Source organism: Podarcis muralis, chromosome 6 (assembly GCF_964188315.1).
Source record: "Podarcis muralis chromosome 6, rPodMur119.hap1.1, whole genome shotgun sequence".
NCBI lineage: Eukaryota > Metazoa > Chordata > Lepidosauria > Squamata > Lacertidae > Podarcis > Podarcis muralis.
Window position 1 is genome coordinate 67,860,823 of NC_135660.1, and position 60,948 is coordinate 67,921,770.

The window sequence follows — 60,948 nt, forward strand, 5'->3', positions numbered from 1 at the left end:
CAGAAAGTCCATGCATGGAACAGCAAACTTCCTGCTCCTTACTGAAAATAGCTCACCTATGAAAGAAACTAATATTGCTACTGTTTGCTCCTTTCATGGACAAATTAAGTATCAGCAAGCAGTAGTTCTCAATGCACGTTATCCGTTCCAGCCTGTACAAGATGCAACTTTCTCCTCTGTTCTTCACCAAGCCGCTGAATTATTAAATTCATGAGGGCTAAAGCTAAGCCAGAGCTACTGATCGGTGAAATTGGGTGCAACTGGGTGTAAGCATGCAATGTAAAGAGCTACAGCAAATGGCAACATTGCTCAAAACTGGTAGGATTCTGCTGTGAAAACATTACCCATTGACACACGCTCAGATGCATCAAGCTCAAGGGTAGAGCCTATTTTGGGAACATTGTAAAATGTGTGCAAGACATTGAGCAAAGTGATGTATGAGAGGGTTAAAAAAAACCCATTCAGAGAATCTCTGACACTCATCTTTCTTTCTTTTTTTAATCACATTCTCAAAATTTCATAGAATCATAGAATTGTAAAGTTAGAAGGGACCCCAAGGGTCTTCTAGTCCCATGTAATTTATTGGGATTATTTTTTGTTGGTTCTCAGACAACATTGTTAAATCATGTCTTTTTAAGCCCACCAACATTATGCACTGAAAAATGTGGGCTAAAGAAATGATTAAATACTACATTGTAACACCCTGTAAGCAAATCAACATGAACGGTCAATAAAGACCAGTCAATTCTAATTTCTGTCAGATTTGTGGAAGCAAATCAAGATGAATGCTCAGTAAACAGGTCATCTGGAGGAACCCTTCATGACATCAGAGCAAGCAAGCCACTGGTGGACCATGGCAAATTGCCATGACCAGGATATATATTGTAACAACCAGTGCTTTTTTTCTTTAAAAAGTTTAGGGGTACTCTCATTTTGACTGAAGAAAACCACCATTTTATAGTTCAAATCGGGAAAAATAAAAAGTACAAAGAACATGCATTACCTCACGGTGATGAAAAATAGTAATTTTCCTACTCATATTGAAATACTGCCCCTCAATGAGGCCAAACTTTCATTAGTAAAGCACCACACATCCACATTCCACACTGCTTCACACATTAAATGCTTGCTTCCGTCTGAGACTCAGGAAACACCGTGACAGGAAATGAGGCCGTCATCAGGGATAGCAAGAGAACTGATCATTCACCGTGCTATTCAATGGAACTGATGATTCACCATGCTAAAGAAGAAACTAATTTTTTTTTAAAAAAAAGTTTCTTCTCCCGTTAAATTCACAAAATGTTTAGGGGTATGTATACCCCTGCGTACCCCCAGAAAAAAGCACTGGTAACAACAAACATTACCCACCAAGAAACAGGCGGGGGGTGCTATCATCTACAAGAGAGCAAATACTTTTTAATAATGGTGATAACAACGACAAGAACAACATGAACAACCTGAAATATCAACCTTAGCCAAAATTCGATGTGGCTTTTTTTCAGGGTGAGGGGGTAATAAAGAACAGAAAAGGGATTTTGTTGTTCTGACAAAAGAGATAACGACACGCAAGTTAGATCTTCTGTTCTATAAAATAATAGTTTGTTCTGGCTTCTCTCTGTGGGATTCTGTAAGCCTTTTAAATAATGAAAAACTAACAGAAAAAAGGACCTCAAAAATAACATACTTCACAAAGAACTGTATTAACAATTCCAACTGTCTAGAAATAGACCAGCATTCATTTTCAGAGCTGCACCATTTTTGTTGTTGTTGTTGTTGTTGTTGTTGTATCACACTTAGTATTATTTACTGGGTAATCTTTTGTGTCCTGAGAACCTTTTTTTACAAACTGAAGAACATTCCCTTAAGTTGTTTCATCACAAGACTGGTCAGATTGAACAATATTTTCAGCTTTGTAGGAGAGAGAGTTAGAGTTAGAGTTAGAGTTAGAGTTTTAGAGTTAGAGTTTTAGAGTTAGAGTTAGAGTTAGAGTTAGAGTTAGAGTTAGAGTTAGAGTTAGAGTTAGAGTTAGAGTTAGAGTTAGAGTTCTTTTTGTGTGTCTTAGGAGTGGCTGATCTTTTCTGACCAGACAGCTGCATTCAACCTTAGTCGCTCCTCCGGGGGCCATGTGACAGTAGCGGGTGGACAAAAGTAAGTTTGGTCATCTACACACTCATCAACACATACTCAGAGGTCACACACAGACCCCCTTCTCAGCTGATCTGAGGAGGGGGTTTATTATCCCTTCTTTGTCCCTCAGATAGCTGAGAAAGGCCCATTTGCATTCCGTTCAGGGTGCTGAGGTAGCTGGAGAACTTGAAACCTCTCTGCCTGCTCTGGTGCCATGACCACCTCAATTACCTATTTCTTTTTGCCACTACTGCCAAAATAGGTGAAGCCAGAAAAATATTATTGGAGGCCATCTCAGGTCCCCAGGTGGGAGGTTTCCCTGCCCTAGTCTAGGTGAAGGGCTCACTCCTGGATAGAATAACTGATCCTTACTATAAAAGGGTACTTACTCCAAGAAGATGCCTTGCAGATGGAAGAAGCTTCAGCTCACACCTTTTGCCATATAAAATACCTTTTGACTGGCAAAGGCAATATAGCCTAAAAGAGACCACAGCCACTATTGTACACACATTTCAAATCAGGTGTAGAGTATTTATTCCACCTACACTCTCAGTCATTTTATCTGTATTGCCATTCCAGAAATGTCAAGTCCTAGAGGAAAAGCACCACAACCTCTTTGTCATTTAATAGTTCTGTAGAACAGTCGTCCCTCTACGAGTCAGCAGCCAACATAATAATAACGAGTGAATGGCAGAGAGTTTTCTGCTTATTTCTATGACATTTCTGGAGCAAACAATGAAGCAAGACCAAGACAAAATATTCATGGGGGAAATCTTATTAAAGTTGTGATGGGATAATTCCCTGCAACTCCTTTCACCATAAAAACCAATTTAGCTTGAACAGTTAAATCAATGTTAGCCCATTAGCTGCCAAAATGGCAACACATTGGGTCAAGTTACACAGCGCATGGGCTGGGAAGTTGGGAGTCCAGGTGCATCTGGGGACCACAACTCCCATCAGCCCCAGCCAGCATGCCTGATTGTCACAGCTGCTGGGAGTTGTAGTCCAACAATATCTGGGGGTCTGCAGCTTTCCCACTCTTGTATTAGAGTTTCCAGACTCAGAGATTGACCTGGATCATGTGAACTTTGGAGAGCAAGCCTTGATGGCTCTTGCATGCCTCTATACCATGGCATACCCTCCAAGTGTCCTGATTTTCCAGGGACAATCCAGGAATTACAGAAGCCATCCTGGTTTCTGATTTGATCCCGTAATGTCCCAGTTTTCCTTTTTACCCCTCTCTCTCCACATATTGGAGAGCAATTAAAAGCGGTGGGTGCAAAAATGGAGTCCTGTTTATAATGAAAATAGCAGGGAGAAGAGAATGCTACATGCTATCTGTTTATATAAATGTAAGAGAGAAAGGAATCTCTGTTCTCTGACACTGTAGTCCTTAATATGTAGTCAAAGTGGCAACCCTGATGCAAAAAAAGGGAGATGCCAACAGGCTTGTGGGAATCCCAAGGTTCATAGCAGAAGAACAAAAAAAAACTATTTAGGGGGAGGAATGTAAGGGAGCATGCCCTGCCCCGCCCCCCAAATAGGTCAATGAGAACTTTCCATGCTCAAATGGGTGCTGCATGTTGTCTGAGGGCAGGTCCACCCTCATCCAATAGACTTTTAAAGCAAATAACTTCCCCCAAGGGGATGCGGGTGGCACTGTGGGTTAAACCACAGAGCCTAGGACTTGCCGATCAGAAGGTCAGCAGTTCGAATCCCTGCGACGGGGTGAGCTCCCGTTGCTCGGTCCTGTTCCTGCCAACCTAGCAGTTCGAAAGCATGTCAAAGTGCAAGTAGATAAATAGGTACCGCTCCGGCGGGAAGATAAACGGCATTTCTGTGCACTGCTCGGGTTTGCCAGAAGAGGCTTAGTCATGCTGGCCACATGACCCGGAAGCTGTACGCTGGCTCCCTCAGCCAATAAAGCGAGATGAGCGCCGCAACCCCAGAGTCGGTCTTGACTGGACCTAATGGTCAGGGGTCCCTTTACCTTTACTAACTTCCCCCAAAGAATCCTGGAACCTATAGTCTGTAAGGAGTACTGTGAATTGTAGCTCTGTGAAGGGGGAACTACAGTTCCCAGGATTCTTTGCGGGGAACCAAGTGCTTTAAAGATGCATTGGGTGTGCTTTAAATGTATGGTGTGGTTCTGCCCTTGACTGCCAGGGTAAATAAATAGTAAGCTGAGGTTGGGAGAGGGAATGAAACAGAGCGGACTCCTGAAGAGCAACACTCCATGCTGCAACTTTCTGATTCAGGCTCTACTATTACCATGAAAGAAGAGGGATTGTAAAGGGTTGGCACTAGGTGCATAATCCTATCTATATCCAGCACTTGGCTTGTGGATTAGAGTTGATGCTTTCAGGTGGATTTAACACAGTACCAAATTATCCTAACAACCGCAGATGTACTAGTAGCAGGCGCGAGGAAGCCAAGAGCAGCTTCCACCAAGGCCGTGTCAAAGGGGCACAGCGGCAGATGCAGGGGTCCTCAGCGCCAGCAGCGTCTCCTCCACCTTCTATGAACCAGAGTCACTGGGGACAGCAATTAATCTTTCTGACCTGCAAAAGCAAGTGCTCTTCGGTGCGGTAATCCAGCATCTGACACGGCACCTCTGTCTCGGCGCTGCCGGCTTGCGAAATACAAATAATCATCTGTGTTTGAAGGAAACAAACAAAAGCACAAAGATTATGGAAATCGGATTCAAGCCGCTTGGAATCCAGCCATTCGGTGAAACTGGTCATGCTCCGTTGCACTCTTGCCACCATTACAGGGACTTCATAAAACACACATCAGAGTAGGTGCAGAGGATGACAGCTCTCTCTCTGTGTGTGTGTGTGCTGGTTAAGAACAATTTGTGATACTTTAACAATGCATATATCATTGCTATGGAAACGGAACAAATACCTTGGCAATATATTTAGCACCATGGTTCATCTGGACGGGAGTTAGCAAACCAGATACATTCAGAGGTTAAGATGACACTGCTGTGTCCAAAAAACAATGGCAGCAATCCTTCTCAAACTTGCATTAATTACTTGAAGAGGGGAGAGAATGATGTCGAAGTTAAAACAAGGGTGATTTTAAACAATGGAAAGAAAAGGCCTTGAATCTTCAGACAAGCTTTTCCTCCCCTTGCTTTGAGATACATGGCTTCCCTCCCCAACTATGTTATGCAGATTCCTGAAGCAGATGCTTCATGAGAAATTTAAGAAGCAAAGTACAAGGCAGCCAAGTCTTCCCTTGGGGGATGCAGCACGTCGCTCTTCTGGGACAAGCTGTGTGAAGCTGACTCCTTTGGCATTTAAAGGTGCCATGAGCAGAGGGAAATGGTGCCTCCATCTGATTCACAGACTCCTTTTTTGTGCCTTTAAGTATAAATCCACAACTGTCTACTCCACTCAGGTTAACCTGGGTGTTAAATTAACACATCCAAAGGTATCTGTACTCGCCATATATCACAAGAACAGGGGTTGAATTTTCTGCCTTAAAAAAGAAAAAACCTGAATGCATCTATGCAGGAGGGTCTGTCCATTTCCTCACAGCAGCAGTGCTGGGGGGGGGAGTGGGTGTTTGGGAAAGGGTTATAATTCAGCAGCAGAGCACATACTCTGCATGTAAAATATCCCAGATTCAGCTCCTGGCACTTCCAGATAGGGGCCAGTAGTATCCAATTTTCTATGCAGGGGAAATGTTTTATACAGAGAGAGTTCACACTTAAATCAAAGCGATGGAACCAAAAATACCTCAATAAGAACTAAGCCTTGAGAGGTAAGGTTTCTATCTATTCTTTTTTTAAGCATTCTTCATATTTATATATATATAACAATTTCAACAAAACAAATTACCAATCCAAATAATCAGTTACGTTATTTTTCCCCCTTTCTATCCCCATTTCCCCATCCCTCCCTTTCCCTCCTTCCCTCCCAAGATTTCCCTCAGCTCCCTTCTCTGATTTGTTTGCACTTGTTATTCTCTGCATGTTAAAAATTGTACATATCATTACCTTATCTGTCATATATTCTATTAATAAATTTGTGTATGTTTATTCAAAACCTGCCAAGGAGTCCAAGCCATTTTGTTGTTTTTTTAGATAATTTGTAAAAAGTTCCCAATCTTCTTTGAAGTCACGATTGTCCTTCTCACGTAATTTGTATGTCAGTTTGGCCAGTTCCGCATAACTCATCAGTTTTTCTTGCCACTGTTCTTTCGTTGGGATTTACTCATTCTTCCATCCTTGTGCTAAGAAGATTCTTGCCGCTGTTGTAGCATACGTAAATAAGTTCTTTGTTTTTCAAGCACAGGCCCCCCAAGTTCACCGCTTAGCCCCTTGACTGCAGTGCTTCTCGCTTCAACGCAGTCTTTTGCCAGCATTGGCTCTTCTTAAGATATGCCACCAAGAATCTGGACTCCTGTACCCAAGACTAGTGGCAGATTCAAAGCATGCTCCACAATGCACGAGGTTTCCACAATCCTCTCTGGGGAAGGAAGGGGATCTCTTAGAACTAGAGAGCTAGTATCCATTTCCCATATCCCTACAGCTAGCACTTATCAGGTCAATGTTCAAGATGGAAAAATAGCTTCCCTGAACTCTTCCTTCTGTTGTCCCTCATCTGTTCACCAGATAGTTGCCTTCTGGAACATACTGTACCACTGTCACCTATAAACTGGGTCTATATCCCTATACCCACCCTGAATCTAAAAATACACATATTGCTTCTATCAAGAAGTTATTACAACGGAACAATATTGGTTGATAGTTGGCCAATATAATGTTTAGCAAAAGTGGTCCAGCCTCGAGGTGTTTAAGACAATAATTCTGCACAGAATTCTGTATATATAGCGGGAGGTTGGGGGCTGATCACACTTGGATGCCTTCACTTGTAATATTCTGGCTCTGTTCTCTTTTGTTACATTCCAAGATAAGAATTCCTTTCAAATTAAAACTTCCGGCTTCAAAGACCTCAGTGGGGCTTTTAAAAAAACCCTCTATCTTTCATATTAGCACATAAACTCAGTTCTTTTACTGCAGGTAATTATAGCTTCTGTGTCTTACTCTAAAGCCTGTTTGAAAACCTTCTCTTTCTTGGCATATTAGCCTTGTGGAGTCCCTGCCCATTCTCCAGCCTTTGTGTGTATCCCTGTGTGACCACGGGCAATGGCTTTCAACAACTGCTTCATGCTTTCAATATATAGCCCAACAAAAAGAGAGGGGAAGAACCTCTAATTGTGGCCTCTTACATTCTAAATCTACAAGTGTAGCAATGCTAAAAAGGAGTCAACTATCTTCCCTACTGCCCCCATGGAAATGAGGAGGGGGGTTTGGAAATTTTCATGGGGGGAAAGACAATGAAACAACACAACCAATGTTGTGTTGGCTTTTACTGTGCCAGCATTAACACAAACAATTGCTATTAGGCACACCACCCATTGTGACATTCACTGATTTCAACATCACCCTGAGTTTTTCCTAGGTTGCATCCTCTTCTTTGCAGAAGTACTGCTTCCTGCCTATATTACGTACTTTTCACCGATACACATGAGTTCGGTCTCTCCTTGTTTTGTCAAGCACTTTTGTATTTTTTTGCCTAGCAGGAATGTTAATCTACTGTTGCTACCTGAAAGTGCAACATTCATCTAAAGCTGAAAATCACAGAAGATAGAAGCAGGACTCAGATCTTGGAGACTCATCTTGTAAACCCACCTCTGTCCCAGTGGGGAACCTGGGGCAAGAAACCCGCACTCCAGTCCCCCATCCATAGAATAGGAGTGGGGCGGGACACTACAGCTCACCTCGACATTCTCCTCAGTGCTCAAGATGTCTCACTTTGCCTGAAGGTAAGATGTGTGAGGTAAATCACTAAAAGCCGTAAATTACAAAACATAGTAGTAGTCATCGTAGTAAAATAATAACAATAAAATACCACAAGAATGACTTGCCTAAATTCACACACACATCAGTTTCAGAGTTAGGGATAAAATAAGATGTGCCATTCCTCAGTCCTCTGTCTACTACGTGGCCTGGCTTCCATTTTGAAAACCCAATGTTTCGTGGAATTCAGTTTCCTTCACCCAATTAGTACTTATTTCCTTTTACAACGCTTCCTTTCACAACCATGCATCTTGCTGCTATTACCTCTCCCTCTCTCTGGTGTCAGCTATCCCGGGCTATGTGCTTCTGGTTTTTAAAATATAATGGCTTCTTTGCTCAGTTTCAGTTTCCACCTTCTTCTCCTACCTGCTTTATCTTTGTGGCTATTATTCAAGGCCACAAAACATTAGGGAGAGGCTGGCAGTGAATCGGAGTGCCTGAGTGTTCAGCGAAGAAGGAAAATTTGTGAGGAGAGACCACTTAGGTATTGACCTTAGGTGACCTTGAGAGGCAGGATTTAGCAGCTTTATATGTATCTGGGACAGCATTATATCAGAAAATCCCTGCAGGTGTCACTCACTCACTCCAGGGTCCTTACTGGTATATTACCTGCAGCTGTCAGAAAGAGGGTCTTGCATTTATGCTTAGCTTTGCACCATGAGTCCTTTGGCTTTACGGAGTTTGATTTATTCAGGGCAGACTGGCTCTACTGCTCCATCTTTACTAAAGCTTCAGGCTGAGGCCACAAAGGCTTCCAACTGTGATGTTGTCAATTTTGTTCCTCCAACAACAATAATAAGAGCTGGGAGGAGGTGAGATGGTATTTCTAAAATCTTGGATTTCCCCCAGATTTGGTTCAGAAGTTGTTTGGAGAAAAGAAGACAGATGAAGGAAAGTTTCGGGGGTTGTTTTGCTGGGTTGCTTTGTGTTTTTTTTAACATCCATCACCTTAACCAAGAATACCACATCCCTAAAGGCACAGAGCCTGCAAAGTTTCTCCTTCTTCAGTACTGACAAAAACTACAGAGATAAGTCCATTTTGTTTCAGGATCAGATTCTGTATGAAAGTGTCTTTTTTAAAAGGTTGTGGGATATCAGAAGAGTTCAACACAAAATTCTGCTCTGTGCAAAAAGGAGAGTTGCTCAGTATATATTTACAGGCACACATATGCCTAAAATGATTGGAGGATAAGACTATCACAGCTAAAACTACTCACAATGGCTATATTACCTCCAGTGCCAAGGGTAGATTGGGGAGGTGCAGGTTTCAAATGGGGAAGTACACTTGTGCAATGCTGTAAAGGTAAAGGTAAAGGGACTCCTGACCATTAGGTCCAGTCGTGACCGACTCTAGGGTTGCGGCGCTCATCTCGCTTTACTGGCCGAGGGAGCCGGCGTATAGCTTCCGGGTCATGTGGCCAGCATGACTAAGCTGCTTCTGGCGAACCAGAGCAGTGCACAGAAACGCCGTTTACCTTCCCGCCAGAGATTACCACCCCGTTGCGGGGATTCAAACTGCCGACCTTCTGATCGGCAAGTCCTAGGCTCTGTGGTTTAACTCACAGCGCCACCCGTGCCCCGCGCAATGCTGTACCACCATATATTTAAAGAATCCTGCAGTTTACCTCTCACAGAACTACAGTTCCCAGCACCCTTTACATACTGCAGTTCCTTGGATTCAGGGAGATGCTTTAAATGTGTTGTGTTGTGTAGCTGAGAGAGCTCATCCTGTCCCATGCACCCTGCACAAAAGTAATATTGTGCAAATTGAAAATGGTTCCCTTAAATCCCCCTGAATCCAAGACTTAGGGAAAGGCTGACTGCATGGTACTCGGTGTTGAAAGAAATGATTTTCAACAGATGCTCAAACACACAGTCTCCCTTTGATGACCTCAGAACCAGTTCAGATTAACAGCCTGTCTACAGCACCACAATCTTCTACCCTAAGAGGCAGCATCACACAAGGGTGTTTCCTAGCAGCAAGAGCCTGGGAAATGCTATGGTCTCTCCCTGTATGTTTGCCAGTTCCGTAGGTCAAGCTATGTTCACTTGCAGGGGATAGTGAGGGTGGGGGGTCACAAAAGTAAAGAGTTATAAAACCCGTTCTTCTCACTGGTTTTTCTTTGCTGCCTTCTGTGGCTGCATATTGTCAGATGAGAACATGTTGTCAGGGGAAACTATGCACGGCTAAGCACGAAGTGTCCTAGGGCCTGAACTCTATCACTGGGGGATAGCCTTATATCAGTTTCTGGAAACCACAGAAGAGGAGAGAGAGCTCTTGGCTTGAACCCTGTTTGCAGGTTTTCCATGGGCATCTGGTTGGCCACTGTGAGAACAGGATAGTGAACTAAATTGGCCGCTGGCTTGATCCAGCAAGCTCTTTTTATGTTCTTATTTTCTTAAGGTCAGAAGCCTTCCCTGGCCAAATTTTCCCCATGAAATTTCCCCATTAATTCCCCCCCCTGAAAATATTTGAATAAGCCCTTTTCATTTTCATGGGGGCAATAGGAAAGATAGTTGACCCACGTTTAACATTGTTTAAAAGGTAAAGGGACCCCTGGCCGTTAGGTCCAGTCATAGACGACTCTGGGGTTGCGGCGCTCATCTTGCTTTATTAGCCAAGGCTAAGCCACTTCTGGCAAACCAGAGCAGCACACAGAAACGCCGTTTACCTTCCCGCCGGAGTGGTACCTATTTATCTACTTGCACTTTTGTTTACACATTGTTTACACATGTAGATTTAGGCAGTTGAAGGCTACAATTAGAGGTTCTTCCCCTCTCTTGTTGTTAGGCTATGTATTGAAAGCACGCGACAATGACAAATAGATTGAAGGACTTAGTCTTGTTGAACCCCAGCTCAAACTATGCCTTGCTGTTTGTGGTTTTATTAAACTTGTGTCACAACATCCTGCTGCATATGTTAACAAGCCGGCTGATTTCCTTACTGAAATTTATCATAGTAGTGGAAATGTTGGACAGATAAGTAAATTTTATATTTATTGTATCTTGTAACAGAATTGAATTATGTTGCTAGCAGTTCAAATAAGGTTTTTTTTACTCTTTTTGGCCAGGAATTTAAGATAAGGGAACAAAAACAATAAAATAATAATTGCCCATTGTCATTCATTAGGGGCACTGAAATAAATGTAGCCATCTTAATCCAATTTTTAAGAAAGCAAGATTAAAAAGATTTCCAAGGGATTAGTAGAGAGGGAAAATTATAGGATTGTTTCATTTTCTTTGTTGCGTTTCTTTGTGTTTTGTTTAAAGCACGTTAAAGGGGGGAGAAAAAGAGGGAATAAGGCAGACTTTTCTAAATACATTGCAGCTTGTACAACCAGATTCTGTGAAATCTGGTTCTATGAGTAAGAATCAATGAACAAATGAATGGCAGGATATTAACACTTGCTGGGTTGCTGTTTCAAGGACCACGCTACATGGCTTTGAGATGGGGCTGCTACCACTATGAAGCTATCTGCATGGATTTATTCCTGACTGGAGGAGGCTTTCAATTCGGAGCATCTGCTCTGTACCAGAAACTCTTGTGGGGCTTCAATAAGTCTTTAGCACCATTATCATCCACTATCATGTCAGGTAACACTTTCCACTGGTGTTATTAACTGAAAGTGCTCAACCTCATTCTTTTGGGATAGAGACCCACAGTGCTCTGAGCTGTCATCTTCAGTGATATATTTTGGTAGCCAAAGTCTTAGGAGTACAGCTGATCTTAAGAGTACAGCTGATCCAGTACTCTTAAGGCATTAGAAGCAAACCTCAAAGACAAATGATGCGTTATTGAGAGTGGCCTTGGCAAAATGGCGGCAGAAGGGGAAACTGGAAGGGGATCGATAATTTCCTGTAACCAAATATATATAATGGTACCTCAGGTTACAGATGCTTCAGGTTACAGATGCTTCAGTTTACAGACTCTGCTAACACAGAAATAGTACCTGGGGTTAAGAACTTTGCTTCAGGATGAGAACAGAAATCGCGCGGCGGCGGCAGTGGCAGCAGGAGGCCCCATTAGCTAAAGTGGTGCCTCAGGTTAAGAACAGTTCCAGGTTAAGAATGGACCTCTGGAATGAATTAAGTTCTTAACCCAAGGTACCACTGTATCTCAAGACAATGCACAAAATATGATAAAAAGTTTTTAAAATATGGATTTATATATCAATATATAAATGGACACCCATGGCAGAGTTTCTTTAATTCTTAAATAACAACAACCCCATCTACTCCTGCTTGATACATTGCTGGAGAAGATTTTGTCAGTGCCACAGGTAGCTTGAGCCTTAATAATCAATAGGAGCCAACTCCAGGGGGCTGTGGGTACTTGGGCACCCACAATAATATAATTGTGGGGGCTGGGCCCCCACAAAGTCAATGAGCAAAGCTAGCGAGCAGCATTGCCTCTGAGAGAGAGGCAGCCCGCCAGCCAGCCTCTGTGATGCTGCCTCCGAGAGAGGAGCAGTTCCAGAGGGGTATTGGAAGCAGAGGCAGAAAAGTGTGCCTTGCTGGCTACAGAGATGAAGAAGAGGAGCCACCAGCATTGCTATGTGGATGTGGAACATCACCCGCACACGCCTGCACATAATGCATGTGACATCACATGCGCTTCATGCAGACGTGTGGCGTCGCACGTTCATGTTATTGTGGTGGGCACCCACAATCCTGAGGGCAAGATGGCACCCCTGTTTCCTTCCTTTCATGGTATGCTGAAATCTGCTGTCCAAAGTGGCCATTTCACCTTGCTTAAACAGTAGGGCCGGCCCTATACTTCACTCACACGATCTTGCTCAAGGAGAAGACATGCTGGCTTTAAGGGCAATTTCATTTCGTACCATTAGGACTCCGATTCTCCATATGCTTTGTTAAGCCGCAGTTAGCTTGTAACTTCAGATGGGGTTGTGACCTCAGACCTAGATGGATGGATGCTACTTTTCTAGAGGTTAGGTTAAAAGTTCACCATTGTTCCACAGTGTTGCAGAAAGTCCCTATGAATAGCTCACAGGAAGCTGACAATGAAACAATTAAATAACATTGATTCATAGCCTCTATTAAAATTAAATTACCTGATGGCAAAAAAAAAAAAAATCTGCGTGGGCTCAAAGGCAGTTATCTTGTTTTAATAAGTAGGTCAAGGAAAGAAAGTTAAGGTGGAAAAGTTACAACAGGGAACAAGAGAAATGGTTTTAAAAATACATTAAAAGGCTTTAGGACTTCACAGCCACTGCGATATCTTTCTGATTAAAACGTGTTTTTTCATCTTACTCTTCCAGATTTTAGTTTAGTCAATATAATATGTCAAGAGCAATTATGCATCGTGCTAGCACACCACTTCAATGCAAATCTTGATGCAATGGATCACATTCAGCTAAAAGGCACATAAATAGGATAGATCATTTTCCAATTAGAGGAACTTACAAATGGTACAAGGCGGTAAAGGGATGGGGGGCCTGTGTCTTCTCAGAGATATCTCGTATCATGAGTCAATCGCTCACTTCAGACCCAGGTCTCGCATTATTATCTCTTGGGACCGACTCCAGTCCTGACTCTCATTCATACAGAGCTGAACAGAGTAGAAGGCAGTTTGATTGCTGCTCAAAGATGGGTCACCAATTTTCAGTTTAGATGAACAGGTTTAGCAGTCTTTCACATTGTTTGGAAGGGTTAAACAGACAGGGCAGTAGAAGAACCCCTCCACACCACAGGAAGCAAAACCTCTCGCACAAGATTTTCAACTCTCTTAAAAACAAAAAAACAGCAGCAATTGCCTCTTTCTAACATGAGGCTGTGATCCTAAAGCCCAGCTCCCACTGGCGGCTGTGGTGGATAATCTGATCTGCTTAAAAAAAGGCTCAAAACCAAGGTTAGGAGTAGATTAAAGTTCCTCCCTGACTGCCCCACAGACGAATTTGCCAGTTTTATTTTGCCTGCATGAGAATGGTTAAGTTCTGTCAACCACGAGCCATCAATCCTACTAGAAGAATATGTTCATGTACTAAAATGGGTAAGTGAAGCAGTTGCTCAGGGGGTTGTGCTTGGCTTCATCTTAACATGAATCATTCCGGCACTTGAAGGAAATGTGAGATGTTTTTCTTTGGGAGAAAGCCTTCGATTGCTTGCCGGAGTGAAGAACACTCGCTTTTGAATTAATGAATCTTTTTTTTTTCCCAGTCACAGAGAGCGTTCAATGGACTCATTATTTTCTTTTAAAACGGCTCTAATTTGGGGGCGAGTCATAATATGTGCCGTCCTTAGCAAGTGGGGTGGGGGGTGAACAACGCTTAGCAAGCCGACTCTTAAGGACTGCTCCAGATGATTATGCAGAGCGAGATATTTCATACTTTACCCAAGGCTTGCTTATATGAGCAGCTCTCCCGAAATAGCCACTTCTTAAATCACCCCAGCCTCTGATTTGTGTATAACGCTCAAGGAATAATGTGAAAGACATGCAAGGTGAAAGGGAGTGGGGGGGGGGGAGCCCTCAGTCAGGTCTGCATAATGCAACCTGCATAGCAGCCAGGGAGGAATTCCAAAAGCCCCCCCGACCACTTACATCTGCAAAAACAGGCCAGTTGTCAAGCACGCGGTGGACTCAATTCCATGGCTGACAAGCTGCATTCAGTATGGTGTGTAGACCTGCCCAGGAAAACACAGAAGGCCTTGACTCTTGTTTCATCGCAGGCTACACCAGGGATGGGGAAAACCTTCTCAACTCAAGGGCAATCTTCCTTTGTGAGGAATCTATCAGAGGCCACATGCAAGCAGTGGATGGGGCCCAGGGCCGGCCCACTCAGGAGGCATTGTGATGCCATTGCCTCAGGCGTCAGGCTCTGGACAGCTGGGAGGAGCTGCTGATCTTGACTCTGAGGAGTGAACTGCACTTGTTGACTGCCTTCTCTGCTGCTTCCTCAGGCTGAGGAGAGGTAGCAGTGGCAGGAGGAGCTAGAGACAAGGAACAGGAGGCAGCAGGCAGGGCTATGAAGAAGGAGAAGACAGGGCAGCATTTTCATTTTTGCCTCAAGCAGCAAAACGTCCTGGGCCAGCCCTGTCAGGGCCAGAGGCCAAAGTGAGCAGAGCAAGGCCTGTCGCTCTGACCTTTGTAGACTCTGCTACTTGTTACCAGATGAAGAAAAGATCGTATGTTTTCAGACAACACCCCACACAGACAATCCCGCCATTCACTATCCAGGCAAGCAGGAGACATCGTTACAGATCCAGGAGATGTTCAGCATAGGAGGAGAATGTGGGTCAGGGCCCATGAAGGGGGTGGCCTGAGGAGGAGGCCTGGGAGGAAAGTCCCAAGGGCCAGATGTGGAGAGGCATGGGCTACATCATGCACCATTTTGTGGCTCTCACTGACATGATGCAACTGATGTAACATGACAATACCATGTACATAAACTTGCAGTGACACTGACAGCACAGCAACCTAAGCGTGCCACAAGTTATGGAAGAATGATGAAGTTGCAGAATTATCTTATCAGGGAAGGGGGGGTTCTCCATAATGAATAGCGATTGAACTTAAGAACCAACATGTGGTCATAAAGGAAACAGTTTTAGGCCATTGAGGATATAATAATAATAATAATAATAATAATAATAATAATAATAATAATAATAATTTTTTATTATTTATACCCCGCCCATCTGCCTGGGTTTCCCCAACCACTCTGGCCGGCTTCCAACAAAATATTAAAATACAATAGTCTGTTAAACATTGAAAGCTTCTCTTCAGATGTCTTCTAAAAGTCTGGTAGTTGGTTTTCTCTTTGGCATATGTTGGGAGGGCGTTCCACAGGTCGGGTGCCACTACTGAGAAGGCCCTCTGCCTGGTTCCCTGTAACTTGGCTTCTCGCAGCAAGGGAACCGCCAGAAGGCCCTCGGTGCTGAACCGAGTGGGGCTGCACTTGAAAGACCTGCCCTAGCCATTGGCTCCCCATGGTTTCTGTCTCTTTGTCATCAACCTAGGGCTCTGAATTATGTCAGGAGCCGGGAGATACCCAGAAGGCTGCCTCTTTCAGACTTTCCTGGTCAAAACATGTGTGCTGGGGGTGGGCAGCAAGGGGGCAGGGGCAGCAAACATGGCTCCACAGTGCCTCTGTAATCTCATGAAGGGGTGAGCGTCCGAACAGGCCACACCATACATTAAAAGTTCTCTTATATCACTTTAACAGGCATGGTTTCCCCCTGAGAATGCTGGAAATTAACTTGCAACTCTGACAGATCTCCTAGGAAATCTCAGAACCTGTAACAAACTAGTACAGCTCCCAGGATCCTCTGGGGGAAACCAATATTGTGGGATAAGTGGTAAAGTGGTGCTTTAAATGCACAGTGTGGATGTGACCCAAATAAGGACTAAAAACTTAGATCAGCAGTCACTGCACAGTGAACTTATAAAGGCCAGTCTTCATGCTATATGGAGTTCCGGGGGGTGGGCTAGGATGGTTTTTCTTCCATCCCAAAAGAAGCGGGTTGCATATCTCAAGGCTATAATGTGTGATGAGGGGAAATTAACATTTGTCTCAGGGGCAATTCCCCAACTTACCCTACCTTCCTTGAAGCTGTCATTTGCTACACTAAGAAACAATAGGCTCAGGAACTCCTGGCCAATAACCTCAACTTGAGCATTTGGAAGGAGGCAGAGATCCAGGAAACCCTCAAATTATGAGCTTGCATTCTTATTTTTTTCCAGAAGAAGGCTAGCCTCCTGCAGAATAAGCTGATTGCCATTTGCCTGATCAAGAGACCACCGGTCATAAGCAATTCCATGCTATCTGTATTTGAGTTCCATTTACCGTATTCACCCTAATCCAGCACATTGGTAACCCCCACAAGCAATTATTCAGCAATGGGGATTGCAACCGTATTCACAGGAATACAGGGAAAATAGATTTGGCTGTTCATACACAAAGCTTCCTCCTAGTTTAATAGAACCTTACCAGCTTAAAATGCAGCCTTTCGAGCCAATGAAATTTAGAAGAAACTTTGGGAAATGGTGGCAGAATACTGCTGTCTGGCAAGAGAAGGATGTCATGATCAATGGTACTGGCTACCCCTGAGTGGTTAAGGAGAATCAGCAGGGTCACACATGTTCTTGTCACTCTGCCAGAGAAGGTTTTCAATCAGGACAGCTAAGTCTCTCTCCTTCCTGAGTCTAGCCAGAACTCTGATTGAAAGAGATCAAGATATATTCAATTTCATCCAGGAGCTAGATGTTTGTCCACTTGAGCATCCTGGCTAGGAAGGAAAAGTTAGGCGAGTCCTATAATTACTCAAGTCATGAGGATCTAGAAAGGGCTACTTCAATAAGGGCCTGATTTTAGCATCTTCAAGCCTGCTAGAGTACAACTCTTTCTTAAATGGAACATTCATTATTCTCAATGGTTTCTGCATTCCGTCCTCCCCAGGATGCATCACTTAGCTTAAACTGCCAGCCATTTAAGAACAGCAGTACTACCACTATGAACCACTGTGTCCCATTGAAAGGGAAACTGTAAACATGTCAAATGTGCTTATGAGATTGAAACAGCTTCATCTCCAAGCCAAAGCTAAAGCAGAACAAATATTTGCCCAAATGCAAAGTGAATATTTATGACAAGCTTCCCCACTGAGAAGTAATTAGAATCTTGATTCTATCACAAAGTTCGCATCAGCTTGCCTCAGCACTTCCCGCTTTGTGATGGGAAAGTTGCCTCGCCAAGCCGCGGAACGAACAGGGAAACATTCTCAAGACCGCTTAACAGCAAGACGTGACTACTGCAATGCACTTTATGCGGGGCTGCCCTTGTATCTGGTCTGGAAGATGCAGCTAGTGCACAACACAGCAGCCAGACTGTTTACAGGAGCAAGTTAATGGCAACACCAGTAACCACCCTCTGGAGAACTGCACTGGTTTCCAGTTTGCATACTAAGCCTTCCCTGAAGAGTGATCTGCTTCTCCCCCTAGTGGTCCTTATTAGCTTATTCTGTAGGGAGTTCTGTGATTTCAGCAAAAGCTAGGAAGAAACTCTACTCCTCTGTAAAGCTTCCAACCTGACTCACCCTTTGCTCCCCAAGTTTGGCATCATTATAGTGAGAATGTGGTTTTTAGGCTGATCCCTCACTACAAAGCTTCATTCTAAATACCCAGAATATGATATTACCACTCCCTAAGCAAATCCCCATGGTTCTATATTCTCTCTCCCTATGCAACTAGAGCCCCACAGGGGCTGGATCTCATGCAGAGCTTCAGCTCAGCAGCTGCTACCCAAGTCTGCTTTCTTCTTGAAAATGGAGCTTGGTTAAATTGCAGAATTTGCTCCCACGGGAGGCAGGGACGGCCACCAACGTGGAAGGCTTTAAAAGAGGATTAAGCAAATTCATAGAGGACAAGGACATCAATGGCTACTAGCCACAATGGCTATTTTCTCCACCATCAGAGGTCCTATGCCTCTGAATACCAGTTGCTAGAGATCACAGAAAATGAAAGACAGTGAGGAGAGCAAAATGGACTTGTAAAACCTTTAATAAAGGTAAAGGGACCCCTGATCATTAGGTCCAGTCGTGCCCGACTCTGGGGTTGCGGCGCTCATCTCGCTCTATAGGCCATGGAAGCCGGCGTTTGTCCACAGACAGCTTCTGGGTCATGTGGCCAGCATGACTAAGCCGCTTCTGGCAAACCAGAACAGCTCACAGAAACGCCGTTTACCTTCCTGCTGGAGCGGTACCTATTTATCTACTTGCACTTTGACGTGCTTTCAAACTGCTAGGTTGGCAGGAGCAGGGACCGAGCAACGGGATCTCACCCCGTTGCGGGGATTCGAACCGCCGACCTTCTGATCGGCAAGTCCTAGGTTCTGTGGTTTAACCCACAGTGCTACCCGCGTCCCAAAAACCTTTAATAGCTTATAGCAAATTACATTTGCACAGCAAATTACGTTGGGGTAGAGAGAGGATGTGTGCTGTAGGGTTGAAAACAACAAATCCCTGCATTATGCAGAGATGCCTTTTCACTTTCCCACTCTCTAGAACTGGCATGGCCAAACTTGGCCCTTCAGCTGTTTGGGGACTATAATTCCCATCATCCCTGACCACTGGAACTGTTAGCTAGGGATAGTGGGAATTGTAGTCCCAAAACAGCTGGAGGGCCAAGTTTGGCCATGCCTGCTCTAGAAACACCTGAACTATAGAGCAAGAAAACAGCTGACACACTTTGAAACACTATGTGAACCAAAATACAGCTGTCCTTCAAAATTCACACTTCCCCAATGCAGTTCTCCAGTCAAGAAATGTGTATGAGAAAGTCTATACTAGGGTAGGTTTTGAAATTAAATGTATATATAACTGAAAGTAACATACAGAAAAAGCAAAAAATGGGGGAATTGCTTTGCAAAAATTATGCTTATTAGGAGACATTCCATAGTTGTTTTAATTCACAAACCAATATAGAAATCTGGAGAATTAAACTTAAGAGTGGGAAAATGTGAAACTTAAACCAAAATTGGTTTGCCCATCCCCACTTGCAAAACATCTCCTTCATTACTCAGAATCCAAACAAAAAATATTTCCTGTCTTTTCCATGGTGTTTCAAAAGCGTACTAAGCTGAGATCACCTGGGAAATATGGGAATCCTAAATGTCAGCAACAATTTATTTACCACTTCCTTCCCCCACATATGAATTCCTATGGTGTAATAAAGGGCATTTTATTGATTCATTTGATTGACAGCTGTTCCAGTTTAAACTCAATAAAGTGGGAAAGAAATGTGGGTCAAACATGATTTAGATATATTACTCCCCCCCCCCCTTAGAATACCTCCAGCTACTTTTAGTTTTGCTGTACACAGCTTCCAAACTGCATGTTTCTGTGGATGATCACTGATAACATCTTGTTTCATCACATCAGGAAGACCAGATTAATTTACCTCTCAGGTAATTATTGCTCACATTTGGTGTGGCAGAAGAGAGCTAGATTTGAGGGTTTTTAGTAGCACCTATACAGTGGGTATGCTAATTATTAAGAGTAGATTTCATGCAGTTCATGCATAAAAAGTTCCTCCAGTCAGCAACCAGAGCTCATGAACACCCAAAGGGTTGAGAAGAGAGCTGGAATATCCCATATGTTTGAGAAAATGGCAATCAATATTGAACGCTGTACAGTTTTGCTCCCTGGACCTCAGGTGGCATTTTTTCCAAGGGAGTTTTTTGGGAAGTATATTGTCACCTCTGTCCCAAGCATCTTAGGTCTACAGATGTGTGTTGGTGATGTGGCGAGACAGGAGCAGCACTGAAACATATGATCAAACCTTGCCCCATGGTGGCCCTGTTTTGGGTAGAAGTCCATATGCATATTAACTTGGTCCTAGGATATCTCTAAAATACTCAGATGTTCATGTTGTTTTCATTATATCTTGATGCCCTGGAATTTGATGGGGGGACACTGCATGCTTTATTGGTGGCCAAGAGATTGGTCTCACATTGCTGGAAAGATCTAACAGTTCACCGTATTGTTCACCAGTCAGAGAACCTTTATTCCCTTGCGGTATATGAAAGAGCAGCTTTTGCTCAGCTGTGTAAAGAGACTTAATACTCCGATATCTAAAAATCCTGCTTACAGCTGTTTGTGCCATGTGGACTTTTGCTGGATCCTATCTCCAACTCTTCCCTTCCCTTTCTGGCCCCTTCTCTCCCAGTACCACTTTTTAAATTTACTTACAGATATATTTATAGGCTTTGATCGCAGGTGTCTGATTTTCCTAATGGTGCTGTGAATTGGCATGCTTTACCCAGTATGTTTTCCCTCCTTTTTATTGTTTTATCTTTGTGCTGTTAGTGTGGTGATGGGGGGAACCCTAATAAACAATGAATAAAAAGTAAAGGACAACCACACAAAATCTACTACCCATACAAAAAAAGGAAAAGAAAAACATTTGAGAAGGATAATATGCTTCTTATATATGAGCAGTAAGCATTACCAAAGGTACATGGAACAGAAGAAATAACTGAGACACTACTGACATCTGGTGTTGAAAAAGTCTGCACATATATAATTAATCAAGATATTTTTTAAAAATCAAAGCAAAAACCACTGCATTTGCCAAAGGAGGAAGCTACAATAGTATATTTAAATAGTATAAATATACTGCTGTATTTATGGTAGTATATTAAATATAATATAAAATGGATGGCTTATTCCTACATTCTCCCCATTCTTTGGTTTTATACCACTGTCATGTCTTAAAATGTTTACTATCAGTCCAATAAAAATAAATGCCCAAGTAAAGCTTTGAATTTGCTCAAACTTAACATTTAAACTGTAATAAATATATTTTATTGATTTCCACACAGACTAAAATACTTCAGATCTAATACTTTGGGGCTATTAGAAAAGCTCTTGAGATTCAGATCCAAATCCATTTACAGCAACCAAAGAAAGATTCTCAGGAATGTACCACCCAGAACAGGACAGAGAACTTCAGCAGAAGTTCAGAATAGAGCAGAATAGACTGGTACTTCTCATGACTTGCAAGCAAGAGTTGAACGTAAGTTATAAGCAGCAAGCAGTTCTTTCTATTCCATAGCTGCATTGTTCTCTGAACTCCACTGCAAATGCCCAATCTGGCTTGTTGTTCTTAGAACCTTTGGTTTGGTTCAGCAAGGCTTAGGCCACCTTCACACCAGCAACAGATTTAGGGTGGTGTGGATGGTTCTGGCACACAAGGTGCTGAGCTGAGGGTGCGCAAAACTGAGAAAATCCATAACTGAGAAGATCCATTCAGGGGTGCCCAATTTTGACCTCGCACAGGGCACAATATTACAAAAGATTATCTTTTTTTTTATAATAATATTTTATTAGAGTTTTCCAAAAAAATAACATCAACAAAAATCAACAGAAATCACAAAAAACAGAAAAAACAGACAACAGACATCAAAAATCTAAACAGAAAAACAGAAAAAAGGAAAATACAAAAGAAAAAATTTAGCGTAAAAAGAACACTCTTTCAAATTAATAACTTTCAAAACCTTATTCTCTTTGCTTCCACCCGCCTTCCCTTCTTGTATTCTACTTTAAAAATTAGTTCAGCAAGATCGTTCATTATTCATTTTAAACCTTTATCCCTCCCTTTATAATCTTATTTATCTTAATCGCTAGAACCCCTTCATTTCATTTTCAAAGCCTTCAGCATTCATAAATTTTACAGTATTTTTGTAGATAAACTTTAAACTTCTTCCAGTCCTCTTCCACCTGCTCCTCTCCTTGATCTTGGATTCTGCCGGTCATTTCTGCCAGTTCCATATAGTCTATTAGTTGCATCTGCCATTCTTCCAAGGTGGGTAGATCTTGTGTCTTCCAATGCTTTGCAATAAGTATTCTTGCTGCTGCTGTAGCATACATGAAAAAAGTTCTGTCCTTCTTTGGCACCAATTGGCCGACTATGCCCAGGAGAAAGGCCTCTGGTTTCTTCAGAAAAGTATACTTAAATACCTTTTTCAGTTCATTATAGATCATTTCCCAGAACGCCTTAATCCTTGGGCACGTCCACCAAAGGTGAAAGAATGTTCCTTCAGTTTCCTTACATTTCCAACATCAGGCAAATGATAAATCTTTGCAAGCTTGACTGGTGTCATGTACCACCTGCAATATTACAAAAGATTATCAAAGTCTGCTTCTGTTCACATCACACCAGACATTTAAAGTACCCTCATGCCACTTGAAACTCTGGGAATTGTAGCTCTGTGAGGGGAATAATAACCTTCAGCGCAGTTCCCAGAATTCTTGGTGGAAAGTCATGGCTGTTTAAAATGGTATCATAGTGCTTTAAATGTATAGTGTGAATGTAACCTATGTCTTTATGCCACTGAAAATGGGGGTTGGGTGAGGTACCATGTGAAAGCCTTTGAGGCACACTTCAATCAAATGAGCAGAAGAACCCACAGAATAAATTAGAATCGAAAGGGCATGAGCAGCAAGATACAACAGGAACTGCTGTTCATATTAAGGGGAGAAATCACATCCTACTGATAAGCTAGCACCTTCAAGTTCTCTTTCAATGTATCCCAGCAGAATGTAAACATCTATCTAATGAAGAGATGATAGTATGCACAGATATCTGTTAAGAAAGCATGCCACCCACCAAAATCCTTGACGCCATAGGCCATGCTACTTGTTAGATTAGATAGCTGTGAATGTGTGAAGCTGATTGGTTATTGTTGGATATGTTGTCAAAATGCTAGCAGGGTAGCGTTCCTTTTCCCGTGTCACCAGATTGTCTGTGTAGATATACAACATAAGATCATCTACCGTCTCACACCCACCCACACAAATACACTTCCCTCTTTCTCAACATGCTAGCATCTTTTCAGAGTGCTTTCAAACACAGTTAGAGTCTGCTGTTCCACAATAAAATTACACAGCTACAGACAAGGAGTCAAGCTCCGTAGTCTTCATGTTCCAAGCAAGGTATGTGATCAGCGCTATTTTTCTAGAAAAAAAGATGCAGGAACTCACCATAAACACTTCCCTCATTCTTTCAAATTGGCAATGGTGCCCACCTGAGAGGTGCCAGAACTGAGTCCCAGAGAGTTCTAGATGGGGAAAAAAGCCCTGTATGTGATTTTTAAAAAAAACAGAAATATGAGTAACGAAAAGACCAAAACTTCATTGTTGCTAATACAGTTGCCACAGCTTGGACAAAGTGCATTTTGTATTCTATACAGTGGTACTTCAGGATGCAAATGGGATCCGTTCCGGAGCCCCGTTCACATCCCGAATGGAACGCAAGATGTGGCGATGCATCTGCGCATGCGCAGGTCACGTTTCGCCACTACCACACATGCACGTGACGTCATTTTGAGCGCATGCGCGAGCGGCGAAACCCGGAAGTAATGCTCTCCATTACTTCCGGGTTGCCACGGAGCACAACTCGAATGCGCTCAACCCGAAGCTCATTCCACTCAAGGTATGACTGTACATACGTTCATATGTACATATGGGTAAGGTGATTGAGAGATTGGTGGGTAAGATTACATATGGGTAAGGTGATTGGTGGGTTTCTGGATGAAACATCGGCTCTGGATCCATTCCAGTCTGGCTTCCGCGCTGGTCATGGGACCGAGACGGCTCTGGTTGCCCTAACAGATGATCTTCGTAGACAGCTGGATCGAGGCGGGTCGGGGCTGCTGATTCTTCTAGATCTGTCAGCAGCTTTCGACATGGTCGATCATGAACTTCTGGACCACCGCCTTGCCGACGTGGGGATCCAGGGCACAGTCCTTCAATGGCTGCGCTCATTTCTCTCTGGTCGGGGACAGAGGGTGGCGCTTGGGGGGGAATTGTCATCGCGCCACTCCTTGGTATGTGGAGTACCTCAGGGTGCGATACTCTCCCCGATGCTTTTCAACATCTTTATGCACCCCCTCACCCAGCTTGTTCGGAGTTTTGGGCTGGGTTGCCATCAGTATGCTGATGACACCCAACTCTATCTGTTGATGGATGGCCATCCTGACTCGGCCCCAGACACACTGACCAGATGTTTGGAAGCTGTGGCTGGATGGTTACGTGGGAGCCGGTTGAAGCTAAATCCTTCGAAGACAGAGGTCCTGTGGCTGGGGCGGGGCGATATGGGATTGGGGGGGCAACTCCCATCTCTTGCGGGGGCGCAATTAGTGCCAGCACCATCCGTTAAGAGTTTGGGTGTAATCTTCGACACCTCCCTTTCCATGGAGGCGCAGATTGCAGCTATAACAAAGGCGGCATTTTTCCATCTCCGCCAAGCTAAGCAGTTGGCTCCTTACCTCTCTCGCCCTGACCTAGCCACTGTGATCCACGCGACGGTCACCTCCAGACTGGATTATTGTAACTCGCTCTACGTGGGGCTGCCCTTGAGACTGACCCAGAAACTCCAGCGGGTGCAGAATGCTGCAGCGAGACTCCTTACAAGGTCTTCGCTGCGAGATCACATTCACCCGGTGCTATACCAGCTGCACTGGCTCCCGGTGGAGTACAGGATCAGGTTTAAGGTGCTGGTTTTAACCTTTAAAGCCCTATACGGCTTAAGACCCTCATACCTACGGGACCGCCTCTCCTGGTATGCCCCACAGAGAAACTTACGGTCTTCAAATAAAAACATCTTGAAGGTCCCAGGCCACAGAGAAGTTAGGCTGGCCTCAACGAGAGCCAGGGCCTTTTCGGCTGTGGCTCCGATCTGGTGGAACACTCTGTCACAAGAGACCAGGGCCCTGTGGGACTTGACATCTTTCCACAGGGCCTGCAAGACAGAGCTGTTCCACCAGGCCTTTGGCAAGGGCACAGCCTGACTCCCTCCTTCAGCAATCTTCGCGGAGCTCTGGCCCAATGGCTGCCAGTGGCTTGAATTAATTAATTTTAGAATGAATGATTTTAGAGTGTTGTTTATGTTGTACTTTTGTACTGTTTTATTGTTGTTAGCCACCCTGAGCCCGGCTAAGGCTGGGGAGGGCGGGATATAAATAAAATTTATTATTATTATTATTTTTGCATGCTTATGTTTCAATAATCACTTCCATTTTATTCTTACTTGGGTTCCTGTGACAGAGTCTGTGAGCAAGCCAACTCATTCATTCTTCTAGTCAGAATCTGTGTCCAAAAGATCCAGATCTTCCCATGCTGAAATTTTACTTTTAGGCTTCATATACGCAACCATATTTTTCATGAAATGAGTTCCCCAGCACCTGAACATGATTGCGGTGCCCCCCCCCCTGCTGCCGCCACCACCATTTTGTGCATGTCCTTTTCCAAACATTTATCCAATAGCTCAATCCAATATACATTGCATAAAAGCATTTCTGCCCCTTCTCTAGCATATACAGGAGTGTGCAAATGTCACTTGAAATGTTGTAGGGATGGGGAACTTGGTTTGTATATGTGGGGGTTTTTTGTTTTTGTTTTTTTTAAAGGATTCAGAGAGCACTGAGAGAAGAGTTCCATGTTTCTTTTCACAACTGAGGAGGTATGGTTTAATTGTGTGTGCACTCCTAAGAGCAAGCATAGGACTTACGCTCTGCTAGGTACTGTGTATTAATAAAATTGCAATGTTTAAGGGACCACTGATTCTTTCCAAAGGGAGGAGGCTAGGGAAAGAACCAAAAGAAATGGAGGGCACACAACTTTTCTCCCATCAGAGAAGCAACTGTGACAGCAGAGACTCCTTCTGGAACAAAATAAGACCCTTTTCAATATTGTTCGGTGCTATGTGCAAAAAAGTGTCACCGCATGCTTGCAAGGACTGCAATAATAATATTATAATAATAATTTATCATTTATACCCCGCCCATCTGGCTGAGTTTCCCCAGCCACTCTGGACGACTCCCAATTGAGTGTTATCAAGGATTGCAGGGGTTGGTGGGACCAAAACTTGGCCATTCCCCCATGTGATTTTAGCAGCTTCATCAGGTCTAGTGGGCACAAGTGGTAATACTAGACCAGGCATAGGCAAACTCGGCCCTCCAGATGTTTTGGGACCACCCATGATCCCTAGCTAGCAGGACCAGTGGTCAGGGTTGATGGGAATTGTAGTCTCAAAACATCTGGAGGGCCGAGTTTGCCTATGCCTGCACTAGACAGTTGCTCCTGTTTGCAAACATGCTCATGAGCTCTAAAAGACTGGTGACTCCTGGTTTGAAGGAACCGGGGGGGGGGGGGACATACATTGCTCTCCGTCTCTCTCTCACACTGTTGCATATAGGCGTCACACAACATCATACTACATAAAGTCTTAGTCTAAGAATCTTGGCAGGCCAAAGAAAATATCGCACACACATCAACGTATCTGATTTGACTGGGACATCCTGGAATTACAGAAGCTATCCCGACTTCTGATTGGATGTCCCGTTTTCAGTGCCGAGCTCTCACGCAAGTCAATTCGCTCACACAAGAGCTCAGCCCCCAAAGACGTGTGTGCTGACATGTGGAAGAAGGCACCCAAGCCAAAGCCCGGGGAGGGGGAGCTGCGGGTGGTATAAGCCAAACCCAGAGGCCATTCTTCCTCCACCCAACGCCTCCCCTGCCAGAGGAGGAGGAGAAGCTGGCGAGGGTGACAACGGTGAAGAGGAGGAGGAGGAGCTGGAGGTGCCAGTGCGATGCTCACTGAGGGAACTGCTGCCAGTAACGGAGACAGGGCGCTGGGGCAGGGAAGCCCCAGCTGGCTTGCATGGGTGCATGACACTGAAAGACACGCATCCCAATTTTAATCAGCGGATTGTTAGAGGGTATGATATCACACACACAAGTCCAGCAAAGTGAACAACCAAGGAGCTAGCTATGCAGCTGTCTGCCAACGCTGTTACAGATAGAGATCTAAGAACTGTAAAATCCCTTCAGCAATGCAGCTAACCTGCTATCCTTCAGCACCACAAATATGGATGGGCCTGTGTGGAACAGGACAGGCAGAGGACAAGGAGATAAAAGAGACCTGGAATTCCTTTATGGATTGCATGGGCAGAGTGGTGGATGGCCATTTCTTTAAATAATCTATCTGCTGCTTAGCAACTGAGCAAAGTGTTACTTGGCCACTGGGTTTATTTATTTGTTAAGTTACTGGGTCTCGTTCAAGCAAACGCAAAGCCACTGGGAAATGGGAAAAGCAAAATGTAACATTTCCCCCCAAGGCTTCTCATTAAATTGAACAACTACAACCACAAGAAGGAAAAGGAAAGGGGAAGGGGAAGGAAACCTGCATGCAATGCAGATTCACAATGTGTTTTTGTATATCACATCTATTACAGAAAGCTTCCAGGAAATTCAAGTAGCCTCTCTCGTGTATGACCCAAAATTCATTCGGTTTGTAAGCAAGGCAAATGCAGCTTGGAGGGCTGGTTTTATTAGCAGTTGGGGGGATGGGGATCACAGGAAATGAAAGAGTTAAGAAGCCAGCCTCCTCATAGAAGTCTTCCACTACAGATGCAATGAAGAGAGACCCAAGCAATTCGCCATTCCTGATATAGATGGCCTTTATCTGTAATCTTACACCTGTAATAATGCAATTTGGGCATGGATTGTAGGCAGGTGGGTGGGGAATTTCAGTATTACTTTACATTATAAATTAATAGCAATAAAAACAGTCTTGTTTTTAAATCAATTCCGTTCTAGAACGACCTCACCTGAAACAGTCCCAAAGCATGCACTAAAAAAAAGTCCACATTTTAGCATTTTCACCCAGGTTTTGCATCAGCAAGAACAGCAATGTGTGCGGAGGCATAGCTCGGGAGTTGAACTGCATTTTGTAGAGAAGAGCTTCTCCTCTGGAAGCAGGGTGGGGTGGAAGAGGGAAGGGAATCTAATAACCTATTTCATATTATTCTTTGTTCAAGGCATTACCTCCTTAAAAGCTTATTTCAGCTGCAGGCAAAAGAAAGCAGAGCTGCATTAGGGTGCCGCGTCTTACTTAAAGACCTTAATAGGCTTCACTTTCAGCTGAATCTCTATTCCTGGGGCTAAGTAGAGAACCTTAATACAAAACAATAAGCCAAGCAGTAAATACCTCTGTCAAGATTTCCCCCACGCTGATGAATAGCTCACAGGGAGCCATGATGACCAGCATTTTTATCATGGCCTTCCCTGAGGAGAAATCCTTTCGTGGCTCTTGTTGTCCTGAATATTTGTGTCTGAAAGTTGTGCGGCTACATCTGAGCATGAGGGCCTGACCAAGACGAAGGACAACATGGTGGCCGTTTGATGTATGGGGGGGAGGGGGGCTTTTCTGGGACATTTTGCCAATTCAAAGAAAGTCTGCCCAGACGCCATTTGAAAGCCCATTTCCTGGCTGTGTATATGGCAGCCCTTACATACGGGAGTGGCAGCTACATCTTACTTCAAGACTTGTGAGAGGAAAACATCCTCTGCCACACCTCAGGGTGGCAAGGCCCAACAGACATTGTAAACTATAGCAGGAGAAAAGTCCCACCCTCCTTTGCCATTGTCCTGATCCAGCTTAGCCCCCATAAAGGATTAAAAATCAAAGATATATATTATGTATGTACTTATAAACCTCCCTCAGCAGCCTATTAAAAACATAAGACAACGGCATTATAAAAACAAGAACAGATTCAGAAATAGCAAAGTCCAATCTTATGGGTCAGGAAAAGCCCGGGCAAAAAGCTAATGTTCTCACAAGATGTCTGAAGAAACTAATAAATGACACTTCTCTTATGGCAGGGGAAAGGGGGAAATAGCAGAAAATGTAATATTCTGTAGGGTGAAGTGTAGTGGGGGGGGGCAAGATTCCTCATACATAGATTAAAGGCCTAAATCAAAACCAACAATCTTATCATGAACAGTCCAAAGTCCGGGGGGGGGGGGGGGTTATATCAAGGAAATGAAAAACAAATAACTCAAAAACAGGGGGTGAATTTTCAACTCATCTGATACTTGAATTCTTGCACAGAAAAGCTAACTGCAACTGTGCCACAATCTTGTCTTCTGTTTTCAAGATATAGGAAGCTTCCCAAAATAGACCACCATTCTCATGGAGATTCATGTCTTCACAACTGCACCAGCCTCCTCAACAAAAATGGCTGTACTCTGTGGAAAAGATGCTTCTGACGCAAGCCCCTCTCCTTCTGTGTTGCGACTTCTCTTTCATACCTTAAGCCCCATTGTTACTGAACACGTGTGAGAAGCCCATGCACACCAACTCGGCCACGTCATTTTTCACACAGAGAGTGGTCAGTTGCATGTCAAAGAATATTAGTAGCTGTTCAGTCTGTTACCAGGCCAAATTCAATGTGTTGCTATTGGTATATAAAGCCTTTAAAAGCTTGGGACCAGTTTACTTGAGGGATCATCTTAGCCCATATATGCCCATTTGACCACTTCTTTCTCGCAAGGAATTCATCCTTCGGTGTGGCAGCACTCAAACTTTGGAACTCCCTGCCCATTGAGATTCAGCAGACGCCTTCCCTCAGGGCCAGCAGCTGCCTCAGGCAGCAGAATCCAAGGGTCACCAGCACCAGAGAAGTGAGGAGGAGGAGAAGCAGCCGGTTCCAGGTTCCAGCAAGAACCCAGCAAAATCTTGCCAGAAACCCAGAAGCTGCAACTGTGCAACCCCAGTAAGCAAGGCTTCAGAGGGGGTGACAAGCGGTGGATGACAGCATCTTCCCATTTCTCCTCAGGCATTGAGGCCACTCCTACCTTCATTGCATTGATTTCAATAGCCACTAAAAAGCTTGACACTCATTTTAATATGCAATTTTATTTTAATGTCTGATTTTATCACAAATTTTAAGGTATATTATATTTTAGGTAAACAGCTTAGAGGTTTTACTGATGAAGTGATACACAGCATAATTTTTGTCAAATAAATAAATGTGATGTAGGAATGGGGGGGGCGTTTGGGCAGCTGGTTGGAGTGTTTAAGGTGTGCCTTCACCTGTGCTTCACATGTATATTTGCAGATAAAATACAGCCGTACCTTGGATTTCTAACAGCTTAGTTCTCAAACGTTTTGGCTCCCAAACGCAGCAAACCCGGAAGTGAGTGTTCCAGTTTGTGAACTATTTTTGGAAGCCAAACGTCCGGTGGGGCTTCTACGGCTTCCGATTGGCTGCAGGAGCTTCCTGCAGCCAATCAGAAGCTGCGCTTTAGTTTCCGAACATTTCGGAAATTCGAATGGACTTCCGGAAAGGATTCTGTTCGACTTCCAAGGTACAACTGTACAGTAGTACCTTGGGTTACATACGCTTCAGGTTACATACGCTTCAGGTTACAGACTCCGCTAACCCAGAAATATTACCTCAGGTTAAGAACTTTGCTTCAGGATGAGAACAGAAATCGTGCTCTGGCGGCGCAGCGGCAGCAGGAGGCCCCATTAGCTAAAGTGATGCTTCAGGTTAAGAACAGTTTCAGGTTAAGTATGGACCTCCAGAACAAATTAAGTACTTAACCCGAGGTACGACTGTACTACAAAACACCAAGCAGCCTCCTTCCAAATTAATCAAAGGCCAGATTAGCACAACACTGCTGAAACAACTTGCCACTTTAAGACGTGGCATGAGCAACATTAGAACAATTCATTGCATCCACTTAAAAACAGTTTGAGAACAGGAATACTTTTATAATGGAAGAAAATGTGTAGTCACATAGGCTTACCACTCCTTTAAAACACGGGATTTTTTGATCCTGGCGATTTCAGACTTTCTAAGGATTGGAAACCCTTCATGTAAAGCGGAGAAAGGCCCAGGACAACACTGGAATAGGGATGGCATCATGTGGACACTCTTGGATTAATGGGGGGAAAGGCTAGTGCAAATCCAGATTTGCTCCAGCTGTGGACAAGCACTTAAAAGGTACAAGATTCAGTGCAAGCATGTTGCTTTGGGACCCCTTTTTAAATGTTGCATTGGCCAGGGCATATTCAATTGCTTGTGTTTCACTATGTGTTGGAATTAATTAACTTCTTGTTCTTTGTTCATTCGACATGTTATTTTGTTATGTTTAAATTCCACATATAATCTGTTAAAATAATAATCTCCTTTCCTGCCTCTGTCTTTACCCTCCCTTTCAACTTCTGGCCGACCACCTGCCTGATTCCTAGAACCAGTAGGAAGATGGCCTCAATAAAAGATTACAAAGCTCTTTCAGAATTAAAAGGGCCGTTTATAAGAGGTCATTGATGAGCCCAGGAGAGTAGCAATATGGTAATAAGAAAATGAAACTACATTTGCCCACTGCTATCAGGGCAGCCTGGAAGAAATGTCAGCTTCAGGAGAGCAAACCCACAGCATTAAAAAATCAATGAAGGTTTTGGCCATTAACTTCAACAGAAAGCAAATTACATGTAAGAACATGAGGAGTCCATTCTTTTGCTGTTGAAAAAGCAACAGAGCAAAGGAAGAAGATTTTGATCACCTGGTTAAGAACAGACAGTTCTTTCATTGCCTTCCTCTGCCACTCTGGTCAAGCTGACCTGGACTTCATTGTGCCTCTTAACTGAGCTCTGGGAAGCTGTTTGTGCAGAACTCCCCTGGATGAGTCATGGGTGATAGATTCAGTAGTCCTGTCTTCTGTTCCTTACCTAACAAGGAACCTTTGTGTTTCATTTAAGGCTAGAGGCAGTTGCTGCTGGATTTTCTATTTTCAACAATGTGGAACCAGCCACTATGCGTTTCTTTATCCCACAGCAAACCTAGGCAGGTTTCAGGTTGCACCTTGAAACTAGATAAGCCTAAGCTTGACATACCTTACAATTAAAAGCACATCAAAAATGTAGTTTTTTTTGGGGGGGAGCTATGGTTTTAAGGGTGCTAGGAGCTATAGCTCTGTGAGGGGTTGGCTACAGTTCCCATGATTCTTTGAAGGAGCCCACACTGTACTTTTACCAAAATTAGAAAGCTGCTTAGCAGCATGATATTTTGGCACCTACAGAAGAAATTTTGGTTTAAAAGGCTTTCTGGAATATCAGTCATATAGCTGCTGAAAGTGAGTCTGCTAAAGAGGCCAGAAACCATCTTGGCTGTGTGTCCTGGAAGAGTTGCTCCCTGCCTTGCAGGCCTTTTAGACCTGGCTTGGGAGGGTAGGGGGCTGGACTACAGCTACAAAACCTTAAAGTGCTGAACAGACTTTTGGGTTGAAGTATTGTTTTTCTGGGGAGGTGGGTGTTGTCGTTGATGTCTTGTATCTTTATTTTAGATTTTGTTGTGACTTGCGTGGAAATTGTTGAGTTTGGTTTTGTATTTTTTTAAATGTTTTATTTAATGTTTGACTGGTTTTTTTATGTTGTAGTTATGGAAGACAGGAGTGCCTGGCGTGCCTCTGGTCCATGGGGTCACGAAGAGTCGGACACGACTAAACGACTAAACAACAACAACAACAAAAAGCCGCCTTGAGTATGGTTTAAGCTATGGAAAGGCGGCCTACAAATAAAATTGTAAGTTTTTAAAGATTGCAGGAATGTAGAATTTAGTTTGTAGAAATTGTTTTATGTGTTTTATAATGTATTCATTTATTTTATATCATAAAGCAGTTTCTAAATTTGTTAAATACATCTGTCTAGAAGGGGCTCTGTGGAATTCCATTGCACCAGCTGTCTAACAGACAACACTTATTTCCACAAGTAATGTCTGTTTGTCTACGGTTGTTTTTATGGAAGTATTTCACATCAAGTCTTACCTCTGTTTACTCCAGTGCACTATCAACTGCTGAACCAACAGATGAGTATACAATGGTCAGCCATTGTTTACCAGGCTATTAAATGTAACTTTGAGACTCTGTAAGCGACATGTGCCTCTATTTTTGCCCTCACAGGGGCACAATTTCTCTAAACACCAATTAATAATTCACTTGTATGCCAATTATCCCAACTCCTCATTATGCAGGAGCTCAATTATTCTTTGCTTTTGCAGCAACCCTATTAAAACTATATTATTGTAGGTGAGGTCTGAGTCATATTTATAAGGTCAGAGAATGCACAGCAGTAAACTTAACGCAAGACAGTTTTAATGTGCTGTCTTATATTTAGAGGGATGCAGAATAACTCTTGTTCTTAGGAAGCAGCTCATCATACTGGAAGAAACTGAAACTCAAGTAGGCAACACATTTATGTAGCACAAAAAAACTTTCCAGAATTAACTGCATCATTAATAAAGATACGTATAGCATTTCCACTAGCTGTAATAGTCTCTAGGTAGCAAATTTTGAACACAGCACCATCTGGTGGCTGCTTGCCAACCTTACACTGCACACTCCCTTATTTGATAGAAACTTTTTAACAGCAACTACAAGGGCATTTTATGATTGACAAAGAGCACATGCTGATCTCTCTGCTAGGATGTACAGGAGCAGGAAGCTTGATCTCAAACAGAAAGTACCGCATGGGACAGTTACTTCTTCTAGTGGAAATACTGTATCTGTGTCCATGTAATAGCATTGGCACAGGGAGGAATTGTCTAGTCAAGGTAGGCCATGCCCCTTGACCTTTTGGAATAGCTTGTGGGCAAGTATGTATTAACAAGGAACTGGAAGACATGTGCTTGCTCCCAGAACTGGGACATGTGCTTGCTCCCGGACTGTGGCAAAGGTGTGTGGGTCGGTGGGAATGCCATCTCCGTGGAACCTAGGTAAAGGTAAAGGGACCCCTGACCATTAGGTCCAGTCGTGGCCGACTCTGGGGTTGCGGTGCTCATCTCGCTTTATTGGCCGAGGGAGCCGGCGTACAGCTTCCGGGTCATGTGGCCAGCATGACTAAGCCGCTTCTGGCGAACCAGAGCAGTGCACAGAAACGCCATTTACCTTCCCGCCGGAGCGGTACCTATTTGCACTTTGGCGTGCTCTTGAACTGCTAGGTTGGCAGGAGCAGGGACCGAGCAACAGGAGCTCACCCCGTGGTGGGGATTTGAACTGCCAACCTTCTGATCGGCAAGTCCTAGGCTCTGTGGTTTAACCCACAGTGCCACCCGCGTCCCATTTTCTTAATCACCACACAACAGCAGTGTTAGCAAGAACATGGCAACCTGCCTGTTCCATGGCATCATTTACCACACATTGAAAAGATATGTGGTTAATATGCAGTTCTGCTCACTCTGCTTAATGCAAACAAGTCAGACCCCAAAATGGACACAAGAATGAGAGAGACTGCAAGTAGATCCCACTTGGTAGGCAGGTTGCGTGTACTAGCCCTAAATCAGATGAAAACGCTGTGGGTTTTAGCACCCTCATGGCAGCAGGTGGAATTTATTGCACTGTGACCGTGACTGCAATTTCACAATGGACTACAAATACCATCAAAACAGAACAGGCTGAAGGAGATCACCAATGTCATCTTGATTCTCCAAAAGGGAGGGAAAACCCAAACATCTTTATTGTAGAAGGAAATAATAAATCAGTTCTGAAAACCATGCATGCATGTGGCAATAAGGGTAATAGGGGACTCAAAAGAAAACCTTGCATCTGCTGTATTTCCCACAGTGAGATTATCTGTAAATTCCTTTCTAGCAGAAAGATAGAAAGGATTTAAACAAGTATGTAAAGCAGTTTTAGCAGTGTTTTCTCCCAGGTGGCTAGATTATGCCAAACTTCCACCAGAGCATAACAATAAAACAATGAACAGGGTGGTGATACAAATGTCTACTGCAATTGACACAACGTAATATTATCTTGTGTCGAAAACCACCACCAGAGCAGAAATCTTTTCTGTGTTAACATTTTCCCTTCACCTTTGTAATCTATTTTTTAGAGAAGCACCACCATTCCCACTTCTGAGAAGTCATCCTTGAACTTCATTCTTTCCCCTTTCTTCAAGATTATTTTTTGGGGGATGGGGTGGGGGGTTGTAAGTACTTTGTAAACTGTTTTTTTCCATTGAGATCCAAAGTTATGGCAATTAAGATACATTAGTGGCACTCCACAGCTCCTGTGTTTCCCACTGGCAAAAAAATTAGAGGTTTAAACATTCATTCCCTCTGAAATAGTACATGCTGTGCTGTCCTGCGGGCTACTGCATCTGAAATGTATAGAAATCAAACTTCCACTAAGAATCAGAAGAGCTGTAGTAAGGGAAACAGCAGGGGACTTTCCAACAATTCTTACATTTCTAACTTATCTGAACAGGTTGCATTTGAGCTGGGTGTGGGTGTGTTTTATTTCCCTTTTGTGTAAATCACCCAGAGAGAGAGAGAGAGAGAGAGAGAGAGAGAGAGAGAGAGAGAGAGAGAGAGAGAGATTGTTACTGAAGGTCAATGGAAAAATATCTTAAACTTTCATCAAAAAAATCATTCAGATTTTAAGAGGGTAAAATAAGAACAGGTTTCTTACAATAAATGTGTAGATCTGTTCTGCCTCCATGCTACCCTGGTGAGAAAAAACACCAGGAAAGCAGCAAAACGTGCTGTTAGAAGCTCACACACATTGCACAGGAATATGCAATTTTCCATTTGCCACACCTTTCAGCTGCCACTCCTAACTTAGTAAAAACGTAATCTTAAACTGCTTCTCCCTGTACAATATTCCAGAAATCCAGTCCTCCTTCAGCTCCTTGGCAAGCACTACTACTTTTGCTCTTGTCATCTTCCACCTCGACTACTATGGCCCCCTCTTCCCTGCCTTTCTGTTGTAGCAACTTAACTCTTCCATTCACAACTAGGGTAGGATTACGATCTGAAGGCAAATGACACAGCCACCTTGCTAAAGTTAAGTGGGTCTGGTCAGTGCTTGGAAGAGTTTGGATTTGATATCCTGCTTTATCACTACCCGAAGGAGTCTCAAAGCGGCTAACATTCTCCTTTCCCTTCCTCCCCCACAACAAACACTCTGTGAGGTGAGTGGGGCTGAGAGACTTCAGAGAAGTGTGACTAGCCCAAGGTCACCCAGCAGCTGCATGTGGAGGAGCGGGGAATCGAACCCGGTTCACCAGATTACGAGTCTACCGCTCTTAACCACTACACTGGCTTCCTGGGAAACCTTTGCCCACTGGCTTCAAGTTATATAAAAGAAAGGGACGTGTAATAAATGAAAACCAAAACTGCCTCAAAAATCACCTCTCACAATTCTTTCCAGGCATACGGCTTACTTCCTTAAGGGTGACCATTCACTGACAGAAGGAATCTGTCAATAAAACTGAGAAGCAGGTGTTTTTCGGCAATTCCCCCTCCACAGTGCAGTACCCTTCACCCCTGTATATCTGCTCCAAAGAGTTGGGAGTCCTTCCAGAGAAGATTTTAGGGGGTGCTGCGCACTTCAGGGAGGAGGATGAATTCCCTCCTTCCCAGTCTTGCAGACACATTCCTTCCATAATAGGGAATTGCTACTGGATACCACCTTTGGCTCTCTCTTCCTACAAAGGTGAAACCCAAGCACGTCTAGTTGCCTTTGCACATATTCTTCCTGTTACTCTTATTTATGCATTTATTTACAGGCTGCTTTTCAGAACTAATTAAAACAGCTCAAAGGAGGCATTAGAAGAAAAAACAGTGTTAAAAATCAAACAAAGCACTATGGATACAAATACACACCAGGATTAAAAGCCAGCGAAACACAGCAAACACGCAGTAGAAACATAATAATGTCAATCGTAAATTCCCTTACATAATGATAATAAAAATTCAAGTGCCCTCAGAGGGGCTCGCCAGACTTCCCTGGAGAAAGAATTCCACAACTATAGTATCACTACAGAAAATCTCCTCCTGTTCCTAATGCCCATCAGTCAGGTCTTTGCTAATGCTGGAACAGAGAACCAATCTACTTCTACATACCTCTGTCTCTAACACACAGTTTTAGACAGTAAGCTCCTCAGGCCAAAAGCTTTTTTTGTTTAACAATACTGCCTAACAAAATTATGAGGGGCTTGGTAGTACACACCTTCATCAGTAGTATAATAATAATAATAATAATAATAATAATAATAATAATAATAATTTATTTATTATTTATACCCCGCCCATCTGGCTGGGCTTCCCCAGCCACTCTGGGCGGCTTCCAAAAAAATATTAAAATACTGTAATACATCAAACATTAAAAGCTTCCCTAAACAGGGCTGCCTTCAGATGTCTTCTAAAAGTCTGGTATCTTGGAGGAACTAAACAGCTAAGAGAGGAAGAACTCACCTGGCAACAGAAACTACAAAAATGGGAGAATGTTTTCTCACAATTGAAGCAATACATTGCTTAAGAAGTCAAGGACAATGCATTCAAGGTAACTTAAAAGACAATTTAATAGTCAGCCTAATATACAGCTATTAGAATCACCTAAATATCACATAAATTACAAAAGAATTGGTATATAGCATAATAGATTTTTTTTTTTACTATAAAACACATACCTCTGCAGTCCAACAACAATCCTCCCAAAATATCAGTTACAGTCAAACACCAAAAAAGGACATTGCACAACACAATTTCAACTTTTTGAGCCAGAGAAAATGAGGCCAGATTACATTCATTCATTCATGTACATTTAAACTGTAAAATCCCCCCTCCCACCCCCACCAGTTAATCCAGCTCCAGGTGCAATTTCACATGCTTCCATATATTTTCCAGTACAGTTCTCAGAATATTAAAGTGCTTATGTGCACTCTGGTATCATTCATATGCAGATGTGCAATATTAATCATATTTGGACATTTTAGTTCAAAATCAGTTCAGCCAGTTCAGATATTTTTTTCCAGTGCCAACATTTATACGTTTCAAAAGCATATTTAGACAATGATTTAGACAATGTGTGTAAATGTTCGTTTGTTCCCAAAACCACTGTTGCTTTCTCTTTCCTGTTGCTGGATTTCATGTAAAGATTAATCTCCAACAAACTCTAAATGTACAGGCGTCACTTCTCTAAATGGCAAACAAAAATTAATTTTCTATACCTACATACAAAACTACTCAGAGTTGCTATCTAGGGAAGATTAGTAGAAATATTCATAGTATGAAAGTTTGTTTTGTTTTGTTTTTAAGTGTGCATTAACTTCAGCTAACAAAACCACAATTACAAATGTGCAGTATTTAGCTCCTGGATATATAATGTAATAATATTTCACAGCTGAATGAGTTCATCACTCTAGGCTCCAATTCAATGGTTTACCAGCATGAACAGTACATAGAAAACAGGCAAAACAAAACTGAATGTAAGGCTTTTGGATGGATACGATCTGCAAAAAGCTACACGTTGAGTGAATAAATTATTTACTGCTGCCTTCTTCAGCATCTCCAACCTAAACTCTTATTCAAATTCCTTTCCACACAATATGCTACAGAAGGCTCTCTTCAAAAAGATTCACATATGGCCAGATTCAAGCACCCTAAGGACTGGTTCACAACCACACAAATGAGGTCGCCTCTTTTCAGGAATTGAAATCCAATGCTTCTTTTGAGTACCGGCAAGGCACATGGATGCATATGATTGTGTATTAAGCCCCCGGGGTTTTGTCATTGTTGAGTAAAGGCAGTATGTCCACAGAAAGCAAAGTTTTGAGGTAGGGCCACTTGAGAAGGGATATGGGGTGGGTGAGCCAAAGCCACAGTTCCCACCCCTTCAGAATGCCCCGTTCCCAAGTCCTGTTGCTATAGATGCCTCCTCAACCCATTCTGGCTTATTTGGTAACATGCGAGCCAGACAACATAAGGGGGGGGGGGGGCTTAAGTAATTCATTATGTGATTCACTCATAGGTTTTTAAGCATGGCTCACAATTTACTATTAATTGTGGAACTGAGCATAAAGCGTGGCAGTTTTCCGAATGAATTTGTTTTGGATCAAAAGAAGCTAACTATTGAAACCATACTCTCCAACATTAGTGGGACATAATCAATACAGTCATTCAACTCTCCCTTAAAGCATTCCATTACATCACAACAGATGCTACGTGAGGTCATTTAAAAGGTACCAAACCTGAAGCAGAAGGCACTCAGCAGGGACGGTTATTGCAAATAGTGTAAACAATATAAAAAAAAATTTAAAATAGCTAATATGAACAGGTCGAAAGGAGTGTTTTGTATCAGTTGCAGTCCTTTAAAAGGGCCATAATATAAAGGAATTTAGAAGGGTTTCGGCTCATGGGCTATAGTGGTTGTGCCCTCTTCTCTCTCTCTCTAGCTTAGTATTTAATACTGAAATATGTTTCCCTCAAAATCCGTGCAGTATTTTGCACCCTTAGTCACATTCCTAAGTGACCCTTATTCAGTTCTGCTATGACAGACTATGGCCATGGTGCCATGCACGCTTATTAAGAAATGCCACAAAATGCAGAGGGACGTATTTCCAGGTAAGCATGCATAGAACCTACTTGTAACCTGCCAAATTGTTCATTCAATCCACAATTTAAGTGAAAATAGTCTCTTCCTAAAATTTAAGCATCTCATATGGAATGGTATGTAATGTATGGGATACGCAAAAATAGTTCTCCTGTACAATAGAACAAAAATAATTTCAGTTTGAAAATACAGCCTCCATGTGAAAACACAATTATACACAATTTCATAGTTCTGTAAAACTAGTTAGTTAAAATATTTTAACATTTCATAATACCATTATTTTAAATTTCATTTGAATATATGCACCAGGAACCACTAATATCCAAAAATACCAAGAATGAAAATGTTTTGCTATTAAAAAATTATATAATTTAAATTCTTATCAGGTAAGATTGTACATAATTTCCCACAAAATACATTTAAAAGGAGTATTTTCACAAACACATCAGAAGCGATACTAAGAAGTGTCCTTGTGACAAGAGCCAATTTTTCAAAATCAATGTCATTTACAGAGGCTGTAGCTGTGGAGTCATCTTCATTAGTGTTTACATCAGTCATTCTTCCTTCCAAAGAGACACATTTAAATACTCCTTTCGCTACACAAGGGCTCCAATTTCAAGCCCTGTAGGTGCTCTGATATATACACAAACTTCTCATAATACACAGGTTTTCATATCCACTTCAATTAGAGGTGGGCGTATCTATTTTTTTGCACATAAAATCAACTTGCCTCCTTCATTAGGTGAATAGGGAAGGCTCTGTGTGTACCAGGCATTCCTGTGTACATCCAAGTTCCAACATACACAATAAGCTACAGAATCAGGAAATCTATGAAATAAGAACTTTCACAATTACGTACCCAAGCTTATGCTATTAAAGCATCACTCTACAAGGCTTCCTATGAATAAGAAACGGAAATAATGAAATTAGTCCATAAACAATGGTGAGAGTATACTAACATAAAGGAAAGCATACTATCCTATTCTGAGTTTTTATTCTCTTTTCTCTTTCCTCCCGTGAAAGTCACATAAGTTCTGAATTTACCATTTCTGCAGTCTACATTTGAATGGGCTAGTCTTAGCTGTACCCAGTTTTTAATTTAAAGTACTCTTAACTTCCAACTGAATAAAAATGAGTATAATTCTGTTACAATTGCAACTATAAAAACTGAAAATTAGATAGGAGTGCTTTCTGTAAGGTGATCCTACAATGTTCTAGTTACATTAAATAGTGTAAGCAGCACAGCAATCAACAATTATAATACTAATATTACAGAGCATACAGATTACTGCCCTACAGATGTGAAATGGTACAGGACAAGAAAGAATAAATACCTGCCTACATTAGACATACCCATATGTGTGTGTGTGAGTGTAAAGATTCTGTGTTGAACAGAAAACAGACACAGATAACATAAGCTACTATAGAATAAGCTAATTGTGACAAGGGTAGCTCAATAGGACAGAATAGTGTAACTTTTTTCAGAATATGCTTTAAATTACTTCACAGAACACTGAATTCTCCTAATCACTCTTAAAGATGGTAGTATCACCTTTGACATTGGTTTTTATTAATTAAGGCTCACTTTATAACCTATGTGGAAACTGTTTATCAATGTAGAATTTTTTTGATAGGAAATAAAAAGTCCATGTATATTTACCACATGTTGCTTCCAATTAAAATCAGTATTCTAGTGAACCTTAGAAAGTGAAAACACAAAACTCTGATAAATTCTTATGTCCAATTAGCCTACAAAACACCATACAATGAAGAAGAACACTGAAATTAATCCTAAAATTGTAGCTTTCCTTCTAAAAAGTTCGGGGGGAGGGTGATCAAATGCAGGAGAGACTGTCTGTTTGCATAATTCCCTTACAGCATTGCTGTAAGGTGCTTCCAAGTGGAGCCTGCTCAGTGACAGGAACCTCTGGTTCTTGGTAGTTTTGAAGTCAGGCAAAGTGTTCTCCTTAACGGCACAACTAGAAAATGGACATTTGGTTAAAAAGCATTTTCCAGCGATGTGAATTTCAGGGGGTGGTAGAGGATATTTTTTCCTATGCAAATTAAGTAAACTTAATTTACACAGCATAATTTGTGCTAGAATTTTTTCTGATGGCTTATAAAAAGTGATCTAATTTACCTGTGTTTCATAAGCAAAGCTAAAAATGTCAAAACTGCCAAGCTTGCCTTATACTGTATTTGCAGCTGGCATCTAGTTATTAATAAACTTACAAAAAGGAAAAAAATTCCATGGGGAAAAAATAAAGCACTGAAAGATTTTCCAGAAAATTTTCTGATTTGTACAATTTTCCATCTTGTATCACTGGATTTGACTGCAACCATTTCCATGCTAGACAGATTCTGAAACATGCCCATGAGAATTGCTGTGGGGTGTCGTGCAATGTCACCTAGGGAGAAATTCATTGTAGAGCTATGCCAATCATTGATTAGCACAAGTACTTAAGCTTGCCAGACAAAACATTCACACTCTACCTCCTACTGCTTTGGGGGTCTCCTAACACTCTAGAGCCATTGGAGCTAACGAAAGTCCTTGCACAGGCTTCCACTACCAGGACACATTAGTTGAACAAGGTCCATACTCTCCTTTCTGCCTTTTTTATGTTTATGGAGATGCACATGCTGCCAGAAGGAAGCTCTCTTGTATGAGCCCAACGTTTGCACGATAAGGCCCACTTCAAATGTAACGCTAAGAGAGCAAGCAGACACAAGCCTCAGATTCACAAATTCTCCCCCTCCTGTTCGAGCACAAGAAAGCATTTATAGCTACTGTTTATGGTTTGTTCCAAAATGCAGTTTCCCATTATATTGTAATACAGGTAAACTGTGGCTTATTGAAACTACAACATTAAGCCGCAGTGCAATTCTGGTTCGACTGAACTAACTCAGCTTTAAAAAAAATAAATTAAAAATCCTGTATTTGGAATTAACAGAAACTGTGGTTTGTTCCAAAATGTGGGTGTAAGCTTTAAACATCCTCTACTTGAGTCTCTGGCTTCCATCTGCTTGTATTTATCAATGTGTAGTATTATGTCTGATAAAGCAGTCCTTATTCTCACCATAGGCAATTTAATAATTTTGAAGACCCTGGCTTATAATGGCCATTTTTCAACATGGACTTATTTCTAGTGCTCATACATTCCTTGGATGAGAGGATTTCAAGAGAATGCAACTTAAGAGACTGGAGAGCTCTTTAAATACTCTCTCCAACTGCAACCTCTTAAAACTATCTTAACCACTGGTTGCGCAATTTTAGAAAATTGCCCACACAATGAATGGCCATAGTACTACCTTATTTTTATAACTGACTTTAGACATTGTAGACTCACTAGTATATATTATTTTGCTGTTTTTTCTGCAATGTCCAAAGCAACTCCTAGTTGAATATCTAAATATAAAGCTTATAAACAAAATAGGGCACAAAATCTGACACAAATGTTTCAAAACAGCATTTAACATCTTTACATGGCAGACAACTCCTATTTCATAAGTTTTGAAAAACTTTTCAATAGCACTCATAATAAATTACACCGTTCGAGTATACTTTTAAGTTTAGCCATGAAAAGAAGAACATACCTACCCAGTTTTAAGATTGAAGCAGTATGATCACCTCACACTAAAATGCTGGTTCAATTCGAATATAGATTTTTAAGTATTTATCCCTCAGAAATGCTCCAGTTCTAAAGATGTAGTAAACACCTAAGGATAATATTCTAATATTCTCCTAATAACCCGTTATTTAGAGATATGGCTCAGTGTTCTGGCTGCATGGATGGACTCTGATTAAGCTAAAATATTTAAGGGTATGAGAAAGCTCTACCATTTTATCTGACACAAATCATCCCCCAATTTTAGCTAAGCTTCACAAGTTAAATGCAAGTTCCTACGATTACCAGTTAAATCTCATTAGCTTCTCTCTTACTAAACTGTAAGAAACTACAGAATAATTTTCCTGAGTAAGATTATAAAATACTTGATCATCCTACCAAAAGTACAAAGACAAGTAAAATGTAGAACAATACAAACCAACATATAACAGAATCACAAGTGCAGAAATGTTGTTGCTTTTCATTATAATTGGCCCCCAGTAGAAATCATAGCAAAAAGTTTAAGTATCTAAAATATTTTGAAGGACGGTAATTAAATTCTTCAGACCATGAATATAGCCCTCATCGTGTGTGTTGCTGGGGAACACATGCGCAAAATCTATCATCCTGACTTCAACCTCCATGCTTTCTGGCAGCGTAGTAGGCATGTGGCAGAAAACTTTTTCCAGCTGAGGTATAACATTTCCATTCAGATGTTCTTGTGAAAGGCAAGCACTGCTCTTCCATATGTTGTCTTGTTCCACAGTTTCAACTTGAAGGGAAATTTGACTCTGGTGCCTTTTGTGAAGTGCATACATTTTAGAGAAGCCTTTGCCTACAGAGGTCTCTACCTTGCCATTCTCTGTAGAACTGATGACCCGAATGTTGTTGTTATATTCCAATGTACCACCACTTGGCACTTGACCCTTGGACACTCTTCCCTTCTCGACCAGACTGCCATCATTTAACCATGTAGTTGTCATCGGATACAAGCCATCATAGACAAATAGTAAAGAACTTGCATAAAAGTTAAGCTGCTTCTGCTTCTCAAACCACTGCAGTATTTCTTTAATCTTTTGAATACTGGCAGCTACAGCATCTTTTCTCAGGCAGAATCCATTATGGAAAAACTGAGCCACACCTGCAAGAAAGAAACCAGTAAAATTAATAGCCACTGACTGGAAAGTTCAAACTGCAGTATAGCAATGGTGCCTAGCTTCCAAAAAGCAAAATTGACAACAAATTCTCAGCTATTCATGTAACAGAATTCAGGTTTAAGTTGCTATTCAGAGTCAGCTGATAATATGCCCCCCAAAATTCAGACAAGTGCCCCAATTCAGATTTCCCATCATTAAAATATTAATTGCCATGTTAAAAGTTCTATTTCAGAGAAAGTGTGTCCGATTTATTCTGGTGTTCTCTGGTTCAAGTCTCACTTCTTACATGCACTTAAGCAAGCCCTCATCTTTCAGTTTTATCCACCCAATGCACTATGGGAATACTATAGCATGATCACATCTTCCACATTTTACTTGTGCAAATTCAATTGTACACACTCAGCTCAGGCAGCAGTTGCCTTCTGGGTAACAGTTACAGCAGACAAGGAGGGAAGACTAAGACAGAAGGGAGGTGAGAGGCAGACAGAGGAAGAAGAAACCCGCCTCTCTCAGCTGCATGGTGAGCAGGGAAGTGAGGATGAAAAAAATCCCAGCTGCAGAAGGGAAGAGAGAGGCCAACCTAGAGACATACAGGCAGAAGCAAAAAGCTGGAACAGTGTTGCAGCTTCTGCCTGCCTCTTTCCCTGTCTGCCTTTCTCCTCCCTTCTGCAGCTGAAGGAACCAGGTTTCTTCCTCCTCCATCTGTTTCTACTGACTACCCACTGGTCTTGCTGCCAAGGCAAGATTTCTTCTTCCCCTGGCAGTGGGGATGCAGGGAGCTCCTCTGTGAGATCCCCGCCCCCCTTCCAGCAGGCAGCTTTTGACTATGCACAATTCTGCATGCGTGTGCTGCTTCTGGAACAGAACCCTTAAGTGAGTTGTGATTGCACTGTACAACTGACCTAGTTTCCAGGATTATTGTGAGAGTTTATGGGAATCGCTTTAAACCCTCAAAACATACTACAGTATCAATGCTCAGAATTTATAACTAAAGAGCTGGGACTGCACTATAAAATATTCATGGGGAGCAATCCTATAGCAGGATCTCAAGTTAGGATGAGCAGGTTAGGATCCAGTGCATCTCCATGTGAGTTAGGAGGTCCCTGGCATAAGCAGGCTATGCTGCCTTAACTCCCTCATCCGAAGCTAAGTCAGAGATACACATATTTCCTCCATCCGACTCTCCCACCTTTAACCTCAAATCAGAATGATCCCACTTCCTTCCCTTCCCTGGCAATCCTGCATGCTAGAGGATTTTATAATATTGTCCTCAATTTTCTTAACTATGAGACAAGCTACATGTAGTTTATAAGCACACAGTCTCGTAATAAAGGCCTAACAGTAGTACTACAACCTGGTCTAAAGCCAAACATTACCATCTTTTACTGTCTCTTTCGTTAAGCCTCTTCCATAGTGCTGGTTTTGCGTCTCATAGCTGTCAGAATGGGCGCGATAAACCTTAAAACACACAAAATAATAATGTAATTTTGCCATCTGATTTCTGAAAAAAATGTCTTTGTCCTAGGACTAGTTCCAATGTACTCTTCAGCATACAAAAGAAGGCTTTTTTTCAAAATGCTTTATCCACACATCTCTGAAACTATTTCATAAGCTGGATCTATCTAGCAATCCAAACTCAGCAAGTTCACATTGAAAACATCATAAACTTTGTATATTCAGATATAGCTTTTTCAATGGAATAATACATCAGTGAGATGTTATGTTATATACCTCTCTATACTTTACAGTCCAATAACAAGAAACCAGTGCAAATAAAGTTATGGGTGTTCAGAATGTCTACTCTGATGCCCCAGAATCAACTGGCCTATGTAGTCTTCGGATATAGGCCAGTGACAGAGGATAGCTTAGTATTCTACAGGGGATCTAAACTCAGACATATAAGTTTATGACCAAACATCATTGCAAAACAAATCTGTCTGGAAAACAATAAACATGCTGCATAAAAATAGAAATCAAATGAATATAAAAATATGTGTGCATATAACCACTAACAGCAGCATGTTTAGAAACAAAAAAAAAATATTATCTAGAATAAGATCACTAAACCAACATTTAAATTATATCTGTTACATGGGACAGCAAATGAACTGATACTTATTTTTCATTCTCAGTAACTACACAAACAGAAGCAGTAGGCAGTGCATCCAGCAAGGTCCACCAGTAACCCAGCCAAATGGGCTGGGTATATATAATAAAATAATAAAATTATTATTATTATTATTATTATTATTATTATTATTATACAGGCTTCAGACCATGGTGTTCCAATTAAAATCTTAGAGAGATGCCTACAGACATAGGAAATACAGCATATATATATTTTTGCAATCTATGTCTCTATCCAAATCTGCCCATTTTCATTATATTAAAGGAACAGATATTTGCTGACATATTTTATGCCAATCCAGAATATACATAGGACATTTATTCCGCTACACCAGATCTGAAAGTTAAGCACAAATATAGGGCTGCTTTAACAGGGAGTCTGGGAATGGTTGGAACCAACTGACTGAAGTCAGCAAGATTATGATAAAGGAATAATACACTTCTCCCACCAAATGTTAATGAACATGTGTTTGGCACTATATGAAAGCAACTGGACAGCAAAATAATACTAAAGAACTTGAACATCACATACAGTACAGAACGTTAATAGCTCCCTAAACATCTATGAACAGACCAAAAATGTCTGTCAAATTCAAGTGCCAAACAACATCATCCACCTTCAGTAATATACTGATAAAATATGTTAATAACTAGAGCCTCATTGAGGTCTCCATGGGGACCAAACAGAAAACATGTTGTTTCTTTTCTTCTACTTGGCTAGGGAAATTACAATTATAATCTATTGCCCGAAGGCTAATTTTTAAGGTTTTGAATGCGCTTCAGCATCAGAATTCAGTTTATACAGTTAAAAGCCAAATCTTTCACATTAAAAGTCAATTTATGCTTCACTAACACAATGCTATGCAAGACTGTTGCAGTCTATCACCATGCTGCACCAAAGGCCTGAAGGGATAGCCAAGCTATCAACACAACATGTTAGCTCTCTGGAGGACTGCTGTGAACAGCTTAAATTTCTGAATGCAACCCATATGAAGTTATGAATATGAAGTTAACAAATCTAGCTATTTGCTGGTGTTATTGAGTAGAACAATGAAATGGAACGTAAGTATGGGGTGCAAGAGGCGGAACTACTGAGTATATAATATGATAAAGGAGGAAGGATAGAGCTGTATGAGAAAACCAGGGAGATAAAAAGAAATATATTATCAAAGTCCACATCTAGACAAAGTACAATCTTCTTTATAAAAAGAAAAAAGAAAATATTGAAGATGCTGTTCAGATTATTGTACTCAAAAGAGAAATCAATAATAGGTCTTCCTTTAGATCGCCAACCCTACCCACTTCTTTTCTCATTATTATTATTATTAATGAGAAATTAATGCAGATTGTCTCAATTCAGTCACCTACATCTTCCTGCAATAAGGGAAGCAGGGAATACGGCATGACAGAAAACATTCAAACCCAAAGCATGCTGACTCCTAACATCTTTCCATGGGGAAAAATATCATCTATATACACAAAGTATCAAATGTGGTGACAGTGATAATGATACAACAAAACAACACCACCACAAACTGGCTTATAAGTATAAAACCAAATTTACTAGAATAATAGCTAGAATAGAGATAGACTTATAACCATTCAAACAACAAACATACTAAGGTGCCATGTGCAAGTCAAAGCCTGAAGATACTGTAAACATGGAGTGGATAAATGTACAACTCTATCTTAACATGTTACATGTGCAGTAAACGTTATAGAGACTGGATAAATGAACCATTCAACAAGTAGTGTAAGTCCAATCACGGAACGGCAACCCTGTGCCACCACAACGGCAAGGATAGCACACTGGAGAATATGAAAAAGTTTTTCAAAGCTGTTTTTCAAAGATTGAACTGGATGAGATGTTCTTCAATGGGTCTTGAGTTGGAAACACAAAGCCGTGTACATGGATCAATCATGGGAAGGCAAATCAAAGCCACCACCCTGGTGAGACTAACACAAGTAGGCAAAAGGAGCTCAGGGTCGCATAACTAGTTAGCCTGCCAGAGTCTCGTTCATTATCTAGCACTGGATGTTACCCTTGCCGCTGTGGTGGCACGGAGGTTGTCATTCCAAGATTGGACTTATGCTACTAGTTGAACGGTTCATTTATCCAGACTGTATAACATTTACTGTACATGTAGCTTGTTAAGATCGAGTTGTACATTTATCCACTCCATGTTTACAGTATCTCCAGGCTTTGTCTTGCACATGGCACCTTAGTATGTTTGTTGTTTGAATGGTTATAAGTCTATCTCTATTCTAGCAAATTTGGTTTTATACTTATAAGCCAGTTTGTGGTGGTGTTGTTTTGTTGAAAATATCATCTAAACATAATTTTAGTTGCCCCCATGTTGTCAAGAGCATAAAAAGATTTAAAATCCAATGAAGAACTGCATCTTACCCTCATGCCTAGCACCAAGAACCCAATCTCTTCCATTAATGGGTACTTGCTGACTTGTTGCTTAATCTTCTCAGCGGAAGCATATGGATCATAGCTTTTCTGGCCTATTTTTACATCCATTATACATGGCTTTTTAAATCTGTGTGTCACATCTTCCAGTTTCAGGTACAAATCTGTTAACAATTCAGAATAAACCAGATCAATGTCATAATCTAACCAACCCAATCATTAGAGGTCAGTGGAAAGGACACAAGTACAGGAGTGGCTCAAAGATGACGTCCTCCTGGTTGTGGTATATTACAACAAGCATTATACAGTGGTGCCTCACAAGACGAAAATAATCCGTTCCGCGAGTCTCTTCGTCTAGCGGTTTTTGTCGTCTTGCGAAGCAACCCTAGTAGCGGCTTAGCGGATTAGCGCTATTAGCGGTTTAGCGGCTTAGAGGCTATTAAAGGCTTAGCGGCTTAGAAAAGGGGGGGGGAGCGGGGGGAAATCGCAAGACTCGCAAGACGTTTTCGTCTTGCGAAGCAAGCCCATAGGGAAATTTGTCTTGCGAAGCAACTCAAAAACGGAAAACCCTTTCGTCTAGCGGGTTTTTCGTCTTGCGAGGCATTCGTCTTGCGGGGCACCACTGTATTAACCATCTAATTCCCAACAATGATTCCTTTTAGTCTGTGATTTTATTTCATTGTGTATACTTTTATATCCCTTCTCACTATCAGACAGTGTTGTATAAGTTAATATAATAGTAGTGTTTTATAAATTATTTTTATTATGAAATCTGCTGTCCAGGTCAGCTTCAGCCTCCTGTGTAAGAATGTAAGTAATTACAGTAACCATCCTTTCAATGAAGCAAATTGTAACTAACATGCTGAGAAAGTATAAAATGTTAAAAGATAATAATAAGCCCTTTAGCATGCTTTAAATTGCCAACCTTTATTCTTGGCGGTGGTCATTATATTATCTTCCTGCAAGACTACTGTACCCTACTAGTGGTACCCCTGTTGCTGTTAGAAGTAGAAGGTGTATTTTGACATACAAATTCTGCAATAGACCTAAATATGCTAAACTGGATCTTACTGAAGAATCAATTGAGTTTGCAGAAAACAGCCCTTATTTACATGACATTTTTCCATCTACAAAGCATAGCAATATATTGTTTCATGATGTTCCACATGATAGTGATTTATCACGCTGTGCTCGGGTACTTAGTTTCTGGCATTTTCAGAACCATCTCCCAAGCAGTTGCCAAAAAATTAGTGCTTATTGCACTGTCTAACAGCATTACCATTGGGTGCAGTAGGCGATGACCAGGTTCCATAATATTTTGGCAAATATTTTTGGAGTTCTAGAAACACAGAGTCTTCACAGTCAGCAGCATAAACCTGAAATAAAAGAAATATGTTTGAACTGCAACAAACCACTCAATTCCCTCTTGTGGCAGACTACATTTGGATATTTAGAACTTATGGGGGGAATTCAACATCATGCTAAGGTAATCTTCAGCACAAGCATTTAGGCTTGCCAGATGGAACAATTCATTCTCATACCCCTGCACGCTGTCCCAGCGCTTCTTCCAACCACCAGCACCCAACCAGTTTCAGGGGTACACAATCTAAAGACCTTGCCCAGGGCTTCCACTAACAGGACTTGTTAGTTGAATCTTACCCTCTGTATGTTTAAAACCTCACACTCAATGAGCAATATCCATTTAGAAAGGAAACAAAGTGTCTCTCAGAATAAATGCTGTAAATTGTGCCAGAACGTTAACTACTGTTAAGTCTTTTATAAAAAATAAGTATTTTTCTATCAAAACAACCACACCCCAAATTGAAATTCAGAGTTTGACAGCACTAAAGCACACCAATGTGTGCTTAGGGATCCTGTGCAGCATGAGTCAATCTAATTAAAACATTCTTAGGTGTACTAGTGGCAGGATGGGGCACAGGGAGACAATCTGGTCTCCCTTTCACCTTCAGTTATGGCAAAATCAAGTATGAGGATAATCTTTCAGTGATTAATTAATCAACGGCATTCTCCCACCCCAAAGTCCTAAACTAAATGGCCTTTAAAAGATTATATTGGATTGGTATAACCCTAGAAAGCATCCAGTAAATACAGGAACTTAACATAGCCTACCAACTGTGGGTTTACGCTTCCAAGAAGGGTGGGGAGGAGGAGGGGAAGGTGAAGTAGAGTGGACTGCAAAACTTGTGTACTGTAACATTAGCAGCTTTATCATTGATTGAATTTGTAAAACAATTAAAGTGCATTGCTCCTAGTGCCATAAGATACCTGATTTTTGTTAGAGGGATGCAATTATTTATTTTGTTCATGACTTGTCATTCAATTGCAGCAAAGCCACACCATCAATGAAGAACAGAAAGAATATTAAAACATGCAACTCAACAACTAATTCCTAATGTGACAGCAATGCAATTTTAAAATTTTTTATTCAATATTAAATTTTGACCCTTAGTTGGCAATAACAACTGCAGAGGCAAAATGCTGAGCAAATACTTTTCAGAGACAGAATGACAGTCAGTCCTGTTATTCTAGTTACACTTAAAAAGGAAATGAACAAGACCGTACAACTGAGTTGCTGGATTTACAAATTACTGTTGTCCATTATATATACTTATAAAGGAAAAAATGCCTTCAAACTCTTGTCTGCCTGAACTATTGGATTTTCTGTCACCAAGAGAAACCAGGTGACAGATCACAGGCTGCCTTGCCTGTCTCCTATGTAGGTCAGGAAAAAGCTGAAGCTTGCTAACAGGTTAATTTTAGGACTCTAAATTATTATTGTTAACACACTACAAACTCTGGTGAATTTATTCCTTTTCCAAATCCCCCACCCCCTAAAAAACAAGTCAATATAGGCATCCAACTATAGGAATAGTAAAATAATCAAATTACTTATACTGAAGAAGTTATAAGGTCTGATTAGCAGGAAAAAAATACTTTGTTATAGGAGACATTTCCTAAATGAGGATCACAGTGTCTTTGGCTTTAATAGGGAATGGAGTCATTTGCAACCAAATGTTTCAGCACAAACTGTTCCAAGAGCTCATATATTAATGAACTATTTACATTTTCTCTCCACGTGCACACTAATGTTACTTCAGGCAACTCTGGTAGAAAGTACATAATCCACTCTGACTCAACCAAACATATGTTGTAATTTCATTCCCCAAGAATGGTTTCAACATTTATTTGCAATATTAGTTTGTTCTACTGGCAAACAAAAGTTAACTTCAAAGATGTGCCACCTATGCCATGAGATCCAGTAACTAGCTACATAACCCCAGGTTCCTGTACAAAGTGATTTCAAGGAAACAGGGAAGCAGGAGCATTCTAGTACCCCCTTAACCAAACTGGCTTTTACTCCAATATCACACCTTATTTGGTGCAATGTACCACACCCTCTTCAATGAATAAACCAGTCGGTTCCTCCAGAGGCTTCCATGCCTAAATAGCCCCCTAGATAATCAAATACCGTATTTTTCGCCCTATAGGATACACTTTTTCCTCTCCAAAAATGAAGGGGAAATGTGTGTGCGTCCTATGGGGCGAATGCAGGCTTTCACTGAAGCCTGGAGAGCGAGAGGGGTCTGTGCGCACCGACCCCTCTCGCTCTCCAAGCTTCAGGAAGTGATCCGCAAGCCTTGGGAGCCCGCGGGAGTTCCCACCGGGCTCCCAAGGCTTGCGGACAGCAGCCTGCAGCCCGAAACCCGGGGAGCGCAGCGGAGCGCGCCCTGGGCTTCGGGCAGATATCCGCAAGCCTGGGGAGCCCGGTGGGAGTTCCCGCCAGGCTCCCAAGGCTTGCAATAGCAGCCTGTTCTGGGGGCTGGGGTCGGCGGAAGCTTGAGCTTCCCCCGCCCCAGCCCCGCGCCTGGGGGGGAAATAATTTTTTTTTCTTTATCCCCCCCCCCCCAAAAAAACCTAGGTGCGCCCTATGGGCCGGTGCGCCCTATAGGGCAAAAAATACGGTAAGCAGTTGCCAATGGGGCCACATCACAGCTAGCATGAAGCTCACTTATGGAATACAGTCATACCTCGGGTTGTGATCGCTGCAGGTTGTGCGTTTTCGGGTTATGGACCACGCCGAACCCGGAAGTACCAGAACGGGTTACTTCCAGGTTTCGGCGCTCGCGCTCGCGCACACACAGAAGCACTAAATCACACTTTGCGCATAAGCACCGAATCGTGTCACGCGCGTGTGAAGACACAGCGCTGCAGGTTGTGAACGTGCCTCCCGCATGGATCACGTTAGCAACCCAAGGTATGACTGGATAGAAAAACAAGGGGAAAGTTATGGATAGATGCCCAACAACCAGACAGGCACATGATGAAACTACCAGTGTGTCTGCTGTGTACACAAGATGACCTCTGAGACTGTCAATAAAGGGATGCACACCAACATTACTGACAGTGGAAGACATCAAACACTAGTCATACTCAAGACCCACTGATGTCAAAAGCTCCAAAGTATGTCATCTTCCTCCCATATTTATAATCAGTCTCTGGCACTGATCAAGACTACCAACCAAAAAATTCAACCAAAAAAAAAAGCATAACTTCAGTTAGAGGATGAATTAGAAAACAATTACCTTGTTATAGAATTCTAGTTCTCTGGGGCCTCGAGGTGGTGGCTGCAATTGTTTGAGGACTGTGCCATCAGGATGCTGCAGGATGCCTGGGAAACAACAAATACATTTGTTCACATCTTAACTTCAGCATACTTTTGAGTCCAACTATGATAACATAATCTAGTATATAAACTAAATGTTCAAAAAAAAACCAAGAGTTCTTGTTAGGGGGGGAAAGTAAGAGTTCGTGTTAGGAAGCAGCTTTCTTTAAATGAAATCAATAAAACAGAGAATATACACCTTACCTTTAGAGTCTGGTACTTATCCTGAAGACCAGGCAAATCTTTCACACATTGGCCTTGTTTGCATGTAATGCTAAGCCATTATTTGTTTAACAAATCAGTAGTTAACCATAAATTATCCCACAGATTTGTCAAACTATGGTTTGTTTCTCCAAAGTTTGGTCTGTTTCCAATCTGCTCTAGCCTCATGCATTTGTACCCTGGTGAGCATCTGGAGTGGAGTAGCCAAGCAAACTATGGCTAAGGAAAGTACTGAGCTCACATGTAATGCCAAGCCATAGCTAAAACGAAGACAGGCTCATAAGCAACAAGCCAAGGCTTCAAATCATGGATGACTGGCAATAAGGAAACAATAGATAAGCTACTGGGAAGGGTTCACAGGTAATGCTGAGCCATGGCCTAGCTACACAAGAACCAGGACAAATGCGGAGCAAGAGTTTTGCTATTTTGCAGCTACCTTCTCTGCTATTTTTCAATCACCAAAACAGTGTTAGTTCTGAACAGTTTCATCTCACTGAAGTTTCTTCACAGCCGTGGTAACTTAAAATTTAATCCTTAAACATTTATTTGCAACTACTGGAATAAGCCCTTTGGAGCCAAATGAAACTTCAGTATCATGTCGTTTTTTTTCTTTCTAATGATGTTATTCAAGACATTCAAGACAGGCAATATTAATACAACCACAACGTCACAAATTAAAATTGAGACTCATTCTAGGCTGCAGTTTGACCATTAGGACAACAGACTACAATAAATGTTATCTCCACTAGTTGAAAAATAACCAAGGTTTCTATTTAGTAATGGTTATAGTTATAAAAATCAGCCTTTGGACTTTATTATTAGTAAAAGTAAAACTTTAGCTTCTAGGTAAAATTGAACATAATGTTATTTTCAGCAATAAATCTTTGTTGTTATCATGGTCACATTATGCAACCCTGAGTGAAGCCACAATCAAAACCACTTTGTCAGATAAGCAAAATGTGAGTGTTTACCCCTTCCCACCTCTATTATAAATTCCCTTTATTAAGAATTTTAAGTAGTCAGAGCACATGTCAGAACAGCTTTTTTCTAGTATAGTGAAAAGAGCAACTCTCATAGGAGTCTCTCCACTTTTTGAAATTCTGTGTGTGCTAGCAACTAGGGAAATGAAATTTAAGGTGAGAACCTGGGACAGTGATAAGAGAAGTAAGATCTTCTCAGTGATGACCCCAATACTTCATAATTATTTGCTCATGAAAGACTACTTCAGCCCAAGTTTGTTTATTTTTCGAAAGCAAAGTTTTACTACAACAAAATTTTAACTGGGAAACTTAAAAGGGTATTTTAATGTGCTCCACTGTTTCAACAGTTTAATAGTGGAATATATAGGCTGTCGTGTTTACTTTTTTGTATTTGTGATTCTATGATTTTATGTATGGAAACCATACATAAAGCCCTGCTGCATCTGATCAAAGGACTCCAGTTCAGCATTATGCTTCCCACATTGGCTACCAGATGCCTATGGGAAGCCCATGAGCAGGACATAACTGCAGTAGCACTATCTTCCAACTCTACAATTTTATGATTCTATGACTCAATCCTAGCTGGCATTCAGAAGCATACATACTAGCTCTGATACTGGAAGAAATATAGCCAGCACAACAAAAAGCCATTGGTATTCTTATATCCCAAGAAAACCAATGGAATAAGTAAAGTATAAATATAATATAGACTGATATAGCAGATCTCACCTTATGAATATGTGAAGTGTTTAAAAAGTATCTTTCATTCACAGAACTCTAATATACATGACACTCCACAGTAACAACACAAAATCAAGGAGCTTATAATCTAAATTTCAGCAGTGAGGAGGAGTTGGGAGAACAGAAAAATACATGGGATGGAATAAAATGCAGTTACGCTAACATAAGGAGGGCTGCAAGCACTCTGCACTTAAAAAATAAACCCTGAAAATCTGCACCAAGGTAACCCCAGATCTGCATCACACACGCAAAAATATCTTGTGATCTGTGTGAGTTACGCAAATGTAGGAAAGTTGCTTATTTTCTTGTTTTAAATATCATTCAGTCACCACTTTAGGTTATGAGATTCCAGAAGGCATTAACCATGCATTTTCATACCTATATTTGTAGTCCACAAGGGCTAGAAACACTTTTTTTAAAAAATCTGTAACCACTACCACGTACATGCCAGAGCCCTGAACTTCAACTTCTTATAATCCATGCAAATTTGTTATTCCTGAAGTTGACTGCAACAGGGATAGCTCTCAATCATGGTTCCCCCCCCCCCTCCCTAAAGAAGAGACACACATTATGACCTTAGAAGGATGTTGGCTTAAGCAGAAGTCAGTGAGGAAGGTTAATCATGAAAACTGTAGCTAAACAATCTATGTTCTCACTTTAAAATCCTCTCCTTTCAGGAACAAACCAGTTTTCTTGTGAAATCCTTGCTTTCAGTTGTTCCATTTGAACCTTTGCTTTTGTAACTATCTGCATTTCATGGGTAAACAATGTTATAAAAATGAATAATTACATCTTGTAAAAATATAAAGATGCATATGCAAGAATATGATGGGGGTGAATATTTACATGTTGAGCTTGAACATGTGTAAGACCCAGTTTCAAATTCCTGCTCAACTTCGAAATTTATTGCACAGCCTTGGGCAAATCACCCTCTATCAGTTTAACCTGAATCATGACATTGTTTTGGTGCTAACACGCATTGCTATGAGCTTCCTGGAAGAAAGGATAGGGTGCAAATACAAGAAATGTCGATTTTCACAACTTTTTGAACTCCGTATGAGTACTCTACAAGTGTGAATGAGTTAAGAGAAACCATCTAGTGCGGTTACTGAAGAAAAGGGGGCATACATCAATCAGGTGATCTACAACTTGCTAGAGGGCCTTCTCAGCAACAGCACCCAGGTTAGTTATTCAATCATTTCTATATCACATTATATTTTTGAAAAGTTCTTTAAGTGGATTACAACCCATCTTAAAACATCAAATTCCAAAATCTCGATAAATATTACAACTGAAAATTTAAGTACAAAAATACGATAAAGACATTAAAGCAGCATAATTAAGAGGAAAACAAAATATGTTCCTAATTTTAAAAAATGCAAGTAAAAATAAAATACAATAACAATTCCACATAGAAAGTATTTTAGCCAAATTAAAATGAGATAGAAACTGTATCCACACTTCCACCTCCACAGTAACATGTCCCAGACACAACCTTAGCACTCCTCTACATAGGAACCTCACTCTCAAGTACAGTGGTACTCTCAAGTACTTAATTCGTTCCAGAGGTCCGTTCTTAACCTGAAACTGTTCTTAACCTGAAGCACCACTTTAGCTAATGGGGCTTCCTGCTGCCGCCGCACCGCCGGAGCACGATTTCTGTTCTCATCCTGAAGCAAAGTTCTTAACCCAAGGTACTATTTCTGGGTTAGCGGAGTCTGTAACCTGAAGTGTATGTAACCTGAAGCGTATGTAACCCGAGGTACCACTGTATTCCCACTAACTATACTCATAACACAGCTAATCACCACCCAACTATTTTTTGCCAACCAGAACTCTGGTTTGCAAAACATCCCCAGAAGCATTAAGCACAGGTTACAGCCAGCTCATTCACTCACCTCCATCTCGGTCAATATATTATCATATAAACAAAAACATAATCCGTTCTCCTTCCTCTCTCCCACCTGGGCAGGGTCTTTGGGTGGTATCAAGCAACTTTACAAATACCTGCCAAAGAAGGGGAAGAAGAGGCATGGGAGGAGAAGCAACCAGTATGCTGCAAAACCTAACCATGGTTAAGTGATCAGGCACTTTTCCACTTCATCTTTGTGCAGATGTATTTGACTAATACTGGCTGATCATGTCTGATTTGTTTAATACAAAGACTATAAGAACCTAGCTAGGAAAGAAAAATAGACCAACCAGAATCTGTCTCTTGTAACGGCATCTTATATATACACATGTAAAGCCCCTCTAGTTGCCATATAAATCACTTTAAATGACACAATCTCTTTAAGTTCCTCATTGTATTCATGTCCATTTGCCACAAAACACAATGTGAATACAAGGATAAACACATTTTCTGCAGTGATGAAATTTCTCCCTAATGAATGCCAAACCTTCTTTTTACTCAAAACAGGAGTACATCAGTGTGTTTATTCTTCATGCAATTTGTTTCCTGCAGAAATCCGAAACAAGATTTCGCAATTAAAGTAACTGCTTTGGGGATTTCTGGAGCAGAATCACAGGCATTATTTTCCAAACCTACCAATCCAATTTCCTTTTTTCTTTGGGGTGGGGTGGTGAAGAGAGAGTCAGGTCATTTCCCCAGCTTCAAAACTTCCTATTCATAAACATTAAACCTACAAAACACCTCAGATTAAGACTACATGCTTAGGTATCAACAAGAAAAGCAGGGACCTTGTAGGTAGATACCCCTGAAGATTTAGAAAGAGCAGGGAGGTCATATTATTAGAAAACCAAATTAACACAGAAAAATGTGCAGCAGCAAACACAACAAAGACACCATAAAAAGAAAGCGCTTTAAACAGCTTATTAGGCAGGAGAATGTGTCATTTCATTATTGCTCCATTAGTACATTCCCAATAAAGGGGGGAAAAATGTTTTACTGTAAACCACCAAGGTGTATACAAACAGAGACAGTAGAATACCACTGTGCTATTTTGTAAGGAAAAAAGCAAACTGAAGTTCTGCGTGGATTTCAAAACCTTCAAATTCTACTTTTGAAAATCCATTTCAGAGCATCATTTTCAGCTGTCATATACAGTAACACACCCTGTCCTTCCTACACATATTGCTCAAGATGGCTTACAATTAACATGCCTATTTTTAATTAATACTATTGTTGCATAGAGCCACAGCCAGCAGTCTTTCTCAGCTGGGTTCAGGGGCTGGATTGGGGGAGCCTGGGAAGACCACTCAGCCATAAAATAAAAAGTCCCTAGAAGACCTCAAAGCGGTCTCTCGCCGGATTGGGGCGGGGGACGACGACAAAATTAAGCAACCCCACGCGTGCAAGGGACGTCTTGAATATTACTCACACGGTTCAGAGAGAGGGCTGTCAGAAAGAGAGACATAAGCAACCCCAGCGTATCACCCACAACATTAAGGACACACCGATGTCGTAAGTAAAAGCAAAACTCACCCTAGTATTATTATTTAACACTAGGGCACTGGATCCCACACACCAAAAACACGCACGCGCGTGCATAAACGTGCACACACACACACACACACACACACACTTGGAAACGTTGAGGGGAATAACACCCAAGGCAGAAAAAACCGGACTTTGGTTGCTTTGTATCCAGATCCAAACCCGCTCTAATTGCTGAGCGCGGACCCAAGGGACTTGGCTTGGGTTGGGGGGGTACCTGAGCAGCCCCACTTCCCACTCCCTGCCGAAGGGGTGCCGGGGGGGGGGGTCCCGGCTTCCTGCCTCCCCTTAGGACCCGCCCCACACACGCACCCAGCCCCCCACCCACCCCAGGCCTGCCACTTACCGCCCTTATCCTTGCCGTACATGTGCCCAGCCACCTGGTGAGACAGCGGCACGCAGCCGTTGAGCAGCCGGGCGCTCCTCCCTCCTCCTCCTCCTTCCTCTTCTCCCTCCGCCGACGACGACGACGCCGCGGAGCCCGGAGGCACGTCCGCCCTGGCGCCCCGAAGAAGCCGCTCGGGCTCCCTGCTCGCCGCACAGCGCGGGGGCTCGGTGGCCATTTCCTCGGAGGCTCCCGCCGCCGCCGCCACGTCCTCCTCCTCCTCCTCCTCCCCGCCTTCAAGGGCCTCCTCCGCCGTTGCCGCCGCCCGCCGTTCGCAGCCCAGGCCAGGCCCGCGGCTCCATGGCGTGCGCCCCCGCCCGCAGTGCTTCCACTCTCTCAGGCGAGCGGAGCGGAGGCTTCCCTCAGCCGCCTCAACCGCTCGGGTCGACTGACTAAGCGGCACTGAGCAGAGAGAGCCAGAGCGAGAGATAGGCAGCACCTCGTCGTTACTGGGCCTGCGCGGCTCGCAGCGAGCCTGCGCAGTAGCGGCGACTGAAGCCGCTCGTGCCTGGCTTGGGTGGGGGGCGGCTTCTGAATGGTTTTCCCTACGCGGCTGTTCGGAACGCGAGGAAGAGGCAGCGCTGCTGTTATCAAGGGCACAGCGCTACCTGACAGCCGCGCCCTTCTGTGCTGTGTGGTAAACCTTCCCTCTAAGCTCAGGGGTCCAGGGCCGACCCAACACCTTTTGGCACCTGAGAATAGTGCCCCCTTCTCCGCCATGGAAGATCTACTACATCAGGAGCAATCAGGGGTGCCAACTTGGATAAAATATTGGTACAGTATTGAATAATTGGATATTGAATTGAATTGGTATTCGATTGAAGATTGAATAAAATATTGGCACAGGTAAGCTCTGCCCCACATCTGATGCAGTGCACACACCGCATCTGAATGGCAATGCCCATCAACTTTGGGGGTGCCCGGCCCTCTACCATATTTTATTGGGGGCAAAGGGACTTTGACTCTTGGAAGTTGGTTTCTATGGGAACAATGCAGAGATAAAGATCTCAACCGGGATCTACTGATTAGAAGACCTTCCAAGCATCCCTGTTTTCCAGGGACAGTCCTGGATTTACAAAAGCCACCTCAGTTTCTGATTTGATCCCGGAATGTCCCGCTTTTCCTTAAGACGTCCATGTTTTCATCGGAGAAATGTTGGAGGGCATGCATCCCATGAGTGGGCCAGCCCTACTGTTGTCTAGGGAGTGGTGAGAGGGAGAAAGCACTCTGCATGTGCTCTGCGGAAGAGAGGTCCCAGTACATATTATTTTTACGGGACTGAGCTCTAGTAATAAACCACAAGTTCTGCTACAAACTAAACTCTGCCACAGTGGACTCCAATTCCGCTCTCATCAGCCCAAGCCTAGCATTGTCAATTGTTAGATATAATGGAAATTGAAGTTCAGCAACATCGAGGATCAAAGGTTCCGCACCCCTGGTCTGACAAAGCTCAGTTTGAGGCAGGACTGGACCCCTACTCTAAATT

General features: G+C 42.1%; 1 protein-coding gene across 1 annotated transcript; it reads right to left on the minus strand.

Moving 5' to 3' along the window:
• Window positions 1–37,633: 37,633 nt before the first annotated feature.
• Window positions 37,634–59,915, minus strand: IPMK (inositol polyphosphate multikinase). The gene is made up of 6 exons (XM_028729636.2): window positions 59,424–59,915; window positions 53,598–53,683; window positions 50,273–50,369; window positions 48,985–49,157; window positions 45,827–45,908; window positions 37,634–44,434 (listed from the first exon to the last, which is right to left on the minus strand). The coding sequence occupies exons 1-6, from the start codon at window positions 59,638–59,640 to the stop codon at window positions 43,815–43,817; spliced, it is 1,275 nt and encodes a 424-aa protein (XP_028585469.2). The 5' UTR covers window positions 59,641–59,915; the 3' UTR covers window positions 37,634–43,814.
• Window positions 59,916–60,948: the final 1,033 nt, after the last annotated feature.

Coding starts and splice junctions, on each gene's coding strand:
- IPMK (XM_028729636.2), bottom strand. CDS start 59,640: ATGGCCACCGAGCCCCCGCGCTGTGCGGCGAGCAGGGAGCCCGAGCGG. Junction 49,158..50,272: donor ATCGCCTACTGCACCCAATG/GTAATGCTGTTA, acceptor AATTGTTAACAG/ATTTGTACCTGAAACTGGAA. Junction 44,435..45,826: donor GAAAGAGACAGTAAAAGATG/GTAATGTTTGGC, acceptor TCTTTCTTGCAG/GTGTGGCTCAGTTTTTCCAT.